Genomic DNA, 58770 nt, shown 5'->3' on the forward strand with positions numbered 1-58770 from the left:
TCACCTTGGTTTACACCGAGTTAATTCGACTGATGCGGGTTTATATTTGAGAAGCCTGCACCACTCGCTTCTAGTAGGCCACCGAACGTAGGAGCAACCATTTGCTGTTTTCGTTTTGAAAGAGCATATCAATGCGTAAGGCTCGGGGTTAGAAAGCAGGATTGCGGGAGGCAGGGATAAGCGAAAAGCAGGCTGACAGGCTTTAGTTGTATCAGCGTTGTGAGATTTGAAAGCCGTGCCGCGGACTGTTTAAGTCGCGCGCCCGCCATGAAAAATACCACTCCCTATGCATCAACCTCGGTAGATAAACTAGGCAGCCTTTAGTGCGTGGCACCGACACGGGTCTTGTAGTGAAGATGGAAGGTCAATTTGTTGACCCCCTATCGAAAGTACTTTGTCGAACCAGCACAAGGGATCCATTGCGAGTCCTGCAAAATTCAATGGAAGATCTAACAGCTTCACTCCTGCATTAAGGCCTTTCGATTTCATTAGGGCCATCCGAACGTTAACAGGAATGCAGCTTTTTCATTAGGGAAATTCGAGCGTGAAGAGAAATGTCATGAGAAAGTTGACTCGTAGAGTATTGATTGCGGGATTTGAAGTGTGGCTTATTGTAGCTAGTTGTAGATGAAGTTGTGAGTGTAAGTACGTCTTCGGCTGTAGGCTTAATAGCCACTCTTCCTGCGCAGTAGACGTTCCTGCCAGCCAATGACAAAGCAAAGCCGGCGACGCCCTTACAAAGGTGTACCAATCTAAAGTGTCTGGAGTATGTGCTAGCGTCAATGCAGTGTCGTAGTATTAGGAGAACAATGGACGGACGATTGTGCAGCAGTGTGTAGAAAACCGCATTGTATTTACCGCGCAGCGCGCAAAATACCTGTATGCTTCTGTCGGTGATTGTTCATAACGTGCTATTGTCGTTTTCTCGTTATTTTAGTTGATTCAAGGTATAGGGTATTAAGATACAAATGTATAAGGGTTGGATATTTTAGCTCCAACAATCAGTATTATCAACTGGTGAAATTAGTAAGATTACATGCGCGAGATAGTTTTTACCGTGTTGAGCTTAATGGCGTAGGTTCGAAAGCCGGCTTTAGTAAATAAGCCATGCTTTGTAGCAATATGTAGTGGCATTACCGGGCGCAAAATTCAAAGCAGTAAACTTGTTCGGGGGTGTTCTGGAAATAGTTTTAAGTACATATCTATACTACACGGTATTTAGTGTAGGAAAAGGAGAAAGCATAACAAAGGCAGATTTCGTCTTTATTTGAAAGGGAGTGTAATTACCGTAATTTCCGGTTTTCATTGAAAAGACGCAGTATGTGCATTGTTGGATCTCTTATGATGACTACAACTTTTATTTGTGTGTTTAGCATCGAGCTGGTAGTACTTGGATAAGCTGGCAATCGGTGGGCGAAAAAGAAAGAAACGAAAAAAGAAAAAAAAACGAAAAAGAAACGAGAAAGGCCAAAATAAAAGAGGCAGATCTCTGTTTTGGGTGAAAGTGCACCACTTTTTTAAACAAAACTGCGTCATCAGTTTAGAAACGATGATTATTAACGCTAAGTAGATACAACGAAAACTCTTGCCACTAAACTCACGTAAAATATTTACATACATTTTAAAAACAATATTTATTTGGTCTATTCTGTAATTTATTGTCCTGAACAAACGATAAAAACCAGTGTTAATGGAAACACTACTTCGTTCTCTTACATTGTGTTACAGTAGAAAATACGGAATGGAAATTAACAGACAAACTCTTCAGTTTTTCATAACATCAACATTGCTCATATGTACAACTTATACGTATTACGTATTTCCTTAAAACTAAGGAATGATGATGAGTTCCCTAAGTATAAAGCAACCATTATAAACATGTTATTATTTATGTATATAAAAATGCATTAGTATATTACAAATAAGATAGTATCCTAACAGATTAATTACATGTGAACTCAATATCAGTAGTAGACTTAAAATACATTAGCCTTGTACTTTCGTGCTTTGTGCCTTTCGTAGATTTCTTCTGGTCCTGGGTATGTTCTATCGCATCTTCGCTCTTTTAGAGAGGTCTGTCGTTTTTCGCTTCGTAGATTGCCGATATGCATCAGTGCTAAACCAAAAACAATAAAGACTGAACCAATGAACCATAACGGGGTAAGCTGCTCCGAAAACAGTGTCTGTCCAAAGATAGCCTGAAATACAAACAATCATGGAAAGCTCTAAGAAAACTTTACGGCCTGAAAAGTTGGTTAACATCAGTGAAAACAAGCTCACAGTAGCTAACATGAGAGTTTCAGCGTTGCCTTAGATCACGCTCATTTCCTAATGGTACCATATTTTGCATACTCCTTGGTAGTTGAAAATAATTTGTACAGAGTAAAACTTTTTTGAAATTTACTTGTTGGCTATTACTGATAATGATCATTCAGCATTAAAAAAAACAATAAAACGTACCGTCTCCAACATGTCGTTGAAAATATTAACCAACTGTTACTACGTTAAACAGCATGGCAGCATATTTTTTTAAGCAGTGTCGCATTAATAACAAGAATAGCGTAGTTTATTTTACGGATCCCATATAATAATAATAATAATAATAATGAAGAAGCCTACATGTGAAGCAAATACAATATGGGGGCAAAGTTTAGTGACCGTGATAAAGCTCACCGTGAAAAAGAAGTTTGCCGCCAAGTTCACGACGGTCACCTCTAGGGTAGCAGTACTCAAGCGAAGGGCTCGGGTAAAGACGGTCCACATCACCATGTTGGAAAGGATCATCAGCGCGAATAATGTCCCTCGCACTAGCGCTAACGCCTGCGAATGTTTCATTGTAATCACTGTTATCGTCGACTACTTCATATTATGTATATCCGTCAACGGTATTGCGTCAGTGTTGCCCGTTGTAAATACTAATAATTTAAAAATAACAATACGTATTTGGGATACAGAGGGCTCTGTGTTTTTATTGTTCCGTACAGGAATAGTAGTGTAGCCGACGAAGCAACAACAAGCGATTTAATAAACACTGATAGAATTCTAAATTGAATGAAAACAATGTAATCGTCATTAAATAATGCACCCCTACTATTAAATTACTCACGCTTTCGCATATGTAGTGTGCTTCTACTGGTTCTCGATCGTCACCTAGCCACGCTTGGACGGACCCCATACAAACTCGTTCGGAGTCATCCCGCGCCATGGCCAACTTTCCCAGAACGCTCGATAGGGCCGCGAGCAGCCCTGAAAGTACTGCGGGAAGAAGTCCTTGCGAAGCCATCTCAGCTTAGCTAAAATTTGCGATTGAAATCACAAATTTCATAGTTCTTGGCGCAGCATTTGGCGAAATTTACTACTGAAGGCAGACGATATGAATTTTTAGTTTTCAAAGCGTAGACAATTGGTTTGCAAAAGTGTTTTTTGCAAAAAAAAATCCAGCGCACAGTATCAGGCGAACGCGAATATAAACGGCGATCGAGGGCTTTACGATTAATCCTAATATAAGTAAGTAAGTAAGGATAAGCTAGTCCGATTCAAACAAAGTGATGGCCACAACACGTTTAGATTTCATCATTCATAAATAAATATACAGTAATCAATAGTACCTTTTCACTTGATATTAAGGCATTCGTAGCGAGGGAGTGGACCCTCACGCATACTGACACAACACAAAATACCGTGTAGAACACGGATAGATCTATATGCAATACATTCTAATGGACTATATGAAACATGACTTGACGGCAGTGTAGTACCAGCTACAGAGCTCGTATATAAATATAAACACTCGGCTACAAAGTACTATCTACATGGTGCTAGGAGGGCATTTATTTGTACACGACTCGTTAATAGTAGTTATTGTGCTTTGCAGTTTCGGCACACATCTGCAAAAGAAAAAAAAAAGAAAGCGTTAGAACACTCGAAATAGGAACTAGGATAGCTATGCAAGACCGATGTTACTTTTTGCAACCGACTTCCCTTCGGTATACTGAAATCCCAAAATTTTTAGAAAACGTTTCTATACTCACAATAGTGCAACCCATTTCAATACTCGTAGGGGAGCACGCTTGATCACACAGAAAATACGCCACTCCACACATCGAACGCACTGTCGACCTAGCTGATGATGATAATACAAGTTTCGCTGCGGCTGGATTGTGTGAGAGACTAGCAAATCGCTGAAGTGCGTAGGATCCATGGTTTTCAGTCATCTACCTTTAACCGAAATACACAGTAATGTGACTGATTTTTAAAAGGTTTTATTTATTCTGACACGATATACATGCATGCATGCTGTTTACGATAGATAGAAAGATGAAGCTAGTAATGCAAAAACACCGCATAACAATGTAAAAGTAGAACGGCACACTTTTGACAGAGATAGCACTGGCTTGAAATTGTTTTACATTAAGGTAAATAGGGACAATGATACTTTAGAGTGAATCAAAACCTCAATAACGATATTGATATCGTAGTATATGCTTAATCAGTATAATATAGTGCCAATAGATACTCTGAAATCTTATTTCAGTTGCTAGCGTTTGCTTATGTTCAATTAGAGTTTATGTTATAGAACAATGTCGAAACTTCAATAATCAGAATATAATAAATACTGTTATTATTCCTAATCTTTTCTTATTTATCAGGCAGCTGACAGACAGGGAAGGATGACAGACCATAGAAATTAAACGATAACCCCTTTAAAGCAAAATAATCATAGAATTTTTATTTCGAAAAGCGCGCTCCAGATTTTACGTGAATTTAAAGACACGATAATCAGAAAAAGCTGCGAGTTGAAATAAGCCCCCGGCGAGGGAGGCAGAAAATCGAGCTTCGATGTAATTGACCTATAAGGGTCACTTTTTTTTGTCATCTGTTAAGTGTAATCAGTTCACTTTGGAGTTTTGTTTTTCTGGAAGTTTATAATGCAATTTCAATACTATGCATAGAATACATAAAAGAAAAGGGAAAATATTGCAAAATACTAAACCTTTTTTTATTACCATTCACAACGTTCACTGAACTATAGTCTACGACTGAATTAGCACGTCCCGATGCTTGAGTAATATTCATTTGCATTGGAAAAGTAGATAGCTCAACATAAGGTGTGCGTGATTCTATCATATTCGTAATTTAGAATAGCGTAAATAACAGTCTTGGGGCTGCATTTAAAAAAATGTTATAAATTGTAACAGAAAATGTAAAGCGGCCTTAGACTGAGTAGGAAGTTGATTTATGTAAAATTTTTTTTGTTTACCGGAACGAACAATGTGTGCTACTTAAATTGTTAATGTTAGCGATAAAAAAAAATTTAAATGATGTTGCTTCCGATTTTATCGCTCTAGGGATAAAGCAATATGAATGCTAGTGGTTGTTTGAATTTTTTGCCTTTTCCATATACATTGGCAGAGGTTATGCATTACCTGTAATCGTGTGTCATCACCAATCGTACCCGATGTCGTTTACACTAACGCTGCCATAGTCTGCGCTGTCGTCCATCATTTGTTTGTATCTGTTTATCTTTCCATAGTAACCCACATTTCCATAATAGCCATACTCAAGGTTGTTGTACGCCGGATGTTGGATCGGAGGCAAATGGTGATACCCTGCAAGCGTAAAAGACCCAACCTGGGAAAACTGTTCTATGTATGATAGCTCACTTTTATGAATCTTAGTCTCTTCTCTGTCTTATTTCTACAGCATTCGCGTAGCTGAACTTGCCCGCTCTCTTTTGTAAATTAAAAACACCTGTGAACCAAATTTAATTAATGCTGCTTCAATAATTCACCATGTCTACAACAAATATCGTTTTGTTTGTTTCGATTTGTGTTTTAAATCGACGCTTGAACGTCTAAATATTTTGTACTATGCTTTTCGACTCTCATCTGACAGAATTTGCATTGAAAAACTTTATTCATCAACGTATTCTGTACAATCGCTATCATTTCGTGGTAATATCATGATGTTCCAAAGTTTAAATAGTGATCTTTGGCAAAAGCGCTGTAGCCTGAGAAAAGTGTGGTCTTTTTAAAAACGTAGGTCCTTGCTTGTCTAGCAAAGCGCGAACATCAATATTCGAAAATACTCTAGCAAATTTTCGATGCTAATTTTTGCTCAGTCTTACCTTTCGGGACTTTGTCCTTATAACCAGGGTAATACAGGACCTGCCCGACGGGTTGTTGGCCTACTGGTGGGAGCGGCAATGATGGAACTGGAAACGGTGACATCGGCGAATGAACAATGCCGATGCCCACGATGCCCATCCCTGTTGCTGCTGCTGCTCCCAATAAAGGTCCTAAATGAGGACCAAGACGTTTCGTAATTTTATATATATTTTCTGAAATTGAAAAAATAAGATGGGAAGCATTGTGATAAGGTAAATAATAGTTGAGATATAATGTAGTACAAATATTAGCTTCGTTTGTCGACGTATCCATGCAAAACTTGCCTCATATTGATTCCCTTCCATGAATACGTTCGACACCTGCAGCTACAGTAAACATGAACGCCATGGAGAAATTATAGTCCCACCTTATGGGGGTTTCAGAAACACCGTTCCTAACAAACTTTTCGGAGGAAACATACTGCATCAATACTTATGTCATCTCAGGCATCTTCAACTTCAATGCAAACAAACTCCTGCTATAAAAGTGTCCGCTGATTGATCATGCTCGATATCGGTAATTATTTCTGCCCAATACAACATATTTAGTTTAAACATTTCGCGTCCTTTTGATATGCTTTGATACGCGTACTTTGATATTTTTTAAAAGCTAATGCTTAATACTCTAATTTGTTACCTTATTTTTATAACGTCAAACGCGAGCGTCCATAGAAAGTTGTTTTATATTTTAGTGAAGGTTATATAGGATGAGGTCGTCTCTTAAGCTTCCAATACCTATATTGCAGACTCGAGCAGAGAGCGGGATATTCCTTCCACTTAACAACGCTGGATCAAGAAACGAGGATTGTTGTCTTACGCCCGTGTGCGTTCGTCATGTCGCCCACAACCTTTGAACCTGTTTTATTCGTTGTCAAATAAGATATAATGATATCGGTGCAATCCCAAAATCGGATTTGCCAGATCCCTATACAACTTTATCCCTTTGACGCTTTCCAAATACATGAATATCCTATCAGTTTTTGAATAGGAATTTATATTAACAGTCGATATTTTGGAGTCACGATTCATAGTTCTGGTACCTCATAAATAACTACACTAAAGAATAATCTTGAATATTACGTCAACTTATTTCTTTGTTCAGTTCCCCTATATGATAAAATAAGTATTCGCATAAAAAAAGTCTCGGCAAGGTAAAAAAAATACCACCGAACATTGCTCACGGCATAGTTTCCCTATAATGCCATAACCTTTTCTGAGAATTTTAAAGTTTCTGCCTGAGTATTATTGTTTGCTTTACGACATTTCGGCGTATTCTTTATTACCTGTTGCAACATTCATACGTGACTGTGGTTAAGAATAACTTTTATCGTTACCGTTAAAAGGCTGTTTTTTTTTTTTGTTTTTTTTTTAAATGAATGGTTGTTGTGAAAAGTGAGGTTTATGATGCTTTTAACGGATGAACGGATGTGCATTTGGTAGATTTGTTGTATTCAGTATCTTCCCTAAGGACTGTGCCTTAAGCTGTTTAAATTACTACTGACACTTAACAGACGCAGATAGTAATGGAAGATGGTATATGTTACTTATAGAATATTTAAATTCAGTAATGGCTATATGGCAGTTGCTAATAATTTACCTCCGTTTAAACCTATTCATAAACACATATATCGGCCGCTGTTGGCCAGCTTGACGGGTATGAAGAGTACACCTTTTGGATCATCAGTATTTCTGCTCACGTCAATAAGATGTATCATCTCAACCCGATTCTTACCTAACAACGTTCCCATAAATATGTTCTCAGTTAGAGTAATAAGTAAATTTGCTTCAATGTATGCACTCGCTTACAACTATGAGTTAATCGTCAGTCCAGATTACGTTCTTCCGTTTTGTACTTTCCCATGTTACGTAATGTTACGTGAAATGGGCCACGTTACGTGAAATCAGTATTTCAGATTGGTTACAAATCAGAATGGTATGACGGCGTTCTGGCTTCTAGAAGCAAAACCTGCATTATCCCATGTATTTCTACCATGATTTTTTTAAATCCCATTTTTTTTGCGGAATATACCACAGTAAAAACAAATTAATAGGGTATTCTGTATCTGAATTTTTTGCTAAGCTAGAATCAACTGCAAATTTTTATATTACTATGGTAAAATTTGGGATAAGCCGATGGATTTTATGCCTCTGATTAAGGGATAAAAATAGTCACTACGGAAGAATTGCTGGAATAAATGTCACCTTTTTCCTAAGGGGAACGCGTATGCGAGGCAAGAGGGAAATGTTGAAATTGGCGATTTGTCTCGAAGTCGGCCAGTTGACAAAATATGTTTACGGAGGGACTATACGGGGCAACAATGATGATTAACGGGGTGATTAACGAAAACAACCGTTTTCCAACAGAAAAAAAGCCCACGGGTTCGTAAATATTGTAATCTAAAAGAGACTGATCTGCTCGAGAAAATACTAAATATAGAAACCTAGATTTTCGTCCGTATGGCATTATAAGACGGGGTCATTTAGGCTAGAGGTGGTCGATATTTAGCGAGATGAAACCAGTCATTGGCCAACACTAAAGGGAAAACATTTGCTTAAAAAAAGGTGCGACACTAGCTAAACAAAACAACATTTTATAATGATTCAATACCAGGGTTTGGAAGCGGATATAGACGCACTTCATCTTATAGTAGGGGCCGGCCGTCGAAAACGGTAATTTTATCGTCATGAAAAGCTCGAACCATATATTTACTTTAGTTGCGTAGCTTAAAAATTATGATTCGCTCACCATAGATCTCGACCAAACTGAGGCAGCGGGATGCTGGATGTTAGATGGTTCAAAAGGAAGTTATATTTTGTTGAAAAAGTGAGGAAAACTAAAGCGATGAACGTTGCCATTTCAACTTGAACGAACTTTTCAAAGATAAAAGTTCCAGACGGATAATGAAAGTGCAACGTCGTCACTAAAAAGACTTCTCATGGGCGGCCTGGCAAGAGTAGTACCCGCGGTTTAGACAATGCTACCCTGACGATTTTCTGAAGACACTTTCGAAGGAAGACGGAGGGTTGGAAAACAATTCAGAGATTGGCCGAAAAGATAGGCTGTAGCCACAGCCATTACACAATAAGTTCCTTAAATGTACACAGAAACTTAAGGCAACGTAAGCCAGGGAGTGAAATGAATGGCTCCAGGAAAGAAGATGAAGTCCATGGTCCGACCTTATCTTCATCAAAAAAAGATTATCGTTTGCGCTTGGTGGGTTTGCGAAAAGATCACTAAATAAACATCTTTTCCTACAAACCACAAAGTAGGTTGGCGCGTTTATTCGGCTCAGTTGCATCAAATCAACCAGGCTATTCGAGAAACAGGACAAACAAAGTCAGCTTATCCTGCTCCATGACAATGCAAGGTCACACACGGCAAACATTGTCAAAGCTGTGCTCTGGAGCTCCGAATGGGAGGTTTTCTTGTACTGCCCATATCTTCTTTGGCCAGACCTTACGCCGACGGATTCTGTCTTTTCCACTCACTTGCAATCACCTTCGCGGCCTTGCCTTTGATTCGTATCAACAACTCTTAGAACAAGGTTGGAAAACCTTTTTAGGAAACCTGTTATCTTCTGGCTAGATAGCATACACCATTTGATGGACAGACAGACAGACTTTTATCTAAGTCGTAAACGATGATAAAGGATACATGATATATTAACTTACTGCAGCAGAAATAAAAAAAACTGTGTAGTTTCTATTCAGTGAAAAAAATCGCGGGAACTTATTATCCAACCGAATATATATACCCACTGGGCTGAACTCTACTTTCAAATAAGTTGATTTTTAATTTTCTTTGTCAAAATAGCAATCGACCATATTTACTCCTAGATATCGGAAGCACAGGGACCCGTATCGTTTCCTGAAGAGTCATATAGTACGACTGAGTTTAGTAATATTTATTTGGAACAATTATCTTCAGCCGATCTCGAAAAAAGCAGCTCAGGAATTAGCAAGATCGTAGTAGAAAAATTGATTGAATGCAAAGATAATGCCGTTGTATTGCTCTATAGTTCAAGAAACCCTGAATGAAATGTATAATAATCTTTATCCAAATGGCTCTACCTTTTAAAATATGATCGGAAAAACTGGTGATTCTAATTGCTTTAAATTCATATTTCGTATAGATCTCTAAAATGTTGAAGGTTTGATAATATAAAACTCTCCTAGTTAGAGGAAAGTATGTAGCCCCATTATACACCATTACGTTGCTATCGTGAGCTAAAATAGATTGTGCCTATTGGAATGTGCAACTGAGCCCGAGACTGCGAAATATTCTATTGAAAATGCACTATTCATTTCCCCTATTGTACTTTTAATCTACACGAGAAAAATAGCTCTTATTTTGGCAATTCTGGGCTTATTTATGTCATTTCCTATTAAGAAAAACTAGATTTCAGTATACACAGAGCGTAATCAGTAAATATACGTAATATAACAACTTTGCAGCTGAATAACGGCGTGGATGCCGCACGTGAGCATACTTAGTTCTGCTGTAATTGTATAATTGTCTTAGCAAAAGACACCGTGACCAAAGTTCATCTTCCGAAATGTATTGCTTTTTTCCTAAGCTTTCTACTGGTTGCCAACTAAAATATTTATTGGTTATTGCGTAATCTGGTATAACATCACGCAAAATTTCAGGAACGATTGGTTCATGTTTTATTGGCCGCCCTTGGCCGCCCACGATGTTACAGTTGATATCCTGATCACAGTTTTCGTTTACGATTGGAGAATTATCCGCATTTTCGCTCTCAGGATTATATGCTGTTCGTAGTAGGTAAGCGGGCAACAACGCACATACTATAGCTTCTACATATTTATGATTGACACATCAGGATTGGCACCAATAGTTCCGTCTGCTTGCCGTAACGATAGACTTTTTTTGGTTTTACGAAAAAAAAAAAAAAAAAACCAACTACAGTTTGTCGTATTCGATACTATGCGTCCGTTTGATACAGATTTTAGCTCCAGCGATCACGAGCCTTACGTAGATATAAGTAAATATCGATAAAATATACATAACTTGTTGACGTCGCGTAGCCAAGTTATACATTTATCAGCGGTGACGGCGCGAAAATTTAAATGTTGGACGGCTATAGGTTGCGTCACGCCGACTCAAACTGACTATGGATGGACCAGACGCCCACGAGCGAGCGAGCAAGCAAGCGTAAGCTCGTGGCAGTATCGTCGTAGTCGCTCACTGGGTGTAGGCTGCTGTTCGGTAGTCAGGCAGTGTGGGCCAGCCAAAACCCCATAGTCTCAACGAGGGCAATCTCCCCAAAAACCGGCATCTAGGCTCGCTCCAGCCGTCCCACTGAATGTTCACAGTCGCTCACAGAATTGTTGATTCTGATAACGATAAAACGACGTCTTCGGTTATAGTAGTGCTAATCCACGTTGCCTATACAGCCGCATACGGCGTAGGGATCGATGGTCATTAACAGTGTAGTCAGTTGGGCCACACCTGCACTTCTAAGGGAAAGTTATTAACTTAGCTCACTCGCTGCGTAGAAGAAGAGGGCTTTTATGATGTTGGACACGTAATTCTATGTGCCTGAGCATAGCGTAGCTGTAAGGTACTGAATGGGATGGGACAAAAGTTAGAGGAACCTTTTCTTGGGTCGGCTCTATAGTTGATTCCTTGAATTCGGATCTAGAGAATTATGAGTCGCTAAGTTAAGTCGTCGACTCGTTATTGCTGCATTTTACGGACGCGGCTTCAACATACACTTCAGTTCATTCTTTTAATGATTTGATTTGTTAAGTAACGCAGTTTACAGAATAGTGCACAATACAATCTTTTAGCTGAAACATAATACAATCAGTAAGCAGTTTACACACAGATAAAAAAAATCGGAATCTAAATCGGAGGAGATCTTTTAAATCCTTTTGCGATTGCTGACTCTACAAGTAGACAATGGATAGTGTACTCATGTTCAACAAAAACAAAAATCCTTACGTCTACCAAGAGAACCAAGTTTCCATTGGTCTTTACCGCGCCAAAAGCATGAGGCCCGAATAGCATAGCTTCTGGCTTACCTCTAGATTGAACTACTTTTGAGAGATTCGAAATCGTGATTAATTTAGCTTTTTGTTTGTATGCGATTCCCTACAATATATTCTATATCCTGTCAATTTTCTGAATTCTATCTGCTAGAATAGAGCACGTTCCATGGAAGTTCTATGATCATTAACCCTGATCGGTACGAAGACTCTTTTTTGTTTCGCTTGCTATAGGAAAACATGTAACTATTTGCACATGACGCCGCGGGCCTTCAATTCAAAGGATTATATTATGGAGCGAGCCATTGTTTAGTGAATAATGTTTGATCTTTCAATTTTTAGATACGTGTATAGCCACAACAGTCCATGGAAAAATGGAAGCCCTAACATTTTTTTGATGCATTTAAGACAATCCTTGGATCGCGTGTGTCGCCCAAATATTGAATGTATCTAGCCAATCTCTCCTGATTGGTCTCTATTTGATATATATATGCGTATAACTAATTTACGTTTACAGAAATGATACGTTCGTCATAGGCTGCCGTTGGCCTTAGAATATTATTTTGACAAAATTACTCAGTTTGTGGAACGATGCGTGCATTTCAAATTGTTATCAAAGACTATTGTTATGTGAATTATCTTATTGCTGTAATCTTAGATTTTTTTTTTCAAACAGCCTATGTCCTTCTCATATAAAAACATCATAAATCATAAATGCTACTTCTGTAAAAAGACGTTTTGAAAGACTCCAGTTTGGTTTTTCGTTACGGCATAATCGTTGCTGTGTTTCCACGGATTATTTGCAGCCTTTATTGCTTCAACAACAAATTTTTGCCGAAACTGACACCCATCGATTCGGAGAAAATATATTGCACGGTTTATCTTCTATTTTTACCAAATAGCATATCGTTGTTGCGAGAATCCAATTAATACTAATAGCGGTAGCACCGCAGCTGCTGTCAAGAAGATCGACATACATATTCAATAGTGATCATAGAATATATGCCCATTGCCACGTTCCGTTACATTAATTAGTTAGACGTGTATATGTTCGGCTACTGTTTTTTACGGACAGCTACAGACTGTTTTTTGTTCGATGTGTATGTAGCGATATCGGCTCACGTGTACGCTATTTATGTGCGCATGTAGCCGTACAAAGTTAGCCGACGTTTGTTCAGCGCAACGATCAACCAGTTCGTCCATTCGCTTGAGTTTGCGGTATTGCCCTGTTGTGGTATTGATTAACCGTCAATGTATCGCAATCGTCAGCTTTTTCCGTGCGTGTGCACTTTATAACAACTTTTGGCCCATAGTGACGTCCCTCTGGTCATCAAACGTCGGCAAAGATGCCGCGTTACTCGGCTACTATTGATACTCCGATATGCATCTTACTACAACTAGTTCTGTTGCCGGTAGCTGCACCGCCTATTGCCATTGTCGCTGCTGTCGTCTCGGGACGCTGTCCGACGCGATGATGGCGACACGCTGCCCCGCTATGCGTGGCGCCAGTTTTCCAAATCTACCGATGTATACCCACGAACCGTGGAACGTATCGTACGGATGCTGAAACTTGTAATTGTACGATATGTATATATACACCTATGGTTTTCAAGCACGACCGTTCTAGACAGCACGGCTGGCCCTGGGCATAGCTTCGCTAATAGATATTTCGTTGCCGATATTTGGCGGTCCCCAGGCCCTAAAGGTCACCAACAGCTTCCACTGCTGCTGCTGCTGCTGCTGCTAGGCGCGATGGTGGCATGACAGCCACTAGCCGTTCGTATAGTTCAACGCATAATTGTATACAATATAAAGGGATATTTGTTTACGGTCACTGATCAGTTCATTCGATGGAATAAGCGTGATGTTGAGAACTTACGCAAGATTTATGATTGCGTTATAGAACTATGTGTATTATGAAGATGTAAATTTCTTCTACGACAACCAGTTGTAGAGTGAGATACACCAGAATCTGGTGGTATGGTATGGTATGGTATGGCGGTGGTATTCACTCTACAACTGGTTCAAATGGAACCTTATTTAAGGACTAATAAAATTAAAAAGGTATGTGTCGGACGAATATATATTAGTGTATTAGTATTGTTTACCATCGCTTTATTAATGCCACTCGGTAGAAGGGCAATTGCTTTTTATTCTAGCCTTTATCAATAAATTCAAGATATATTGCTATGCAGGTATTTAAGAATTGAAAGACCAAACATTATTCAATAAAGAATGGCTCACTCCATAATATAATCCTTTGAATCCGATCTTAAAGAAGCGCATCTTCGCATAGTTGAATCTCTTTCGCTAAACACGATCTGATAGTATCACAATTTGGTATTTTTTTTCTATTCTATAATTTTATATGAGAAATCATCATTAAAGTAGAGGACAGCTATGTACATACGCTAACGGGACTATATGGGAGTGTATTAAAAAGCGTCATGTTCAGTTAAGTCTACACTAGACTCTATTAACCGTACAAATGTCGTGCTTAGGGCGACGCTTTATCGGCATCCATATTTCAGTAATGTTTTCACAAAAAAATATTGGAAGTACACAGGCCGCGCTACTATTTGTACGTGTCAAACAGAAGTTCAGTTACGAGCTGTCATATAGTATGACATTGACGGTATACTCTACAACCAAAAAATGGTCAACGGCATACTGGTTTATTAAGTGGAGGACTATATGGGCTCTACGCCCATATAGTCTCCCGCTCAATCATATTCTAATCTATTTAACATGTTGAACTGTAGTCACCTCCGTAAGATGTGGCTTACTTTTAGTCCCTATTAGATAACAAAGACATATCGGAATAGATAAAACATGGATAGACAACTAGCTGTTTGTTTGGCTTCTTCATAAGTTAAGAGACGTCATAAACAGTAGAAAAAAGAAATACGTAACTGGTTCAAGTCGCCCCATTTTTTTTAAAATTAAATAGGATAAAGTTCAACCAAAATTGTACGAAATTCTGAATGCAAAACGTGATGGTATGTGTGGTTGTTTTTACCTCTCTATGGTCCTAGTGCTAGTCTAGAATGGCCTTTATGGCCCCGTGCCCAAACAGCCCCATCAACCTAAACACTGAGGTTCGATTTGCGTTTATTGTATAAACTGTTAAATGTTAAACTGTTTGTGATTTTCGTTTTGATTGTTTATTTACTCAGCCTTTTACGTGCTAAGTAATCCCGATGCTTAGAATTCGTATATAATTGCGGATTAAAAGCATTTTATATTCGACGTTTTAAAATACTATAACTAAAGTTTGAGTGTAAGTTAAAGCTGGTTTGGTGCCAGGATTACAGCGATAATTAAGTGCATTTTGAAAGGCGTCAGTGGACGACTGAACTCCGTGTGACCTGTCAAACGCTTTGTAGTTGGTGGAGACCTATGATAGTGGCAATTAAAATTTACTTTTAGCAACAGACGAGGCATATTTAATAGTACGCGTGTTACGTAAAACACATTGATCCTTTGTCACTGATATACGACATTTTAGGTACAGTCGATAACATATGTCGGCCATTCTCACGCATGCGCACCACACCAATTATCCATCTTGAAATTAGAAATATTCATTTGTCGGTGGTTTTGCGATTATTTATCAGCCCAATTTTTCTATGATTTGCGTCGCTCTGGCAAAATGCACCAAAAAATGCAACAGTCAGTCTTACGATCATACTGTAGTAGTTTTTGTTGTTTACGACAACGACAAGAACACGACTTTTTGCGTTATGTTTTTCAAAACATTGTTACAATTGGTGTAGTTACCGTTTCCCAGTAGAGTTAAACGATTTTGGACTTAGTTAACGCTCAAACGAATTCTACGATGTACGTAAGTAGTTGCACCGAAGTATGTCAACAAAGCTTTACCTAGCTTTATCTAGCTTACAATAATCTCGTCAGCAACCACCCGGTAGCCTGCACGAAGACACAGTAAGGTTATATGATAACTTCGCTATCGATTCATTTTCATTGTTCTTCTTGTCAACTAACCGTATGAAGAGTTTCATAATTTATACTTGATTCTCGAAATAATTTTTTCAGCCTTAACCTGGTTACGGTGCAACCAGGATGAGGTATAGCAGCCGGTCGCCTAGGGCTCCTCCCTTGAGTTGCCCATCTTCGTATTGGTCTGAGCCGCGTAGACTGTCCTATTCTTTAAACAGTTGCATCGATAAACTCGTCGGAAAGCTTCGTTTTGTACGGACCTTTAGAGCCGTTGCATTACGTGACGGAATTGCTAGCGGTGTTTCGGTTATGCTAATAGTGATGCTTATTACTAGATTAGTGACTCGAAAACAGTAACGTGGTACGCGGGTGGTACTACAATTGATGTGTGTGTTATGTGCGTCACTGATTAGGTATCATGGCTGTAGAGATATAGATAATAAGATCTACCAATGACGTATAGAACTAAGATTGAAAAGCAAGCATTGCAATAGTCCTGATCTTGTTCTAATTCCCTTGAAGGCTCACAATGTAAGCCAACAAGTAGAACATATGGAAAAATCCCGATTTTTTTAGGGACCATATTACGTATTGTCATCTGTGCCAAACATCTCTGCTATTCACTATAAATTAGTTAGATTTTGATCGAAGAGATGCGTGTGTTGTATCCTACCGAAGTAAGGACCACTTACAGTGGAATAATTTCTAAATATTTCTGGACGCATTTTAGCTTTTATGCATTATAACTAAAAAGTAATCGGCATGGCGATAGCGTTAAGCTTTATTCTTGTTTGGCGGTGGGTAGGCAGTCATAAGAAATAACTAAATGCTAAAATAACGTCCTAAATTTGCTGGTCCTAAATTGCATCTACGCTGCATCAAAGCGCGAATCTCCATCGGCACGAGACTAATCTCGCTTCTCCAGTATCCGATACGGGTTACCGTATTGGAACACATCATATAGTAGAAACCTGCCAGGTTTTCTTAGAATATTTAGTATATGTTATAGTATATTCTAGACAATCTATCCTGCTTAGCAGTTTTGGGGCGCAGATAAAGTAACTTGCGTTTCATTCATGACATAGTATTTGCAATAGGCCCTCTGTTCTCTTAGCAATTTCCTCTTTGACAACCCTATTCTAAGTTAAAGCAGGTTGCTATTTCATTTCGGCCTTCGGACGACGAACTGCGAAGTTAACAACATAACACAACGATAGGCCTACAATAAGCTAGCTAAAACCTGTAAGCTTCCAGTGCATCTCGATATAAAAATGTATTATTAAGTTCGTAACTTGAAATCCGCAGCTAGTCTAACTTGTGTCACGTATCAATTATATCACCATTTACATATTTTTTTCCTGTATTACCTCATAATAAACAATCCTTTTTTCATGAACTCCTTTAATATGGATTATAATAACAAATCGCTAAGACAATATAGAGTGTGCAATTGAGGTCTAATTCGGTTAGACATTATGCCACTTCATGATGTGTACTCATAAACAAACAATAGTGCCAGCTACAGTGGTACTATTGGCTGTTTTTTACACTCGGACAGATTGAATTTTTCGCTCAAATCCTTTACCTTTCACACTAATAGAAATACTAGTGCAATGATGATGATATCACGCGATCTGATATGGTACTTGAAACAATACCATATAAAGATTAATGTCTTGTAAGAGTCGTGTTCTTTTTGCAGACTCTTATACCATATATGAATTTTGTTTTCTTCGTTATGTTAAACATTTTCGCTACGCTTTTATCCACTAACAATTCAATTAGGTGATTTTACGCGTGATCAGGCTCCGAATGCTTCCTACGTTGCAGAAATCACTTCGAAAGGAAGCTCAATATCGTTAGCGGCGGTGTAACCGGTTCTGGCCTTTGACACCTCAGGCGTGTTCCTGATAAGGCTGTAAACAGGACCTTACCAATGCTACCTCAGTAATGAGAGGCTTTGACAGCTCGTGTAGCATTGTTGCTTCCCGTTTACTTAGCATACTAGCTAGCAGTTAGTCAGTGCAATAAGCATTAGATTTCTTAGCAGATGTCAGTATTATCATTTCTAAATCTTCATTATATTTATTCCTCTGCCGCCTGCTCTTCAGACATGTCATGCACTCACATCCTGAGCGAAAAGTATTCGGCATCCTTTCGCCATATATTCGTACCATATGTCTTATCGTAAGGTCACGGTCATGGGGACAATAGTCACAACGCCTTTCTTAATAGGAGCGATTAGCTCATTTCTGTGTGTGTGCCTGTATTAGTTTATTTGTTATACATTTATTTTTTACATACTAAACGTGAAGTTCCTTGTCTTTGGTCAGGAATAGGCTCCCTTCCGCGAAGGTACTTGACCTGAGAAATGGTTATTGTCACAGAGTATGTGTCCAGTATTCGTTTGTCAAGTTCCATAAAACTTTATTAACTAACTTGCAGTACCCTTTATTAGCTCCCTCAAAAACCGGTTACAGCACGTAATCAAATGGGAATCCAGCCCTGTGGACATTAAAAACGCCTGTAACGTATGAATCGGTTATTTACATTGAAGTGTGTACTTAATGATGTGATAGGGCAGCCCTGCATACGAGAAGTCCGATACATTTCGCCAAAACAATGCAGTCGCCGAATCACTCGGATCAAACGCAAAATTATGTGTGCCTTACACAGTCGGAGGGGTATTTATTATATTAGGAGGTATATATTATATTCCGCGGAGCTTTAGTACAGAACTAGAATTTCTGATACATGCAGAGAGGCGAGCTACGTAAACATCTTTGACGCCGTTTTATTTTAGTCACCGCACGACGATCTGCATTGGTGAAGTTTAACCACTGTGATTGAATCGTCTTTGTTTCCAGCATCGGGGGCCCCTTCAAGTCGATGAGCAATTTTTCAACGACGCTTTTTTCCTGACGACGTATAGTAGTGGCTTAGTCTGCTTAGTAAGCGGGTTTCTTTAAATCGATAATTTAAAGTCAGCAGACTAAAAATAGATACTCGTCTGAATAGCAAAACTAACCAAGTAGACCAAAGATTTGGCCTTACATAGGCAAGAAATTACCTCAGTTAACGAATATTGAAAATGAGACATAGCAATGGCACTTACTTTCACTTTCATTCCTGTTTTTCTCGTCTGTTGGCCTCCCAGGTCAGTAGCTGAAAAAACAGACCATCGAATATGTTTCCACTAGCAGTTTACCTTGTTCACACAGCCTCGAAGTAGCCCTGAACGGTATGACATATAATTTTAGAATAAAAATAAAAGTCCAAAAGTGTTTCTAGTGTTACTATTATTGCCATATAAACAAGCAGGAAACAGAAGAGACGGTAGTAGAGAGTCTAAAAAATCCATACGATTCACGATGATTCATAAAGATCTAAAAATAAGGCCATACAGACTACAATCCTGACAGGCATTTTCAGATTGTTGTGTTGCTACATGCTTGTCTCTGATTATAAATTTTGAACACGCATCTGCGCCCCCTTCTAGTCTACGTGCCCTTAAAATTCCACGTCCCTATAACGGTTGCCGTCACGGTATCTGAGGTAGCAAAATACTCTCTGTACCCGTGGTTTTCTGCCGTTACAGATGTCTAATCATTACAGTTGAAACGATGAAGCACGGCACACAGCGGCGGCGGCGGCGGCCGGGGGAGAGAGGGGGCACTAAATAATATAACCTAAACAAGTAACTATTGTTTAAATTTTCCGCCAGCAAATCGAGTAAACATGCCGGAATTCGATCCTTCTATAGCATTTAACAGCCAATACCTGATCGTATATGAAGACCGGCGGGTTTCGCACACAGTCATGCTACTTTTACCGTAGGTGATGCTCTGTGAAATCTGTTTTTTTTTCGATTCATGTCATAAGACGTATACAAAATGATCTAGTTTGAAGGACAACGAAATTATCTGAAATCGGTACCTTTGCCGTTACTTTCTTCCTGTACGTCATAGACACAGATATCAGTGTTAGTTCCTTGCCAACTGTAGCCTGGCGAGTTGGCCGATAGTTCCGATAAGGAGACCGAGAGGTCTTTGTTGAAGCGTTGGTCCTGGTTATTCTAGATAGTGTGTAATGGGACAGATACGATACACTGAACATTGTCTTTTGGCGTGACATTTTTGCTTTCGCAAAATTGCTTGAACTTAACGCTCCATTTGATGATATTAAGTCGAAACCATAATCGCTACATAGTAGCTATACGAAAGCGTATCTAATCAATCGGATCAAAAGGAAATCGGAGGGGGACAGCTCTTCTGGTATTGTCATTATTGATAAAAGCATTTTACGTGCTTGACAATCGTGTTCTGCCAGCCACAAAGTTGTGTCAAACGAATCCGGCTTTTGTTGTATTACCATCTATAAGCGATTTTAGTGCCAACAATCTTGCTCGTCGAACAGTGCAGTGAAGACTCTTCTCGAAGGTAAACTAAAACATGTACATTAATATTCAAGTCATCTAACTATTACGTAAAAAGTCAAAATCAGTAAACATTTATAGTAGTTTTATTTAGGCCTAATAACATTTTCATCGATAATCGTTAGAGATTTACTGCCCTGCAACTTACGCGTCCAACTTACGCGTCCCCAATTAACTTATTGAATTTTCGATGGAGTGGAAAGAACTGAATACTTATACCATTATTTACCCATCTTCAATAATTTCACAGAAGGTTTCAGCACTCGATAATTGCTACAGCTTCTGTTCATTGTAGACTGGATATGTGTATCGTAACCATCATAATCAATACTGATATACTACACTGGAGTTGCCACTGCAAATACGCATGGAATACGTCTGTGTCTATGTTTGAATACCGAAATAGTTTCGCGTCCGCTCTGCTTTCTGATAATCGTTCTCTTAGCTTCGTGCTCAAAGTGTGATCAAACGGGCTGATCTCTGACCCTTTGCGGATGTAAGACACGTATTAAAGATAGCCGACAGCTTAATACTGTAAAGTCAACTGAGTTTACACATTCGAATGATATCTCATACACGTAGACGCAACGATGCAACAGCTGCCAGTGGAACAGTTGAGAAAGACCTCTGCGTCTTTTGAACTGTAGTACTATTATCATTGTTTTTTTCTCGTCACTCTGACGAGAAGTTTCAGCCGGCGTGCTTTGTTTCCTAATTATCAGAAATAAACTGAGACCTGAAGTACTGAAACTCGTCCTAACAGGTGTCTCAGTGATATACATAGCGTTTCCCTACGCACGTCAACCACATATAGCGTCCATATATTCTGTAGAGCTTTGCGCAGCGAGTTGCTTAATTTAATATGAAAGTTACACGAGTCCCGTGAAAATAAGAAATTATTTAAACGTGCGTAGATACAAAGCTAGAGAGTGTCTTTATAGATCGGCATTCCGACCTGAACACGTAGCAGAAAATACCTTAACTATTGTATATGATGAGCGCTGTCAAGCTTGATGCCTTTACGAGAACGATAGTATACTTCGAAGCTCTGTGACAAGCTATCAGCGGCTACTTTTCTTCCGTGCTGTCGATTAAGTGATTCTGCCTTCTGACACGTGTGAGGTAAGAGCTCATTGGATCACTCGACTCCTTTAAGGGCGTCCCTTCTTTCTGAGAGATAAGTATCTGTGCACAGACATAGTAATCAAATGGCTTTCAAAATCCGTGATGGAATCGTATTCTTTGGCCACTCGATTCACTAGTCGCTCTTCCTCATTATATCCAATTATAAATCCAAATTTTTCCCGCGTTGTTATTGTCACGCTTTTGTACACCTGCGAGAAGCTAAGCACACGTTTGCCTTCAACCCTGATAACTCTTAGCAGTTTTCCATTGTCGAACGTGAAGCTGTTGAAGAACGAAAGTTGCTAGAGCATGTCTAGTAGGTGCTCTTGTTGGTAACGCGAAACGATGGATGCTTCGTCGACCCCTTTGTTTCTGCGGGCGTGACCTCACCGCATCAAGTATAATCAAGCGTTAATGGATATTACTAGCGTTGTGAAACGTAGGACCTTCGTAAAACCCTGACTCGTATAATCTTTCTAACCGGGCCATTGACATCATAGCGGAGCATCCGATCGCATGCACCAACATGTTACTCAGAACATCTGAGATACTTAACACTATACGAACATACGTACGGGTACGTTCTATATTTAAATCGAGTAGAGTAGCTGAATACGTCTATAAATCTAAATGCCATGTCGAGGTCCCATTAATGCTCCTCCCACAACCTGTTTGCTCGGCCGATGGGGAACGGTGGGAAGATCATAGCTTTTTATTGCGCCAGTTGCCCTCCCGGGACTAATGGCGTCATCCTCTGATTGACGCCAATGAATCCGCCGTTTCTATGGGACGACTATTAAAACTAAACTTCAATCTGGATCTGTTGCTGAAGCTGCTGATGCTAAATCGGATCGAATGAAACATTTTTCCGTTCTGTTTGACGCACGCACACAAATGCACGCAGGCAGATACGAACAGCATCATGTCAGCATTGGACAGCTCGTGGATCATAGTACCGTTTAGGGAAGCGCTCTTCGCTAGGGGTTCGATACGTAAAGTGTTAGTAAAAATGTTCGACTCTGGGCTATGGAATGACCTTCCAGTTTAGCCAAAGTCAGTTTATGCACTTACACAAGTGAACTGCTTTATATTACGTCTATGTTTCTGGCTATGTTTGAGCCAATTTCTTCTATATAAAACTGCAACAAAAGTATGACTCCTTCGTTTTTGTCACGCTTGGAGTCAGCGTATACACATAAATTCATAAAGTGCCCAGAACGTAAGAAGAATAAATTTAAACGAAATCTTTCCAGCCAGCAAAGCTTCACGAGCATTTATAAATAATAGAAGGGCTGAAATAGTGGATTGATCAGCATTTCTACCAATACCCCACCTCTATACTACATCCTTTAAACAGACCATCCTCAACTCCATGTATTATGAAATAAACTTGTAAAGAGGCCCTTTACATGATGCTAGCAAACCAGCAAAGGTGGAAGGACTTGCTCGACGTACGTAAAATTACGTAATCCCTAGCCTAGCACATGCCGTGCATTAACAATAGATTCTTTAAGAGCGCTTAGAGATTTGACACTAACGCTTTCGTTCTGGGTGTGTTAAGCACAATCTACGATTGCTGTTGCTACAACATATTATTTATATAAAACCCGGCGACTGATGCCGTTCCAAAGCCGTCTGTTATCGACTTTAACTTGAGCAAGTCAACTAATTACTAGCAAACCTAAGCCACTACGGTTATCAGGCCAAAGAAGCAGACCCACAATTTACTTTAACTTAACACAAATGTGATCGTTATCGTTTTTGTGCCCTGACAAAGAATGATTTCATAACTATTCTTATATTTACATTCTTTCCACTGAGAAATTCCTACATGTAGCAAGTGATAGTCGAAAAGTGGTTCAGTCTACAAATTCGAAAAAAAGGCTATAAGCTGTAGCGCGATGGCCAGCGGTAATACCATTCATTCAGCATCGCCTTGGGTATACTGCCTGCGACGACATCTGATGCGTTCGATGATAAAAGCTGCCCAAAATGAGCTTTAAATGGCGAGTCTCACGTAATTATGATAGGCTTCCTTCTGGTCGAGCCACTCTGACGGCGCCACACACATTTCGCCGCGACTAAACCCATAACTTACCCGGATGTCTATTCCGTCGAAAGAGGCCCTATTTAGCTGGCGAAGAACTTTTAATAAATGGTAGCCCAGGCATTCTTTCGACAAACAATTCCAGATTTCAGTAATCGTGTTTAGAAAAAAAAAATAGCCGAGTCTATACGAGCTCGATTTACCCGAACGAGGTCGTAACAGAAGGCGAACTTGAACTTATTAATATACCAGTTTATTGTTGACAGTGATACCTCTTCTTACAGAAGGCTTTGGCCTATTACGTAGTCGAACCACCGCTGAATCTGATGAAGCTCCTAAATGCAAGAAGAAGCTATTAATTAATGAACCGATAGTAGTGTGTAGGATCATCCAGTGTAAAGCCTCCTGATTTTACATACCGGCATTATATATTCCATATTTGAGTTTTTGCAGTAATGAGTATTTGCAGCAATTTCAAACATTTGCCATACCCTGTGTTCCTAGTAAAGAAACCTGCCGTGTATTCCTAGAGCATTCCCGTAGCTCCTTACAGCTTCTGTGGATTCTATCAATATATAGTCAATTTAATGATTGCATCAAATCACCTAAATAGGTCTGTTTTTACGTTCGTTATTGCTTTGAAGTGTCGCCTCAGAGCCGCTGTTTGTCTCAACCATACCAACCGATCTATAAGTGTTTCCGGTTTCGGTGGTAAGCTGTTGAACATTGCTTTTGATGGCTGGCCGCCTTCCAGCTCGAGGCAAACTGTGCATGCTTTGTGACTGTACAAAACACTGTTAAAAATCAAAGTATGATTTTAGCACATAAGGCTACCGTTATACTAATTTATGTTGTGACATGTTTTTGCCATCTAGAAAAAAAATGACAACGAACTTTATTTTGCCCAGTTTTCGTCCACCGAATGATCAGTTGTCGCTAGTGGTTTTTTAGAACTAAGTTTATCTTCAATAAAATACACTTAAATACAAAAAGAAATAAGCAAACTACTAGATCTTGATCGAGTAAAGACTCGCCCGTGTGAACTGTTTCCTTTATATCGCTACTATTCCAATTGCTGTCGCGCATATTTTATGGCTATTTTCAAAGTCATCTTTCACCAGTCATCTTGGTGCTCTTATCGCTTTCACTCCTACAGAAAATGTTCCAGATCTTATTTGCAAGAGGAAAACGGGCCATCAAAAATAAAGAGATCACGTCAAAATATTTATGGTATCTCGATAATAGAGGTCTGACAAATGAATTTTCCAACCTAAATATGGCAAACGAAGCTCCACCTGGTAACTTGTGCTGTCGATAATCTCGTAGCACGCATTTAATTCGATGGTGTATTTTTAACGAAGCTAAGAAAATTACTAGGTTCAACCGGGTCATTTGTAACAAATCTTACTTGACTACATTCTAATGTTAATTAAGAACAAATTCTTGGCGATAATAATAATCGGACTTCTATTGTTATGAAATATATTGCTCTACTGAAGTAAGGCGCTGTCTTAAAGTGAGGTTCAAGAGGAGGTATGAGGTAGCATCAATTAATTTGAAGGATCTCGTTACGCCTGTCAATGGGACACGAGCGGTTCGCGTTGGATCCGACTTCTATTTCTGGATATTTTATGAAGAGCTACGTCTACCTTCACGCGGCGTCGTCGTATGAAGAAAAAAACGACAAAATGGTATACTTATTATTATCACTTAGGTAAAACCCACACACACCTTCCCTACACGGCAATTAATAGTACAACTATTAACAACAACGTGGCGTGGCTCGACAGTTCATAAAAAAAAATAAACAAGAAAAAAGAAAACCAACAAATGTACTGCGATAATTCTCAGCTATCTAATAGAAATAATTGCTTACGTAAATAACAAATAGGTGTCGCTGCGGTCGCTCTGGCGTTGGCATTTTGTTGTCCAGTTGATGAAAGCCACACGTTTTTTTCACGACGTTAACTAAATATTCGAAGATTAAATGATATAATATAAACAATAAGAATGCGTACGACAATATCTCATTACGGCTTTTTAGCAAATCTCTGTGGATGTTTTTGGTCGAAATTTTTTTCTTGCTAGTTTTTTTTTAATATTTTGGCTTGTTGATGGAAAAAAAAAAGCTCTCTAGCTTCTGTTAAGTATCGTTTTTCGCCGGTAAAAAAAACTTACCTGATTTTTGATATTACGGCATTTGGTTTCTGCAATTCATAACACCATTAGCTTTGGTCTACGTTGCCTTATTTCGAATGTGGGGGTCACCAAGACGAAGTTATTATTGCTGCTATTAGATAACACTGGAAGCTCGTTTTGCCGTTCTTGCCAGCTATTATGAGGACAAGAAGCGAGTAATATCTGATGTCATGGGCAAGAGTCCAAGTAATACAGCTTCCAAGAAAGAAAGTCAACTTCTGTGTCACACTGAAAACAATCTCAATAGTCCTTCGACTGGCAATGTAATCGAACCTAACATGTGTGAACTGCTACATTTGAAAGGTCAATGACTAAGATACTTTCACAACATGCTGTTTTATACAGAAAAAAAAATTGCGTTTCACTGGACAAGAAAAAGTGATCTATACGTACTTACTAACCATAGCGAAATTGACTACTCTGTCGACGTGTGAACGTTTGAGAAGGAGCCTCGTATATGTTACCTTACTAACGAAATTTTTCTCAGTAAAACAATTTTTTCTATATAGACCACACGGAGCTTTGTTCGCAGTCAACGATATCACAGCATCAGCTTTGATACTGGTTTCAATTTCTCGGCGACGACGAAAATAAACCCAAGTCGGCTAAATGAGTTCAAATCGGTCAAGTATAAAAGCATATAAGCCGGGGTATTTATGACCCCGGGGTTTCTGTGTATCGCTTTTAACGACAGGCGGTATAATAATGATATTTTCACAATTTGGGCACTAGTGGCCATGAAATATCACTATAATGCTGGCGGTATCGCCGAGGGGTTTCGTATAAACCAGGCGCTCGAGTAGCAGAATGTAGGCAACAGTGTCAAATCAAAACAAAACTACCGTTTCAAATTTGCCCATAAAACTTCTGTTACTTTCGTAACGATGTCTGCCAAATGCAGTAGATGCAGCTTTCCAAGCAGATGAGAAATGCGCTCACCACCGTCTACTTACCACTGTACGCTGTATCGCTTGCCCTTAATAGCTTATGAAGTTAGCTTAGAAATATCAGTTTGAAGTCATTGTCGCTCGTTCCGCTGCTACGGCCATCGGCGCACTGAGTTTTGTGACCCATTCAACGACTTCGATGTCGCGATGGCGGCACAGTGTTATCGTTTTCAATTAATGACGCCTCTGCTTCGTCAACAATCGATTTTGTTCCGTTGGTCTGGTCAGCGCTGTGATCAGTGCGTGATACTACATAACATATACGTGTCTAGTTCGTTTTCCGTAACTGCCCGTTCGTCGTTTTAAAAATTTTAGTCCTGTTTTGCGATTACCGTTAGGATAGTTAACGATTGATACCCCTGTACCAACAATGATTGTCTTTGGCTTACCACCACTCGGGCTGTCTTCTACGACAGCCGTTCCGGTTGTCGGTATTACGATCATTATTAATGGCTCTATATTTCATGTTTTGCTGTCGTTATTGTGACTACTGGCCATAATGACGATGACGACGACGACAACAACAACAGTAACAATCAGGACTACAAGGACGGGATCGTGAAGGCTGTAAGTGATGGCAATGGCGGCGGCCGCGAGTGAAAGAGGGAAGCACTTGCTGACGTAATTCTGGTCCGGTGGCTAAGAGGGCAACTTTCGCTCTGGTCTGATAACTGAGTCATCGAATGTTTGCGGCCCCTACATCTCTACTGTGGTCCAACAGAGTGACACTTTACAAAGTTGATAATAGCAAGAATTCTAAGAATAAGCAAGCGGCCCAATAGGCGCTAGATATGTGCATGTAGTTGCCAGCTCAGTCCCGCCAGAGTGTCCCTATGGCGCTGGCAAGCACCAACGATATTTTTCGTTGTCAGTGACTTTTTCTTAAAAATAACAAATTATAGATCCCGCCTCGCCGTTCGTAATCAGTGGGCAGTTGTGTTTAATGGCAAAAAGTGTTCAGTTGTACGAGCAGCATGTAATACAGCAGATGGAAATCGAACCGACATTTAATAAGTTTTTTTTTCTAGGACTAAATAGGCTTTTGCTATTCAATGATCGATATTGGAAAACATACGGAAGACAATGTGTTTTCTAATAATGTAGTATCGCTAAATGGAGCGTATCCCATATTCCAGTACGAATTTATCTCAAGTGCAGATTATTTCGGGCTGACGAAACACGTTGTTTTGATGGCAATCGAGAACTCCGCCTTGTTTGTAAAACAAAGTCGCCCGTAGCACCAAAACGAAGCGTGTTCCTAGAAATCTTCGGTGACGAAGACCGGTCGTATCGCCAGGCGTTCATATAGTGAAGTATGGTAACTTGATAAAGCTCATCTTACTTGTATAGCTGTGCAAACAAACAGAATCGCATTTGGGTCTTAGAGGCTTACTTTACGGTTTAGAAAAAGCAACAGTTCGAGTGTAGATCGGTACAATTCCCACAGAGTGTTTGTTATACGATTGGGAAGCTATTTAAATGAGACTGAGACTTGCACGTACTGTTTGCCCTTATCTATGGAGGCGATCTAATTCGGATTGGGCCGTGGGAGCATTTCTTGCGTGACACATGTGTGTTTGTGGCACTGCAAATTTGGCGTCGCACTCTGCGTACGTCGTAGTACGAAGCGGTTAGCGTTTTGCCAGGTTCTATTTTTAAACGCCGCCACAATTCACACCATAATATTATTTACAAATTTTGCGTGTACGCTTTCGAAGCTATAATGCCTCCCCTTTCCGTCAGGGCAATATAAATCGTTTAGAATTTGGACGGGCATGGATGTTGTAAACGTTAGCGTCGTAACAGACAACCATTCCCAGTGCACAGAACTTTCTGTCTCATAAGATACCACAGGCATATATTTGTCACTAACAGTTTAGCAATTTATCTAGTGATGCTGGATGTTTGACAAATTATTTCCACTAACGTGCACCAGGAAAAAACGAAGTTAGTCTGCAACGCAAAAATTAGAAAACACATGCAAGTATTTCCGCTAAAATTTTATGCTTAGGTAAAATTGTCTGTCTGTCTCTCGTTGAATCTCTCGTTTCGAAATCTTGCAGCATTGCGATCAATGCAAAATAATGCGATATAATACGTGCTTAAAAATAAAGCTTAGTGAGCTGTTGCTTATTCAATACCCAGGTCCAGAATAGTATGTAGCAATCATCGATACCGAGTGACTGACATAGCTCGAATTGATGCTAAAGCAGGATCATCGACAAAGGTGAGAGGTGTAACGAAACGTGTGCCTGATTGGCAGCAACTTCGAAATGGTGGCCTGATGACGGCGAACTGGTCCGTCATTGTAACAACCGCGTCACAGCGCAATGAGTCGCGCCCTCTTGCTAGACAATGCCATAGCACTTGGTCCGATAAAGTCGTCATGAAGCAAGGGCCCTACGCGAGATCTGTATCACAGAAGAATAAAAAAAAGAAGCCATTTTGTTGGGGGGAAACACGTCTTATGCTGTGATCAGCGACCTGCAAACAATGAAACTTAGAAATTGTGTCCGACGGCAGGTACGTTATGTAATCAATTCAAGCGCATCTGATTCACTGAGGAAACCCGTGTTCGAGAGGACTGAGGGTTAGCTGAGAACTTCCTGCACACCGTTCTCTGTACTGCACACACTTTGGTTTTACGAAACATTGTTAGACGTGGCAAGCTCTATATTGCATATATATATATATATATATATAGAGATATATATATATATCAATCTATATATATATATATATATATCTGCAGTTGATGGATTATAGCAAACTTCAGTAGCAAAGGGTTTCTGAATAGGAATTCCATAAAATTGTAAGACGTCAAACTATATAATCACGTAGCTCTCACAAAGGACCCTGTGGTAGCAGTACCAGCCGTACCTAACTTTATTGAAATTCTATAATAAAGTTTCAAGCCATACACTTTTTCATACGACTTTTTCAGTGTAGATACACAGCAGATCGTTCGTGCCCCTGTCGGTTTATTTGAATAACTCAATTATTTGCTGACCGCTTTAGAGGACATCCGGCCAGCCGGCGGATTTCTCTCGTTTTCGTTTTTTTTTTTTTTATTTATGTATCTACTCTCATTTCCTACGTTAATCTTGGGTAACATCTATGTGCTCACATAATATCATGCCAATGCAATTGTTGTTGAAACACTAACAGATTGACAGTTTTTTTTTTTTTGAATGTCCGTAGTTGTTAGGAGAGACAATAACTTCTTCGTACGTGGTCATGGTACAAATTCTAACTGGTACATATGATCATATATATTTCTTACACTCAGGTACTATATGGGCTTGTGACTGATAATTGATGTTTAAATGCGCGTTGGTTTAGGTGAAATGGGCTCCTAGTGTTTCGGAGGTTAAGCGTGTGTGTGTCAAATAACATGAACTTACTTATGGTTCCGAGATGGCCAATGGAATGCTTGGCTTCACATATAAGCAACACTGATGTTATCAACCATACTGCAAAAGATATGGTCACTATAGTTCTCGTTCCCATGCTTGGGTCTGACGCTGGCCCAATATTCCGCTGCAATGATATCTTTCTAACAGAACGGACGCGCAGAACTCAGAATTGCCTGTTGATCCGCGCTGCACTTCGATCACTATGATAGCGGCCAATTTTAGCCATAATGGTACATCCCTGGTATGACGTTCACGTGGGTCTAGAAAGATGTATGCCGCGGATTTCGCAAAGTACATATGCGCCAAGGCGGGTATCTTCCTATAGGTTCGTATGAATACTTTCTAATGCACTTAGTCAGCTAGTCACGATCCGCGCACCTTCACCGCGACACCTTCGTCAACACTTAAGCCAAGAAATCCAATGATGACTCTCAGTAGAAGTTACGAAACTTGCTAATCGGCGGCCAGTAGTCGCAACATCTTCTATCGCAAGATGAACTGAAGTTACGGAATTTTCACTAATCTAAGTAGCTTAAGAGAATCGGTAGCTGCTGTTGAAGACGTAAGCCAGCACGAATCGCGCACCTCTTCAGTTAGCAGTCATCATTGCGGGTGGCTGGCCAATTCATGCGAATGTTTTGCATCGTTGAACGGGCTACAGGGCCAAACTCTTTACCTTTGCTAACTTACGACGGAGGCAGCTGTGGTGACGCACTTGTCGGACTGCTAGCCACATTTGGGGCTCATGCGTCGACGACTACGGCGACGGTGACGATGACGGCGATTAAAGCAGCGGCCACAGATGCCGCCGTATGTGGCGCTCGTCGAACTTGCTTGACTGACGGGTAACGTCGACCATCGCCACTGCTACTTAGTCTACTATCATGATCTGGTAGTTGATTGTAGCTGCCGACGCTACATCTCCTTGTCGCGCGTTAATCTTGCTGTGCCACGGCGGCGGCAGCAGTAGCTGATACCGAACTATTGCTTTTGTTGCTATCGGGCCGCTGTTGCTGCTGCTGTTTCCGATGCCGATTTAACTGAATGCTTCTGCCATAGTGCGGCGCTTGTTTCGGTCGACACTTAGACAAGAACAATTTGTTTGTTGTTGTTGTTGTTGTTGCCCAGCGGCATTATAGCAGGCACAACGCTAGCCGCTTTACGATCATTAACGTGCATTAGACCACCTGTGTCGCTGGGCGCCGATGCTGCCCAAGCCCAAGCTCTCGGGGCACCTGCTGGAGCTGTCCGACAGGGCTGCCTACCAGGGCGAGGGCCGATGTTAACTGGGGAGGGACGAGGGTGCCGCTAGCGGTGCCGTTGAATGAAGCGGTATCGCTGAGCGAAGGTAACAGAGAGTTTTCTTAATGGTAATATGCCTACCAGCAACCTACAGACAGACACACAGTACTCAGGACTCAGCCTACTAAAATAAGTATCAGTGATGTACATCAACGTCGTAGGTAATGGTTCAGTTGAAGCAAAAAGCATCAACCAATCTATTCATTTCTAGAATTGCGCAGGCTGAGTATGAAAGGCGGATCTCATGCAAAAAGTGTCTTCTCGGTTTAGTCAGGGTCCAAATGAGCGTATCTCTCTATGTTTCGGTTTTCACTTTTGGCATCGTCGTCGGGCCTAGCACGGATCGAAGTGTGCCTATGCCCGATTTCGAACTTCGACCAAAACGTGTCCTCTAGACTAGCAGGAATATACGTTACTCACTAAGCTGCTTCGAGGGCAAACGAGTAAACGTACCTGCGAAATATAAAGAGCACAAGTAAGAAGGGATAACTAGATTACAAAATATTATACTTCAGCCGTGCTAGTTTTCCACCAGCCTTATCCATTAAAAGTAGGAATCGCTGGAAATGCGTTCCTCCCTCCATTTTCAGTTTTTGGTTCAAATTATTATACAAATCTGCTTCGGAACGTGGATTTGCTTTCATAAATTGATTCCTCTAACTGCCGCATAACAAGGGACTTATAACCCCGAACTTCATTGCCAGTTGAAATCCAATAAGTTGTTTAATTATGTTAGTTCTAAGTGGCAGCACTCGACAATGCTATTGTCGGACTTGGACGGAGCCTCCGGCAAGCCTTCGGAATAGATATTATTGTTATAAGGTCTAAAGGAAAACGAAGAGTCTGATTTCTTTTACCGCTCAGCATTGACATGTTGATAGGATGTATTAATCGATTCATGTGCAACCTATAGAAGTTTATCTATTACTAGTAAATTCAGCTCCGTTCACGCAGTTGAAACATCGCGAAAAATGTAATAGTCCTTCGCGATGTTCCAGACAAATTTTAGCGTTTCTTGTTATATATTCGATCACTTATGTTGGCCAAAGCCTAGAAGTGCGCCCTTGATGTTCTGTGCATCGTTTTCTTAACAATAACAACAACTACATGTCGTTACTTCATTGTTATTGCATTTTTTACTATGCTAACTTTCAGTAAGTTAGCACAAAAGGATACTTCATTCAGTGAATCGAAAGGTCACGATGTGTTTTGATGCGTACTTCAATCGAAATTAGGCAAAGTAGTTTCCCTTTATCAAAGAGTCGACATTTGTACCGCTGTAGCTTATTACGATTCACTAACCATTTTTCGGCCAGGATCTCGCTTTTGTTTTGTATACCACATGAGTTGAAAGACGCCGTCTCAATTTTTTTACAAACGTCTGCTGTAGCTCCTCCTAGTTACTAAGTGCTTGTTGCGTTGTGTCTTTAGCTTCGTAACTTTGTGTGATTAGCTCCGTATGCGGTAAGGACAAAGCAGAAGCTAACTTTCCTAATTCGAATACAAAAACCAGCTTTGCTCTTGTGAGGCTTTAGTATAGGGTCGAACTTGCCCGTACGGATGATACTTCCCTTACGTCTATGAATTTCAAAATAAATTTGCTCGGTAATTTGTGTTGTTTACGAGTGGTCTAGAATTCTAATACCGTCTAAAATACAATAGAACACCCTAGCGGCTGATATAATAAGTAGTGCATTGACCCGAAAACTCGAAAGCATCTTATATAACGCAATACGAGGTGATATTCAAAGACTCAACCTTATACTAGCTGTCGGCTTTAGGACCACGGCTAGCGTGCGCGGAAAAAGGAAGAAAACTTAAAAAAGCCGTGTTTCCCCTGGCCTGAAAAGTTTTGTCCGCGATCGCAATCGACCGACAGTTTTCGACAGCAACATAAACTTTTCTGAAAATCTGTTGCGAGTCGTACCGTTTTATGAAATATTACGTATTGCAATATTATGTGGGTTTTTGAGGCAAGACAAAAACCACTTCAGCATCGAAATTATGGCACCGATAAAGTGCTAGCATTAGAAAAGCACTACCTCAATATTTTTTCGTAGCCTATAAGTTATTGATTGTTAATAGAGTCACTGAAAACATCCTCCATCGTATTGATGTCACTTGAAATCCTTTCACTTAAGCCATCTTTCATACGAGGCGCGCAGCGCTCATGCGGTTTCAACTACGACGCCTCTGAGTCGTGGAGTGTTGTCAAAAATAAGTTGACTAATTGAAAATATTTGTATTGAACCATTTAAGGTTTAATACGTCATGAAAAAAAATAACAGGAACGCGCTACAGAGAATGCACCTAACTTGAGACAGGGTAATCTTGTATGGACCATACGTGGAAGATCCTCACCGAGGTGTCTGACCTTCAAGTTCTCGTTCAAAACATTACTAGTGCAGGCAAAACATTTTTAACATGTTTAGCGGAGGTACATCAGTCTGCGCACATGAGGAAAACTCAAATGATTTTAAAATACGAATTGTTTTTTTTTCTTTTCATTTTTCCTATTGTCTAGATAAGTCTTATAGTGATACTTTTCAATTGGTTCTGAAGAAACGTGCGGAACCGTGACCCTTTCGATGTGCATGTATGCACATGTGGGAATATTGCAATTGTTCATTGGTGATGCGCGGCTGGACGTTAGGTCTTACGTTGATATCGTTCTACATATTTGAATTGTACAGGGATTCATGACTGCGATATATTTAGGCTTTCCAACTGAAAGCAGTCAAACATGACATGAAGAAGGTAGGAGCTTACCACTCAAAAGCTATGAAATTATATCCACATAACGACTTTTTTTTGAATCTATTGTTAGCTTCCGCTAGTACAGTTACAGGCGTTTGCAGATATTCCCATTATTCACTGCAACCATATTTTTCACGGCAGAAAAACAGCCCGCAGGTGTCACAGGCAGTTACGTGTGTCCATACCGTAAATAATGCTTACGAAGCCGCTTCGACCGGTGTTTAAGCTCTGGGCGGTCTAACTGTCCGTCGCTACTTGAGTTCCTTTCAGTTTGATCATTTTGAAATGTTTCTACGAACATATACAGTATATAATATATTTTTTTTTAGAACACATCGTGTAGCTACAGTCGCAGAGCGTCTCTTGGATACGTTTACGTTAATTGACGCTATAGTAAGATATTTTCGAATATTGTTCTATCAATTACCGGGATAGTTTTGACAAGATATGTCAGGCACCATTTATAAGCAATGAAAATATGATGTAATCAGAAATCATAACAATGAGGTCTATTAGCAAAAACTGTTTAAGGCATTTTGTTTAGCATTGGTATTATGCCTAACTTGTCTTACGTATCGACTTCCGCAAGTAGCGAACCGCACAATCCCTATATAGACTATATAAAACGTTTTTGCGTAGGGAAATTGTTGACTAGGTCGAGTTAGTATAGAGATCCTAATTTAACACGTCTCGGGTTATTTGATTTGTGTTTGGTTTAGAGCTGTTAAGAACGTGTGAATGTCGTCACATCTGCAGCTTTTAGTGGTCGTTCAAAATCAACTGGTCGTGACTATGACCCGACTCATTTTGAGGGGTTTTTGTTTGGTCCTCTGAAACATAATTCAGTTCAGGAAGAACACCCCTCCAAGTATCCATATCCAGGCTCAGTCCCAGACGAAATCCTGAAAACCGGTGATAGTTTTTACTCGTGAAAAATGTTTAGAATTTAATGTCCGGGACGACCGCTAGGCAATGCTTCAGAGTTATTTCTTCAATGTAAGAGTACATCACACCGCTATATTCGTAAGACGCATTAAAAAAGGTCAAATTTAAGCCCCTTCCTATTATTAGTTTAGACGGCACTACTAAGATGCTTAAGAGCCAAAAGCAAGTAATAAAGGTGCTATCAGTTTAGTCAACTCAAACGAACTATGTTTAGGTTAGGTTAGCTGTTAGGTTAGCTGTTAGGTTAGGTTAGGTTAGGTTAGCTGTTAGGTTAGGTTAGGTTAGCTGTTAGGTTAGGTCTTTCAATGTTGCTATAGTAGCTATTGACAGGCGGACATCACTAGCCTTAATTTCAAGTGATTACTATAGTATGCCGTTTCCTAGGTCTGTTTGGAAAAAATCCAGCCAACAGCAAATAGAAAGGCACCATAGCATGTAGTACTTCGTATCAAGGCTAGCACTTTGCAATGTAGACTCACCCTTTGCGGTTTTCGGCGAGATATTAAAGTAGGTCCAGTGATGCCGTGGGCCCTCTTCTAGAGGGCCTTTGCGGTAACACCCCACAGGTTATTTTAACATACAGGGAGAAGGTCAGAGTAGGTTAAAAGTAAACTATGTGTTTAAAAAAAAGTCCCTGGAAGATTGTTGATAACTGTTATAAGGTTTATAATATTCTTTCGAAGGCCAACGCTCCCGGCATGCCGCGCTTAGATTAATGCAGGGCGAGAAAGCAATCTCATATACACAATGGCGGTATGTTCGACACATGAGACCGTCAGAAACATGTTTACTAACCCAAAAATTAAGAACTGTTTGTGTATGTCAAGCGCATACGCGGATTGAAAAAAACAATGGGATATAGAAAAAAAAAACCTTACGAAAACATTATTTAGAGAAAAAACAGGCTAGGAAGAACGCAGAAAGTTACAGGCAACCAGGCGCGCTAGAAGCGATCCTTTTTCTTTTATATTAGTTTATAATCGGATTCGTTGGAATTACAGAAGAAGAACAATTTCCACGAGGAACCGAGCTCGTCTAGAGAAAAGGGAAACCCTATTGATCTGGTAGCATCACCACTGCTTATTCCCAGCTTCTAGTACTATTAAAATATTAGCTAAGTAATGTACGGTATTATAGTGGAATGGACAGAGTGAGAATATGCTTAGACGTAAACAACAGTTGCGCCTCTCGAAGTCCTGGCCCAAATCAAAAAGATTACTGATAAGGTTTACACTCATCTTGCTGGTCCACAAGGTCTCTGGCATATCTCAACTTATATGTACAACTCACTAGTTTATTCCGTTTTTAGTGGTCTAGAATACGTTGCAACATAAATTATTTAACTGATCAAGCTAAAGATTTGTAGGTAATAAATACATATAACAAGCCTCAAACTATGACTAGTTGAAAAATAGCACGTTTAGATTGTCAATTTCATATTGTTTCTTGGGTTTGTCTTTATCATGCACAACTAGATAAAACACAGATACAAAGGTTCTCTGATAAACAAATTTTGATAACACATTTCTTGATTAGCTAGACTCGATTGAAAAAAGCAATCGTTTTATCAAATTGGTATACGGCTTAAGAAAACGTATAATACATTCGACTCATATAGACAGTACATCAGATATGAAAGTTGTGACGCAGGTGTGCAGTGACGAGATTGCGTACTATCTAAACTTAAACTCTATTTTTTTCGAGGTACCATTGTCAAGAAAGTTAACGCTGACGCCTACGTTACGCTAAAAAATTCGTTCAGCAGCTATCAATAGTTAGTATGTAGAGTTAGGAATGATTGATAATGGCGATAATGATAACGAAGAAGACGGAACCACTGAAGATTAGGCAAATTATAGGGATATATTGCCTTTAACGTGAATATTTCAATTGTATTATCAAGCACAGACTTGAGAATAGGCACAAAGATCTAAAGTTACAACTTACCGTCAAGTTACCCTGATTTACCCGTTATATTCCAACGACATTATTAAAGGATGATGCCATTGATCGTGTCTTAAATTGCTGCTAGTTATAACGATCATTCGTAAAATACAGGTGTCTATATATATATATATTGTAGACTTACGCAGTATGACAACGAATGCTGAAACATCTGAAGTCTAGAGACATTTCCAGAATTTCAACATTTGTTCTGATTATCGACAGTAAGTCGAACCCCTCGAAGAAAAACGCCTGACGATTACCGTTTCGCATTGTTTCCAACTATATGATACACTCAAAATTTTTACATCAACAGTCTTATGAAGCCCTCATAGCAGGTACGCTAAATTGGGAAGAAATGATGCGTCGAAAGGCATACCACCAGCTGGTCGAAGCTCCACCTAAAAAGTAGTAATAACAATCGTAAATGATACACCTACATGCGCCACAATCCAACATTACTGTCCATGTTATTAAATCGTCACCATTATCTGAAGAACACTTACACAGGATTGAGTAATGTGGTGAAGATGATGGCCGTTCGAACTGAGAAGTTACTCTCTTCGATAATAGACTATATAAATACATATTTGAAAAAATAATGCTGATTTTGAGCAAGGCTTTCTATACGCGTGCAAATTATATGACCTGCATAGACACCACCAACGCTGACCCGTTAACACTGTTATATGATGATGTAATAAGGAGAACACGTTCCGCCCAACGCCACTTCCTAAACGCTGAATTTTGAACGCCTTAACTTTGAAGCTGTACCTGTTCGACGGTCTGCACGCTTGCAGCTTAAAGGTACACGTATTTCCAATCTGAGTCGCCTGGGAATATCTACTTAATACCTGCTGTGCAACAGTGTATAGAGTTATACTGGTTGGTTTTGAGCTGAATAAACCGCGAATCGGACGGGCGGTTGCCAACCACACGCATTGTCATTGTCGACCGAGAGTCTTTCGGATTTCTGAACAAGTTGATGTCCTGTTACGCTGAAATGGCTTCTCTATTGGTTAGCGCTTAAGGTTCTATAGCACATATAGTAGTAGTAATCTTGATGTATACAATTTAACAAATTTACAAAAATTACAGGGATTCTAATCGATCTCAGCAAATAGTAAGGCTAGTTTGGGCGCATCATAGTTGAAAGCAGCGATCACCAAAAGTCTATCTACTAGACGTACATCTTCACCTAAAGCGGTGTTCGTATACTTGTTTGAGCCAACGAGGAGTGGTGCAAGTATGATCGCCTTATCAAGAACATTCCTATCCACATCCAGATCTAGTGATTGATCCATACGACCGTAGATTGGCCTGGCGCATTCTGTATACTAGTATTATCATTTACTGTTCGTAGCTTTCCGTTGAAAAGAAATAGCTTTTGATAAACAATCCTGCTCTCGCAATCCTCATTAACGATGCGCATACGCAACAACGAAATACGGAGCGACGTCGCCGTCTTCAGCTTAGCCGCAACGGCCCCACTGAAGACGAACGCCAGCGTGCAAGAGTAAACATTTATAAATCTAGCTGTGTTGCTGAAAAACTGTGTAGCTTTTTTTCCATTGTCCTTTTTTTGCTTCAAGTTAAACTAAGTGGCCAGATTGTATGAGCCCATAACGGTTGGGTGAGATGCCTTAAAGGCGTTGAGACCAACTGATTCGCTATTTGGATACGTTCGGCAAACTGAAATGGACATCCAACGGTGTGACATGTTGATCCGCTTGAGGCAGAATGCCAAAAACGGATAGAAAAAAACCCCTGTAATCGCGATAGCACGGCGCGCCACGTAATTGCGATCGCAGCGCCCTTTGAAAAGTGGAAACAGAAGTCGGTTATGTGATGTGATCGAATTATCGGAAATGTCCCATATTTGTTTTCGTATTCGAAAACGTAAACGATAACAATTAAATTGAACTGAACGCCACCTTGCGTCAATAGTATCGCATAAAAATAGCCTTACGCTTAGTATTTGATTGGATATCGAGTATGCTACTTCATACGCTTCCTGGCAACAATTCAGGCGTTCCAGGCCATACGAACGTATAAATTCGGCATGTTACGCCAAAACGAGAAAACGTGGCAGTCTCAAACGTCGTGCAGAGCAAAACTTATAATTATACAGTGGCATCTTTCCTACAGCCTCCTGTTCGGTCGTATCAGCAATAATTGGCTTTGTCGTCGATTTTTCAGTCTAACCAAAAGTGATGAGGGTGTGACAAGCGATAAGCCATAACGTTTCGGGAATCAAATAAGATTTAGATGTGGCGTGTTTTTTTTTTGTGGACATTGCGAATAAACGAAGGACGGTTTAGTAATTGGGTATCTCACGACACTTCCTTCATTTTTGATTATGAGTTTGTAGTGAATTTATGAAAAATAAGCGGCTGGATAAATAGGTAGATAAAGGATGCTGAGGCGTCGGCTACTTGGGCCAACACTTCTCTGCCAAATGATAGCTAGCACATTTACCATGACCTATTCAGTCAACCGCAGTTGTGCGGAAACGTGACGTGACCATGGTCTTAGAAAACAAATAATTGACACTGTAACATTTTACTAAGGCTCATTGATTTAACATCGTATCATACTTTTTTTTTTTCCCTACAATACCGATTTCCTTTCAATCGTCTGCGCTAGTGAATGATTCAGTCTGTCATATAGCTTGTTTTCTAACCACAGGACAGATTTATTTAGTAAAAATTCATATAATACTATCAATCGGTCAAAATAGGACCCTGATTTTTTAACATGTAGTACATTGATATTGAGTGGGCAATAAATGGAGTTAGGTATTCATTTATGTTTACTGAAATGTAAAAGAGAAACGTGATATTATGAGCCTTTGAAAAAAAATCTGGTTTTTTTTTTTTAATTTTTGTCCAAAATCAAATGATGGCTGCTGGGAACTGTGAAGTATCCATTGCGTACGTTGGGTGAATAGTACCTGATTGAGCCCATTTTACTAAACCATTTAATAAGACCTTTGGGGCTATCGTTTCGACTTTTCAAAAGGCTTTACGTATACTGAATCATCGACAGCTTTAGTATATGGTAGAAAGTTTATATTGTATAAGGCTGGCTGCAGTAGTTCTACCGGAAGCTATCGTAATATTCGCTTCTGTATCTACGCATAGCGTTGCGTCTTACAGCGTAAACGTTCGAATGGGACCCTTCGACTAAGATCTTTCTTCCCACGCTGTGAGCGTGACGCCAAAGGGTTTTTGCGTTAAAAGTCAAAACGAATTATATAAGCCATGCAACGAGAAGAACCGTAAATATGGCTCTGAGGGCTAAGCATCATGCAAACGAAATTTTTCACTGTATGATTGAATCACCGTTTTTGGCTGTTGTTAACGACAGAAAAAATAATAACAGGTGCCATATCAACCGCGAAGTAGATAACAGGTTTTGCGCAATAATTTTTTAATAATTAGGGCATTTATTATCGGCCCATTTGAACGTAATAAACTATTTGTCAAGATATTGAGTAAATTGATTCTTAAATGATCGGCCATTGTTATATATCTCGACCCGTTTTGTACTAGCGTGGTCAAGCAAGAGAAGCTTCGATTGCACGTTACATTGGGAAATTTAACCGAGAATAATGATCTCTTTGAACTATTTGACTTATCTTTTACTTTCACTAGTTTTTTACGCTACTATTACATGGTTTTCAATTATCGTTGTATCTGCAGAAGTGTTCGATGAAGGCCTTTACAGGATTGCTAGACCGGGCAGGTAACGGAGGGAGGGGGGTACGTGATAATGCTAAGATATCAACAAGTACTGAAGTGCCGTTTTCTTCTTGTTTCGATGCAGTTCCCGTTCAATTCGATTGATTACGCTACAAGTAGGGAAATAATTCCGAATGAAAACTATAGTTCACTATGGAATTTTCGCATTTTTTATAACAAACGTTACTTAAGTGTTAGCCGAAAATCTGTAAAAGACAAACCGGCTTTACGATACGGCTTTTGTGAGACATTTTCAAGGTAGAGCATTATACTTCACCTCTGGCGGCTGTGAAGTACGTTTTTTAGACGTCAGTTTCACACCATTTTTTTAGGCTATAGGACTAACGTATACCTATTGAGCCCTTGCTTCGTGTTTTCTCATGAACAATCAGAACTGTGAGCTGGAGATAGTATGTATTTCGCAATGATTTTTAACGAGAGCACTTTACTCTCGTTAAAAATCATTGCGTGGGGTTTGGTATCCATAATAAATGGAAAGGCTTAATATCTTCCATTTAATAGTTACCGAAAAAATCCAGCTAAAAATCTACTGGATTGCGGCTCAAGCCCCATTTTTGCAAGTATTCAATTTGATCTATGAATCAGATTTTAACGGAAAATACAAATAAAATCTGATTTAGTAATGAGGAAGGCCAAAAGATTATGGACGGCCATCTCGTAGAGGCGACGATATTAGGGTGCCACCTTTGAGACTAATTAAACGAACAATTTTTTTTTGCAATTCGCTTTTTATGAAAATATTTGTAATTAGATTTTCGGTAATTTAGAGGCGTGTATGATTATCAGCCGATAATTATGCTCTGGTCGCAACCCAGTGTAACTTACCGTTTACATGGAATAAAAATCGTTTATCGTGTTGTTGTAAACTTCCAAATTGGGGAATTAAATATTACCAGATTTCTCATATAATAACATTTGGAAGGTAGTGTCATTCCTTGCCATATCATCTCGTATTCTCGCGTTGTAGAACTTTTTTTAGCGTTCCAGCTAGATATGTTTGGGATGAAAGAAAAGTCAAGATTCCTGGTTATTTAGTAATGCCTCAACAGTAAAGCATCGCTCGTAGAACAGCTAGGAACATAAGTTTTGCCTCGTAAATTTACGCACAAATGCTTTTTCGTTGCTTGTCGTTAGTTGCTAGCTTCCCACGAAATTTTCGACTGGGACGTGCGGACAGATTTGTACATGTTTCGCAGTACTTCCCGCCGCTCCGGCATGTAAATGTTTACGTGAGTAGCGAAATGGCGGACAAAACAGGGAGCGCTTGGCGTGGACACGCGACGCATCATCAGCCGGTGACTAACTGTATGAATATAAAAACGAAGCTTGGCGTTTGTAGCCAACGATAATATAAGCACGACATTATCAATTAATCGGAGGAGCAGCAGCGTTGACAAAGGTCGGCGCTGCTAACGTATTTCACCGCCCTCAAACCTGTACAGTTTCGTTACTGAAGTTCCGTTTACTTCAAAAAAATAACACCTGACAAAAAAGTGAACCTTATGTAAGCAATGACGACATATTTGCCCTCCGTAGATAGTGGCACAAGTGGCGAAGGTACTGCTCATTTCACATAAAAATAAAATACTTCGAAGCAGCTCATACACTAACGGTTCCCTAATTGTAAACCGCAAGACCTGGTCAGCTGACACATCTAAATATCATTAGAATTCAATGTTACGGTATATTCGTTTGCTGACATTGAACATTAGATTAATATCGCTGCAGATCCATTCCGATGATCAAGCTACTATAGTATGTGTGCCTTCGAGGAATGGTACCGAACGGGCTACATGAAAGCAGTACGTACGAACTTGCTAGGCAACGAATTATTGCATCCGGCTTCTAAGGGCGTACGGTTTTTCTCAGGCACTCGTCCGACGGCCTCGAAATCCAACGACTCATATGCCTTTACTTGACAAACAATACGTCGCAGCATCAACATACCGATTTCGGGACTCGTTGATTTTTTTATGGGCGTTTGATTTACTTGGAGTGACTGGAAAGAACCATCCTACTCTAAATGATTCCTAACACAAGTCATGTTTCCATTAAAGGCACCGTATTAATTGTAATAACCGTAATAACACCGTAAGAATTGTTGACCGTTTTTGAGCCAAAACTGGAGTAAATGCTTTTTCCATTTTAGAATAGTACTAAATATATATATATATATATATATATATATATATATATATATATATATATATATGTGCACTATTTTGATTCATCACGTTCTGCCATTTTTCGAGTCGCATCATAATCCTATCACTGCAAAGTTTCTGTGACTTCTAGGTGACGAAATCTTGTGATAAGTGATTTTTGCATATCTCTATTTAAATTATATAGACGCCACTAAGGCCGATTTTTTATAATCACTTGTGCTGATCCTATTAGTTTATCTCGACGGTAGAGGTCTGACTCGGCCGTTTTGCCAGGTGGCATCAAGTCATAGCGCACCATTTTCTTCCAATCCCCATTAAACACATCATCATCATCCGTGATTCATTTGCTATCATCATTTATGCTCTCCTCGTAATCAAATTGTAGAATTTAACGAATTTTTTTTTTCGGCGAATTTTCTCATCCTCAAGACGTTCTACCACCCTCGATATAAAGCACTCAATAAATTTAACACATATATTACTGATAAATCTGCGCGTTCCAGTGACGCCAACACCGACCCCCCCTCATATTACCTCCGATAGACCGTCTAGCCATAAAAGTACATTTTCAACTTATATTGTATTTTTCGTAGTCCACGACTCGTAGACTCGACATCTAGTCCAGCTTGGGTAGTCTGGCGCCGATAAAATGGCACTACACCGTTCATAGCTTTATTATTGCCAAAGGAAAGTCATATATATACATGTCTTTTGTGTAATGACGTATATATATATCTACGTATCTATATATACGTTATATATATATGCCATTGTCTACGACATTTGTAAAGTGAGTACTTTTTCTAACAGAGTAATCTACTCAACCATTAAACAAGCTTGGAAAGATGGGAAATGGCATCACTGTTTCCTGGCAATACCCATCTGGTAATAGGGATGCAGTCTTTTCCTGTGTAAATATCCAAATAACGCAAGGAACGATCATGCTGCTCAATTCAAAGACACTACTCAAGCGGATAGTGGCAAAATACTTTATGCCAACCTGTCGTTGTCAATAAGTGCCAAGAAGTGCTTATTTTGACCATCCCTTTGTTTACTAAAAAGCGTATAGAACAGATAGATACTCCCCGAGCGGCGAGGCATTTAGAAGTGCCGCCGGAGCGCCTAGGATAGGGGTTCCCATAGTCGCGACTACACTAGTAATAACAGCAGCCTCAACGAATTTGGAGGTTATCAAGTGCATGGAGGAACTTTGTGTACACGATCATCGGTTATCACAACAACAACATCAAGCAACTTTTTTTTTTGACTCCGATTTGACTCCGATCACTTACAGCAACTATCCAGGTCCAATGCATTATGAAGATACCCATATACCACACGCCCGTACTTATGTCCCTCCCGCGTAATCACCAATCCCTATAGATAGAGATATTCCTCTGTACCTATTAGAATTAGCTTGCTGAAGTCCAAGAACGCCGCCCTAGGAATTATATACGATGCCCTGTTTAGCCGTGGAACAGCATTTGATAGTTGGCGGTGGTATGAGGGTAGATGACCTTATTGGGATTACTTTTGCGAAGCCGTATAGGCCGATAGATTTCCCTAGCCGACGTCTCTACGGATCGTAGAAACACTTTATTACTGGAAATTAAACCAAACTATAAAATTTTATTAGAATTTACGCCGAATATTGCTATATACTGCTTGTTTTTCAATAAATATTTTTTCCATATGGCTAACAATCGACTAAAGCAAAATCGATTTCGATTTTTTGATCGTTGACTTTGTTGATATTTGCAGCGTAATGTCGTAGTGCTCAAAAGGCGCCATTTTTCAGTAACTGTACAAGAGGACAATAAAATCAGTGATAATGTATCATTCGAACAAATAAATAACTCGGAAAATATCTATTTGCTATATGATTTCTAAAAAAATATTCTAGAAGACTATCTTCAAACGCCGCTGTGCCAAAAAGTGATCATGGCGCTTGCGATTTTTCTTGCCTCTACACTCTCAACTTCGGTAAATCTTGCTAAGCTTTTCTTTTATTTATGTGCCCAGATATATTTCCATTGATGCATGAGTTTTGCACGCGACCTTAGTAGCCTGATGAGAGTACCGCATATATTCGTATCTATGCTCTTCAAGCTAAGGTTTTGAGGTGTTGCAGAACGCTGCAAAACGTTGAGTTGTTTGAAGTAGGGGCGGCGGTGTTATCGCCGAAAAAATCTATTAGACAAAGGCACACGAATGAATGACATTTCAGATTAGGAACTTCGATCAAGCTTGGGGAAAAATAGGACAATGGGAAGTACGTTCTTGTAAATAACATCAAATATAATCCGCAAATTTGGGTCTATAATCGACGATAAAGTAAGCCTTTTTGACCCTTGAATTTTTTTAAGAACTAGATCTGTAAGCGGATCGTGACGGTTTTGTGTTACGGGATACTTGAATCTGAAGTTGATGGTAACCAATTCATCACAACAATCTTGGTTCCCCCAAAAACCAGATAGATACAGTATCGAAAGAACCGTGTCAAATGAAACAAGTAACTGAATGTATTATACATAGGTTTGCCTAGGTAATAGGTATATAGATACGTGTCATAGCTTGACTTGTTAATAGAAATCCAAGAATACAACGTTTTTCACGTACGATCCCTAAGTGCGGTGGGCCTCCGCTTTTGAGTCGTGTCAACGCGATCTTATCAAAAGGTCTTGCTGGAATAGAGCAATTTATGATAACTATTTTCCAACTAGGTTTCTTCTGTACAACACATGCGTTTGACATTTGCCGAACTTGTCAATAAGATACGTCCATATAAACGAAGGCGTATAGGCATATAAGCGTGATAACATACCGTATGTCGGTACAAAAAACGATACCAATTAATCTCTTTTATTAAATATCCTGATAGGCATACTTCGTATACAACGATTCTTACTTATATCCTTAAGTTTACTTTTATATTAATGTAAAGAGGTACATTTTCATAAATAATGGCTAAATTAACAGATTTTCTAATAACCTCGTGTCTACTAAGAGATCGTAGGTGGGACTTGGAGCACATCCAAACGTATTGCCTAAATGCACGTTCTTTTTTACAAATTTGAATATATGAATTTATCTAAAAGGAACCGGAACAAATGTTACCGAATATTAGAAACACGCGTTATTAACGCACTGGTCAGTTCATACAACGTCTATATCTGTTTCTGTATACAATAGACGATGAATATAAAGAACGGGCCCTATCATGGTTATTTTTCCTTTCTGCGAAAAAGATGGCCTTGACATAGTTTCGTAAACGGACGTCTCGTGAGTCGAATTTACCCTGGAGTATATCGTTTAGAAAAAAACCGCTTCCTCCCCATCGAATGAAAGCGTCATGGAAAAGCCTTTTATGTGCTGATGGATTTGTCCTTTTCTAATTTTGTGTTTTGCCGGTTCTTTTTTAGCTCTAAACGAAAACATCATGTCGACGCGATAGACCTGCAGCTAATGTGCAATTCTTTCGGTGGATCCACTTATCTCCATGAACCAATGATTCAATGAGCCAAGCTACCAACTGATATTTGCGCATACCCTAGATTCCGCTGCACACTCAAAAAAACAGTGGGTCGGAAGCCGGGTTTCTTATTGGTATACAGTGAGCTCACGATTTCCAGCTATTTTTAATTCTCAAAGGGCAGTCGTTAATTTTCTGGGTTGACGTCTTGGAGAACGTCTGAGTGAATGTCGCGGTGCCGCGATGACGACAGTAGCTTAACATCTACAGCTGCCGCTTACCCGTGTGTCTGGTAAGCATACGAACCGCCACCAAACAACAGGTACCATCCAGCTACCCCGTTAGGAGTAACTGTCATCGGATTATGCCGTTTGTTTTTTATTTTTGGCTTCAACGTGCTCGTTCGTTCCCTCGTTCGGCCGCCAGCCCGCCCGCCCGCCCGCCCGCCCGCCTGTGTACCTCTCTGCCGCCAACTGCGGCCTGGTTCTCTCGGCTATTTCGTCGGATTTTAATTGGAAGCAAAGTAGCCTTGCCGGAGGACTCCGCGGCTTTTCGCTGTAAAGCTTCACGGTGCACCATACGATTCACAGTACCTGCCTGTCTGCCTTCCTTCCTTCCTTCCTTCCTGTCTATAAGCAAGGGCTTTCAAGACGGGTTGTTCAACCGGCAGCGGGTAAATGTCTAACTCGAAACGGGACAGAAGCTACTGCTCAGCTGAGAACCTGCAGAGTGGTCTAGCAAGCAGCTAAGTGCTTGCCAGCTCCGCTTTGCGCTCCGCCGTAGACAATGCCTCAGTAGCCAGGATTCCTAAGCTTCAATCGAGCCCATTGCAAGTCAGGTACGGCCACGAATATAGGCGCATCTATGTGCCTGGATCTTCATGTGCCAGAGCTTCGCTCTCACCACCACAGTTAACGACTGAATCAGACTCCTCCGAGCGGTGACTCTTCTCTCGGCGAAGCGCGTCTTGCTTCGCTGTCCTACTTCGCTGGAAAGCACTCTCTCCCTATTGACGTTCTCTTTATCTAGAAATTGACGAAAAACACTTTCGTTGTCTTGACTTGCGTTAATGTATCTTAGTCAAATTCGTGTCCGTTGTTAAGCGAAGTGTGACCTTACAGGCTTTCATCGACTGGCATACGCCTTTCGAAGGAACACCAGACAATTAAAGCTATACTTTATTCATAATGCGTGCTTGAACCTGTTGGTAAGATAAAGTGTTTTGGCGCTGGGTGTGGAGCACGCTTCCAAAGAAGGACGTACTAATCCAGTTTTGACGAGTGGCGTACGTGGACTTATCACCGTTCTCTTTTAGTGGACGACGGAAAGGGTCCTCTCGGCGAAGCAAACCCCTCGCGGCTCAGCTCCCGCGAAGGTATTGACTACGCGTAGCAGCCAGCGTCCTCCAGCTTCCGCTGCTAGTCGCGCTTCGGCCTTTGCCAGGGAGGAAGACGCCGCAAACAGATTCGACAGCGCCTCAAGGAGATCGCGCCTCCAAACAGCCCTTGTTGATTCGTCATGGCGGAAAACGTTGAGAATCTCGGTTTTAAAGGTCAGTGTATAGATATTTTAACCTATGGGTTTTCAGTGCCTGCTTTGAAAGCTCTCTTATTCGCGCTTAACAAAGATCAGCTGTTCTCTATTTATCGAAAACGCTGTGTAAACAGGTGGCCCCTAGGTTATGGAACTCGAAAATCGATTAAACGCGGGGCATTTGCAATGGTTACTTCGGTAAAGATTCCCACAGGACATACAAAAAACGCCTCTACGTTTCGTCACATCAGAATAGATTAAACTGAGAAGAGCGAGGGTTTCGTAACGTTCGCCGTCGTGAGCTCTTCTTCAAAACAATTCACGGCTACGAATCGAGCTTAGAGATGATCAACGGGTCGATGCACATTCTACATTAGACACTTCTAAGTTATTAAAGGAAGGCTACAGGAGGCAGATGATTACATAAACAAGCCGGAAAGCGATGACCTATGTCAAAAAGAGGAAAACAAGAAATAATACCAATTTACAAATAATCAAGACTGCCATTATGTATATATATGATAGACTATTGCCAGTTTTGGTAATTTCTTAATTAACGTAAACGCTAAAAAAAGGAAAAAAAAAATATATATGTGTGTGTATGTATATATATACGTATATGATTAGTATCGCTTATATAATAGAGCATCGATGGTAAGCAGTTTATTGCGTGCAACACATGCCTGAAATGAATGTATTGAAAGACCGAACCGCGTCCGCCGATAACGAGGCGAAGCATAAGCCTTTTACCTAGGTATAGGGCAGCTTTTTTTCGCTGTAAACGGCGTACCATTATTGCGAAAATTATAAGACTGGTAATCTGAAATGACATACGTTATTTTGTCTTGCGACACATTGTGATCACGAGTATTTGTAGCCAATCCGAAACCGACCATTGCAGTTAGCGTATTGTCAGTTATTGTTTCGTTGAAACTAGACCTATTATTTGGCCCGTGGCATGAAACTAGCGGTACCGGTATTAGCGGCAGTAATCGGTGTTTCGGTGCAATACAAATAAAGTTCTGCTGTTTTTGGTCTTAAAATGACTAGGGCCAATTATGCAAATCAAGACTACGATGCACGTTGGCTAAATTCTTCCTTACATAAGTTAGTTAGTAAGTGCAACTTGAACAAGTTTGAATAGCTTATGAGTTTAATCAAAATAATTTGAAAGATATTCACACGCGCGTGTTTATACCCCACACGCACGATGTCTATATCATACACTAGCGTAATATTAAAACGAAGCAGATTTGTAATATCTGATATCTGGTGAGGTTGCTGACCAAAGAGGCGAAATTGGAAAAGGCGAATGCAAAATTGCCTCGAAGTAGCCCGCGATAGCTTACGATAATGTGTTCTTCTAAAGAAGGCACCGTAGTCGTTGAGAAGCTTTCTTATAAAGGTCGGTACGAAGTTTTCCTTGTGAACGTCTAGTAATCTTTAGATCAACTCGTAGTCTCAACAGCTGGACAGCATCGGCTAGCCTGTGAGAAACTGTCCCGTATAAACAAAAGCCTTCAGCTGAAGACCTAATGTGAGTAGTAAGAAAAGTATAGCGAAGTCGTTCGCTTCGAACTGTGCTCATCCGGCGACTAGGAAATTAGTTCGGGTTTCGGCGTACGGCGACGACGCGCTACGTTGATTTACGTATTTTGACCGATGTTCGTCAAGAATAACGGGATGATAAGTTTTTCTGCTACGGTGACGTGTTGCTTGATAAAAGGGCTTGAGGACATCATCATTTAGCCCATAATAGAACTAAAGTTTTTACACAAAAATCACAGTGGCAAAGAAACGCTGATTTATTATTAACGCTGAAATTGCGACCTTGGTTGATAGAGATCGTCCCATCCCACGCTATTTAGCAGAATGTTTGTTTCCCAGCTAGTGGTAAGTGTACGTTGTCTGGTCCACTGAACGAGGGAATGTCTCTGGAGGAGAAGTTACGCTCTTGGTGTTCACTGTTTCGTTATCGTTGAAAATAGATTTCCTGTTGTTAGGTAACCTCAGCACATAACGACGTCGGTCTGATGCGCGGTCTGGACAAAAAAGATCCTAGCTTGCGAGTTATTGTATATGACTAAATAAAGAAAGCCAATAATTTAAAGTAAAAGGCTATATATCGGTTTAGACTTTTAACTCGAACGTATAATTAGCCAGCTCGAGTGGACTGATACGCTGTTAGTGGTAATTAGAATATAGTGTGTTCTTGCGAATCGGGTCGGTCTGAGTATAGTCAGTATCTTGTTTGTGGGTAACGTGAGGCATTTTTCTGCACGCGCATGGTAAGTACCTATTTCTGAAGGTCCAGTTAGACGTATTCTCACAGCATTAATTTGAAATGGCTTGCGCAATAATTTGACTATGATTACAGATCTTTACCCGTACAACATTAACGGGAAGGCAGAGACTCGCGCCTTTCTATTGAAAGTCGTTAGTATTTTACTCGACTACGTCGACGAGGAGAATGACCGAACGTCAAAAATTTTAGATTTTAAGATGCCCGAGGAACTCGAGCAGATCCTTGACCTCAATTTGCCTGACAAGGGCCTACCGCTTGGAGATCTCCTTAAGGATTGTCGTTCTACGCTTAAATGGCAGGTGAAGACTGGTCACCCACACTTCTTCAATCAGCTCTCATCAGGACTCGACATAGTGTCACTTGCGGGCGAGTGGCTCACATCTGTTGCCAACACGAACATGTGAGCCTGAAGCTTCCATTAGTTCTAGTTTCTGGTACCAGTATTCGAGATACGTAGTACTCAAATGTGCGGACTGCCACACACGAGTAAAATGCTAGTGCACCATTATGCTACATTCTACTTTTTTGACGTTAGACGCTTTTCCGTGCTTTTTGCGGCCTATTTCGCTTTGCTTTAATCGATTTGATTTAGATCGACCAGATCATTATACATCCCGTTGGTGTGCATGCCATGAACTCAATATCTAACTAAAGGTATGTGTAATTTGCTAGAAAACAACACATGCTTTTCTTCTTCATATTTAAAAATGCAGGCGAAAATTTATAGTGTATATATATATATATATATATAAAGCTTTGTCTTCGGACTAATGCTTAATAACACTTCGGTTCCAGAAAAAGACCGGCCAACCCCTAACATTTTTTTTACCCAAATGTTAAACGAATCAGTTCACAAGAAAGGATTATCTGTGTTGCGTAAACGAATGAAAACGATAACGATTGTAGATATCCATTAATCGATTCAATGTTATTAGGTTCACGTATGAAATTGCACCCGTTTTCATCTTGATGGAGAATGTTGTACTCAAGAAGATGCGCGAGTATCTCGGATTTGTTCACGGGGACTCAATCCTTGCACCCGGGGGTTCGATCTCCAACATGTATGCCGTTATGGGAGCACGTCACAAGATGTTCCCGAACTACAAGAAGCTTGGTCTGAAGGCACTTCCCCAACTCGTCATGTATACTTCAGTAGATGTGAGTTTACGAAGCTCTCGGGTGGATTGCGGCGTACCAAACAGTTCGATTGCCCTATTTGATCTACGATAAGTGGAAGTAGGACAGTCCCAACGGTTACACTATGCTCTAAAATTTCGTTAGTTATAGTTTCATTGGTCTATGTATTTTACTTCCAAATTACATTGACCCCTATTCGATAGTTTCACTTGACTGATGAGGTTCGTCCATCGGACGGATGACTTCGCTTGTGGGTGTAAACAAATACAGGTCGTCGTATTCAAAAGTATTATTTTTGTCACTTTTGTTGCAATTTGGCTATGTTGTTTTCGACTTTGGGTATGTCCAAACAGTAATGACACCTAACAAAGAACGCAGCTTGGCCAAAATTTACTATGTATTCGCTATACGACCTTATCCCAGATCTCAACCAGTCTATCGCTTTTTGCTAAAAATGTTCAGGTCTGATTTAGTCATCTAGCCGGCGTCCATACGGACATTTCTAAATTTCTATTGTGAAATTTTATTCCCTAGTGATCAAAAAAGGCGAGAAACCGTCGGCGGAAAGTCTATAGAATGTGGTGGATGCAAAAGAACCTTCCACTTTCGCAGGGTAGCCTTAGTGGTCCTTACTATTTGTGATCAGGCGTTGTCGTAACTTCATTCACCCATATCTTTTGTAAAATAGCTTCGCCCATTCGATGCAACTGGGTTAGATACATCAATCTCTGTGCCTTATAGACGTACGACGCAGGGTATAAAAGGCAGAAAAGACGTTCGTCGTTCTTAGAGTGCTGTTTGGATCTCGTGTTTATTTATGCCAGGCAATACATCGATGAGTCTCTAGTTGGAGACTGGAAAGTTTTACTGGCCTCTATCTAGTCTGCAAGAAAAACCGTCGAAACCTATTTTCGTTATAGAAGGCCTAATAGAATCCACGGTGGTTTTCACCAAACAATGTGCGAAGGCTAAGATTATTACATAGATCATACTAGTGGTAAATGGTTTTGTTCCCCAGTTATCCCATATTATGCGATCAGTAATAGTCGCATCACGGCACTTCGGTACGAAGAGCCTCCAAGTATTTGTTAGTAATTATAGATGGTTTTCCCATCGGATCTTTTCTTGGCCCGTTTTTTTTTCTAGTTTTAGACTTATTTGATGCGAATCTTTCTATTGATCGCTAGTTTCGCTTTTGCTTTGTTTTGGTAATACGCCATAAAGCTTTTTCGAGTATGCTTTTTAAGCTAGTCACGTATTTTTACTCGAATTCAGCTAAGATATTAACCGTGGACGCTGTTCATGCTGTCGTTGTTGCATTGTGAACGGAAGCCAGTGTCGGTATAATCATTGTAAATCCATGATACCTTAGCCCCGCTGACTAGCGCCATCGGTGGAGTAATCGACGAACACTATAGGATTAATTCATCATCCCGTTTAGTTAAATGTTGTTTTTTCATTATAGCTTACTCAGTACGCGTATTCATCCATTCATTACAACTATCCATTCAGCTTTACTGTATATAATTTTTATGCAATCGATGTATGTAGTCGCATTCAAGTTATATACGATCTTGTCAGACTTGGCGCTAGTGCAGAGGTGCGTGTCGGATTGCCACAGTTACGGAGGTGATACGGCGAACGAGCAGCTGGCATCGTGTTCTGACTTTCATTCGTTGCATCGTTTCCCAGAGTCACTATTCTGCAATGGGTGCGGCAGCGTCGTGCGGCCTGGGCACGGATAACGTTATTCAAATTGGCACGGATTCAATGGGTCGCATGCGAGTTGACAAGCTCGAAGAGGCTGTTCTGGCTACAAAGGCGAAAGGACACGTCCCGTTTTTCGTTAATTGCACATGCGGAACGACTGTCGTCGGTGCCTTCGATCCAATCAATCCAATCGCCGATCTTTGCCAGAAATACGGCATGTGGCTACATATCGATGTAAGTAAGTTGTATACATACATACTTGACGATTTTTCGAGGTAGCGTCAGTTTGGTCTTACATAAATGTGAAATTTGCGTTACTAATGGCCCAGGCTGCGTGGGGAGGGGGTGTCCTCCTATCGAAAAAGCATCGCCATTTGATGGCTGGGGTAGAGCGAGCCAACTCTGTCACTTGGAATCCTCACAAGCTAATGGGTACTCACCTGCAGTGTTCAACGATCCACTTCCGCCAAGACGTGAGTAACTGGTAGTTCTTTTTCGTTGAATGTTAGATTCGTTGCTTGAATAAAGGGAAACGAAGTTGTAAATAGTAGCGCTGGAGCTTGAATACCTATTAGTTCATTGTAGTAGTAGTCGATCTTTTCTCTGATTCAGTGCCCACGAAGTACAAAAATCGACATATCTTAGTGTAACCAGTTGTAGAGAAGCAGTAGTGCATGCGTGTTTAAACAAAAAAATTTTGTATCGCCACCATGGCCCTCCTTTTATGACAAACGTAAGTAGATACCACAATGGGTTGCGCCATCTTGTTTAAAAAACTGCGCCTTCATCTATTCAGAGCGGAGATATCCTCTAGGTAGATAAATTGATTCGCAACAGCCACATGTGACACTAGTGTTTATAGCTAGCCTATCTGGTTGCTCACTTGATTTGTATTGACGCCGAGTTTTCGTTATTACAGGGTATCTTACTGGGCTGTAATCAGATGTGCGCAGAATACCTGTTCCAACAAGATAAGCACTACGACGTGTCGTTTGATACGGGTGATAAAGTGCCGCAATGTGGACGTCGCAATGACATCTTTAAATTATGGCTTATGTGGCGCGCTAAAGGCACCGAAGGCTTTGAAGCTCACATTGATCAACTGTTCGATATTTCCCAGTAAGTAGGACGACAGTAATTCATTTTTTTTAAATTTAAGATTATAATGTGTTTCATTTAAGAGCAAATTTTTCGTGCTTTTCAATGCCTCTTCAATATCAATATGTGGAACGTATTTGTGTGGTTGTTCACTTTCTTAATGGGGTCTCCTGACGGTACTGTCTCTTTGCTCATTTATTTATTTTTTTTTTCGAAATTATGCCGCGAAGCATTTGGAGCTTTGCTTCATAACAGAGGTGTTCCCAAGGTTTTCGCAGTTGTGGAAGTGGAATTGTTTACTAAGCTTCACTAATTAATTCAATGAAGGAAAGCTGTATTTTCGGCGTAAGTTTTTGACCATTACTGAGACTATTTGTTACAAATGGTTTCCAGGTTACACAACGTAGGTCATCAATGAACCTCTTAATGCGTGGGAACGGCGTAGATGGGATTTAGCCGGTTGAGTATGAGCATTGAAATGATCACTAACTAATGGTAACTCGATGATTGGTAATACTGAAATCTGATTGCAGGTATCTGGTGAAGCGTATTAAAGAAATGCCGGAGAAGTTCCACCTGATTCAAGAGCCTGAGATGGTTAACGTGCTGTTCTGGTATATTCCCCAAAGGTTAAGGGACCAACCCCAGAGCAAAGAGCGAATTGCCGAACTCGGAAGGGTAGGCTTAATTTTTGATTTTTTATTTTTTATCACACAATATTAACACCTACGAGACAATACAACCAAGTTAAAATATATGGTCGTAGTACCTATCCGTCTTGAGTTATGGCTAGGCAATACGAAACCCTTTTCCTATTAACCTTACACTCCTTGCGAAACTAGCTGTTCACAGACGTCAGTTCCATGCTATTGCGATACTTGACTGTGCTGCAAATGTTAATTACAGATAACTGCCCAGCTGAAGGCCCGTATGATGAATACAGGAACCCTAATGATCACATATCAACCCCTGAGAGAGTTGCCGAATTTCTTCCGAAACATTGTCTCAAATTCCGCCGTTACAAAAGATGATATTGACTTCCTGCTGGCCGAAATGGACCGTCTTGGCAACGACCTCTAAACTAGTTGTTTCCCGGGGAATTTACACGCTGGTGACCCGGAGTTATCGCGCGTGCTTCGTGCTGTTGTGACTATGCGTATGGAAGGAGAAAGAATCCCCTTAACAGTTTAGTTCCGATAAGCTCAAAAACGTTGAGGTTTGAAACGTATGGGTATTGGGATCTCTGTCGTCAGAAGTGATGCACGCACGCTGTTGTTTCGTGTTGTGGATGCTGCACGCGGTAATTCGGAATTGGCGGTGTGAAGAAAACTCCTAATCTGAGTTCCAGTTCCAAATTTAACCTATCATTCGTAGACTACGCAGAAAGAGACATGAGGTTCGGTTGGTTACCTACAAAGCAGATGCAAATTTTTTTAATAGCAAAATTCACAAAGAGCTTAAATATAATGGTTGAATAAATAATACGGTACCGATTCTTTATTATTATTATATTAGAGAAAAAGAGAATGGTGTGAAGTGTGCGGCAATGCAGACAGCGGTGGCGGCTATAGCCCGTTTCGCTTAGTACCGAGTCGTAAGAATAGTTGTAGCTCCGAAATGAAACTGGATTACAAATGGCCAGAAGGCTGTGACAAAGAGAAACAAAAGGGTGAATGAAGTGACCGAACGAACGAGGAAATGAAAACAAAAAGAACCACTATAGCAGACCCGAGGGGCTTAGAGATTTTAGACCAATCGGAGCGTAGTCGATAGAAGCTTGACGCTCGAGATTCTTCAGTGGCAGACGCCCAGCGCGCCACATCCCATCTCCGACACCGCCTGTCTTTCAACAGCGCCAAGCTGCGCACTTCACGGGGCGTCAGAGTATTTCTGACAGCCGCAAACGGATAGTTTGTATAGAAGCAGGGCCACAACTTTGGTGCTGATCGTCATTTAGTTGCCGAAGTTATTCGGTTAATAAAAACGACGTTGTGGAAAATCTCATCTTACTTAACGTACTATAGGGCATGTCGCAGCGTCCGAATTACTGGAAAAGTGGCAAATTGAAGTTAACTGCAATATGCCATACAAAAATCCAGAGCTGAAACACACAGATTTTCACACGGAAAACTCGTAGGACGGCACCGATAAATCGGTTTAGTTGTTTATGGATAGAAATTTTCGGTAAAAGCGGATTATATCGGTGCACTATTAACAGTGAACTATACAGTAATTATTATAGAGGAACGCTGTCGCACCCGAAAGCTGTCGTCTCTTGCCGCGCATCATCCACCTTTCGAATCACACAATCAGCCTCCATGTGGGACCAACCGGGGCTCTTCGAACTCTGGGGCTATGAAAGAACGTATCGTTACAAATGAAATAGGCTTCCTACTGTCGAAATATTGTCATTCGATATAAGTAGGCCGTTCTGGCAAAACTAGTTGCGAAGAGGCGTAGTAAAAAAATCTACCTGTTAAGCGAAACTAAGTACGTGGAGAGCAAGCCTCCCTGACTAATAAACTCTGCTTGTTGAGGTCAGAGTTCAATTTCTGAGTTACTCATTATCCGCCGGGTGATGACGATTGACAAACGTAGTCACCTATACAAGCAAATGATGCTCCCGATGTAACTATAATTTTCAGATTATCAATCGAAATTCGTCAGCCGAACATTATGGCATCATACAAATAACGAACTACTTCAATAATATGAAGTCATTATTAGACTAACAATAAAAAGAGTGGGAAAAAAATGACAGAAGACGTACTTAGTTGTCACCTGACGTGGGTACGAATTGATCAAACAAAAAATAACTCCTGACGCGCATATATGAAGGTGAATACGCATAGGGACGTGCATTTGGGAATAACTTAAGCGGACGTTAACTTACGTTGCCGACGCATTCACACATCATGCACGATCTCATACACGCACATAACTATCATATAAAACATGTTAAAAACACTACTAAAAAAATGACATTAGAAAATGACGAGTTGTAGTAATGATGATACTAAGGACGACTTGTGAAAAATAGTTAAACACCGGAAATTTTCGATCAATTCTAGCGTGAATTTTCGCACGATCCGTTGAGGCGTTCCGTGCTGCGGTCGCACAGCGGTGATTTCATAATACCGTTTATGCAGGACCCGAACGTTATGCGATGCGAAAGTAATATATCTATATATAACATATTGGAGGTTATCATAACAATGCCTAATATCTTCTAAATTTCACATCAAACTAAGTAACTGTGAAGTTTTATAATTTAATCATATTGATGCAGCTATGCTAAGCCTTAAAAAACTAAGAACGAAAAATTTTCGGTGTTTAAACCTGAGAAAACACGGTCCGCATCGTGCTTAACAATCGGTTGTTGTGTTCATAGACCTTATCGCGTTGTCTGTTAATGACTACGATAATTACATTAATGAGACTAATTAATGATAACAACGTTATGAATGGAGTTTTTTTAACTTATTTAATTCCGCTGTTTGTTGACCATACCTGATATATTTTTGTAACTAGCAAACGTTATAGGACGTGTTCTGTTAAGTACGTCCTCTGTTGTACGGTTGAACTAAGTTCAGGCCGTGCCCAGCCAAAAATAAACATGCATATACTATATATATATATATATATATATATAACACCGGTCAGAGCCTATGGAGTAAACTGCGGCAACGAGAGTAATGGATATGCTATAAAGCAAGGTAGGGCTATAGGCTGTAGGGTTATGGATATACAGATTGAATGAAAGTACGTAAGCCGATTACCACAAAGGAGGACGAAAAACAAAGGATACGAAAAGAAGGATAACAATACGAGAGATCCGAGCTGATCGACATCTTAACAACAACAGATATGTCCACGATCGTTGAATGTTACAATAAAAATTAACGTCGACAGCAAACATCAAATGGCCTGAAATCTTGCTTTGGTCCTAATCTATATTTTCCTTCCAGAAGTTTATGAATGTTCAGTTTCAGTTCAATTCAACGATGAAGTGTGCTAGGCAAAAACGCCACTTTCGAGGCAGTAATATTAGTTAGGGTTTTATGAACAAATAGACTGATGTATGTATCGATCAGCGACGAAATAAATGAGAAAAGTCCTAGCGAATTCGCAACTGCATAGCTTAGGCCTTATTGTTTCCCAGCTACCCAATTTTCGTTTATGGCCATTTGGCAAGCCCGTTTGAAAATGCCCAGCTTTGCACTAAGATGGACTCCGCTCGGAAGGGCGAACGATGGTTGCAAAATCACAACGGTGAGAAGAAGCAGAAAGCTAAATTGACACTCTTAATACCATGCATCTGAAGTTCAGTT

At 40.2% G+C, this 58770-nt stretch overlaps 3 protein-coding genes and 1 long non-coding RNA gene across 16 annotated transcripts; 1 reads left to right on the forward strand and 3 right to left on the reverse strand.

Annotated features, from left to right (window-relative positions):
* Nucleotides 1–1633: 1633 nt before the first annotated feature.
* On the reverse strand, nucleotides 1634–31540 carry LOC111251416 (uncharacterized). Of its 5 annotated transcripts, none has more exons than XM_086991156.1 (8): nucleotides 30296–31470; nucleotides 6128–6340; nucleotides 5427–5609; nucleotides 4032–4218; nucleotides 3609–3887; nucleotides 3107–3355; nucleotides 2674–2820; nucleotides 1634–2198 (listed from the first exon to the last, which is right to left on the reverse strand). In XM_086991156.1, the coding sequence occupies exons 6-8, from the start codon at nucleotides 3281–3283 to the stop codon at nucleotides 1977–1979; spliced, it is 546 nt and encodes a 181-aa protein (XP_086847282.1). In that variant the 5' UTR covers nucleotides 3284–3355; nucleotides 3609–3887; nucleotides 4032–4218; nucleotides 5427–5609; nucleotides 6128–6340; nucleotides 30296–31470; the 3' UTR covers nucleotides 1634–1976. The 5 variants fall into 5 exon arrangements, 4 of the variants coding, with proteins under 4 accessions (XP_086847282.1, XP_086847281.1, XP_086847279.1 ...); XM_086991155.1 differs by having other exon boundaries at nucleotides 3107–3358; nucleotides 4032–4214; nucleotides 30296–31469; XM_086991153.1 differs by having other exon boundaries at nucleotides 3107–3358; nucleotides 30296–31469.
* Nucleotides 15257–28540, reverse strand: LOC111251287 (uncharacterized). 6 transcript variants are annotated; one of them, XM_022807727.2, is made up of 6 exons: nucleotides 26898–28540; nucleotides 25924–25952; nucleotides 25622–25713; nucleotides 20075–20213; nucleotides 19254–19303; nucleotides 18670–19056 (listed from the first exon to the last, which is right to left on the reverse strand). In XM_022807727.2, exons 3-6 carry the CDS (start codon nucleotides 25664–25666, stop codon nucleotides 18877–18879), a joined length of 414 nt encoding a protein of 137 aa, XP_022663462.1. In that variant the 5' UTR covers nucleotides 25667–25713; nucleotides 25924–25952; nucleotides 26898–28540; the 3' UTR covers nucleotides 18670–18876. The 6 variants fall into 6 exon arrangements, 3 of the variants coding, with proteins under 3 accessions (XP_086847284.1, XP_022663462.1, XP_086847283.1); XM_086991158.1 differs by lacking the exon at nucleotides 18670–19056 and adding an exon at nucleotides 15257–18662 and having other exon boundaries at nucleotides 25924–28540; XM_086991157.1 differs by lacking the exon at nucleotides 25924–25952.
* Nucleotides 28699–58362, forward strand: Gad1 (glutamate decarboxylase). 4 transcript variants are annotated; one of them, XM_022806351.2, is made up of 9 exons: nucleotides 28704–28871; nucleotides 47972–48208; nucleotides 50567–50894; nucleotides 51430–51652; nucleotides 53324–53575; nucleotides 53671–53814; nucleotides 54261–54460; nucleotides 54973–55117; nucleotides 55346–58362. In XM_022806351.2, exons 2-9 carry the CDS (start codon nucleotides 48175–48177, stop codon nucleotides 55517–55519), a joined length of 1500 nt encoding a protein of 499 aa, XP_022662086.1. In that variant the 5' UTR covers nucleotides 28704–28871; nucleotides 47972–48174; the 3' UTR covers nucleotides 55520–58362. The 4 variants fall into 4 exon arrangements, with proteins under 4 accessions (XP_086847278.1, XP_022662086.1, XP_022662085.1 ...); XM_086991152.1 differs by lacking the exon at nucleotides 47972–48208 and having other exon boundaries at nucleotides 28699–28871; XM_022806350.2 differs by lacking the exons at nucleotides 28704–28871; nucleotides 47972–48208 and adding an exon at nucleotides 48354–49594.
* On the reverse strand, nucleotides 52412–54361 carry LOC147755582 (uncharacterized). The gene is made up of 2 exons (XR_015329224.1): nucleotides 54225–54361; nucleotides 52412–53858 (listed from the first exon to the last, which is right to left on the reverse strand). It is a non-coding gene; the product is annotated as an uncharacterized LOC147755582 (long non-coding RNA).
* Nucleotides 58363–58770: the final 408 nt, after the last annotated feature.

This window comes from Varroa destructor, unplaced genomic scaffold (assembly GCF_002443255.2).
Source record: "Varroa destructor unplaced genomic scaffold, Vdes_3.0 BEIS01000005.1, whole genome shotgun sequence".
Lineage (NCBI taxonomy): Eukaryota > Metazoa > Arthropoda > Arachnida > Mesostigmata > Varroidae > Varroa > Varroa destructor.

What these genes read in the sequence shown, in the direction of transcription:
- LOC111251416 (XM_086991156.1), bottom strand. Translation starts at nt 3,283, where the DNA reads ATGGCTTCGCAAGGACTTCTTCCCGCAGTACTTTCAGGGCTGCTCGCG. An exon ending in CACACTACATATGCGAAAGC is followed by an intron (nt 2,821 to 3,106) that starts GTGAGTAATTTA and finishes AAACATTCGCAG; the next exon opens with GCGTTAGCGCTAGTGCGAGG. An exon ending in CGGCAAACTTCTTTTTCACG is followed by an intron (nt 2,199 to 2,673) that starts GTGAGCTTTATC and finishes TTTGTATTTCAG; the next exon opens with GCTATCTTTGGACAGACACT.
- Gad1 (XM_022806350.2), top strand. Translation starts at nt 49,543, where the DNA reads ATGTGTTCTTCTAAAGAAGGCACCGTAGTCGTTGAGAAGCTTTCTTAT. An exon ending in TCATGTATACTTCAGTAGAT is followed by an intron (nt 51,653 to 53,323) that starts GTGAGTTTACGA and finishes ATCGTTTCCCAG; the next exon opens with AGTCACTATTCTGCAATGGG. An exon ending in CGATCCACTTCCGCCAAGAC is followed by an intron (nt 53,815 to 54,260) that starts GTGAGTAACTGG and finishes TCGTTATTACAG; the next exon opens with GGTATCTTACTGGGCTGTAA.
- LOC111251287 (XM_086991157.1), bottom strand. Translation starts at nt 25,666, where the DNA reads ATGCCAACGCCAGAGCGACCGCAGCGACACCTATTTGTTATTTAC. An exon ending in GGAAGAAAGTAACGGCAAAG is followed by an intron (nt 19,304 to 20,074) that starts GTACCGATTTCA and finishes CTGTTTTTTCAG; the next exon opens with CTACTGACCTGGGAGGCCAA. An exon ending in AAACAGGAATGAAAGTGAAA is followed by an intron (nt 19,057 to 19,253) that starts GTAAGTGCCATT and finishes ATACGTCGTCAG; the next exon opens with GAAAAAAGCGTCGTTGAAAA.